Consider the following 71,257-nt stretch of genomic DNA (forward strand, 5'->3'; position numbering starts at 1 on the left):
TAGTAGTACTATAGAAAATTGGGGACAGAATGGAGCTATACAGGAGTAAGGTTTTTATATTTCAATGGAATTAAGTTAATATAAATCTAAAGTAGATTTTGATATGTTAAGACGTGTTATAATCACTAGAGCAATCTCCAAGAAAATAACTAAAAATATAATTTTAAAAATTATAAAAGGAACTAAATTTTTGCACTAGAAAATATTTATTTATACAAAAGAAGGCAGTAAAAGGGGAACACAGAAACAAAAAATACACAAGATATATAGAAAAGTAGAAGCAAAGTAGAGGAGAAAATCAAAAGAAGTTGGTGAATAGGTCACATATATAGCTAGACAGAATATATATATATATATATATATATATGTTCTAATGTTTGACAGCAGAGTAGGGTGACTATAATTAGCAGCAATGTATATTTCAATGTTGCTAGCAGAGAGGAATTGAAATGTTCCCAACATATAGAAATGATAAATACCTAAGGTGATGGATAACCCAAGTACACTGACTTGATTTTACGTTCTATGCATGTAACAAATACTCTCATGTATCCCATAAATATGTAAAATATTGTGTATCAATATAAAAAAGCAAAATGAGATATATAAATCCTATCATATCAATAACATAAAATGTAAATGAATTCAATGATCAGATCAAAAGGTGGTGGTTACTGTATTGGATAACAAAACAAGATTTAACTCTATGTTGTCTACAGGATACACACTTTAGTTTCAAAGACACAAACAGGTTGAAAGTAAAAGATGAAAACCTGAAACACACTTTAGTTTCAAAGACACAAACAGGTTGAAAGTAAAAGATGAAAACTATTCCCTGGGCAAATAGCAATCATAAGAGATCTGGAGTAGCTACAGTAATATCAGACAAAATTGACTTTAAAACAAAAAAGTTACTAAAGATAAAGAGAGACATTCCATAATAATAAAAAGTCAGCACGTAAGAAGATATAAAATTACTGGCTTACATGCATCTAACATTAGAGCCTTGAACACATTAAGCAAAACCTAACAGAACTGAAGGGACAAACAGACACATTAGTAATAATAAAGACTTCAATGCCCCACTTTGAGTAATGAGTGGAATGAATCAGATGATCAACAAGGATAGAGAAGACTTGAACAACAATACAAACCACTTAGACTTAACAGACCTCCACAAAGCACACCATCCAACAACAGGAGAACACACATTCTACTTAAGATCATGTAGAATACCCTTCAAGTTAGACAGTATGGTAGGCCATAATACAAATCCAATGCATTTAAAGGAATTGAAATCATACCAAATGGGTTTGCCAACCACAATGGAATTGAGTTAGAATAGGTATAAATTAAATAACACACTCGTAAATAACCAACAGATCAAAAGAAGAAGTCACAAGGTAAACTAGAAAATACTTTGAGATGAATGAAAACAAAAACACAGCATATACCAAAACATATGAAATGCAGTCACAGCAGTGCTCAGAAATTTATAGCTGTAAATGTCTATATTAACAAATACATGGCCAGACACGGTGGCTCACGCCTGTAATTCCAGCACTTTGGGAGGCCAAAGCAGGTGGATCACCACAGTCAGGAGTTTGAGACCAGCCTGGCCAACATGGTGAAACCCTGTCTCTACTACTAATAAAAATTAGCTGGGCGTGGTGGCACACACCTGTAATCCCAGCTACTCAGGAGGCTGAGGCAGGAGAATTGCTTGAACCTGGGAGGCAGAGGTTGCAATGAACTGAGGTCACGCCATTGCACTCTAGTCTGGGCAACAAGAGTGAAACTCCATCTCAAAAAAAAACCAAAACAAAAAACAAAACCAAACAAAACCCAAACATATTTCATACCAATAACCCTACTTTCCACCTCAAGAAACTAGAAAAATAAGAGTAAACTAAGTGCAAAGTAAGCAGAAGAAAGGAAAAAATAAATATTAGAAAAGAAATCATGAAATACAGACTGTAACAACAAAACAGAAAATCAATAAAAGCAAGTGGTTTCTTTGAAAATATTGAGAAAATGGACAAAATTTTAGCTAGATTGACCAAGAAAAAAGAGAAGGCTTAAATTACTAAAATGGGGAATAAAAAGAGGGGGCATAATTATGGATTTTATGGAAATAAGAGAGATTACCAAGGAATACTATGCCAACAAATTAGATAACTTAGATAAGATGGACAAAACTCTAGGAAGACACAAACTATAGAAACCGATTCAAAGGTGAAATTTTCAAAAAATCTGAAGCTCTATATCAAGTGAAGAGTTTGAATTAGGCCAAGGCCCAAATGGCCTCACTGGTGAATTCTACCAAAATACAACAAAAAATCGATATCAGTCTCTCACAAACTCTCAAAAAATAGAAGAGAAGGGGACACTTCTTGATTCTATGAGAGCAGTATTGCCCTGATTCCAAAATAAGACAAAGACATCACAAGAATAGAAACTACAGACCAGTATTCCTTATATAGAGAAACACAAAAATCCTCAACAAAATATATCAACATATAAAATATAACCCAGCACCATGTAAAAGGATTACATACCATGAGCAAGTGGGATGCATTACATGAATACAAAGTTGATTAAATATCTGAAAGTTAATTAATGTAATGAACCTTATCAATAAAGGACAAAAACCACATAATCAATTCAATAGATGCAGAAAGACCATGCGAAAAATCTAGTACCATTTCATGATAAAAACACTCAACAAACTGGAAGTAGAAGGAAATGTCCTCAATCTCATACAGGGCATCTGTGAAAAATCCACCAGGAACATGGTACTCAGTGGTGAAAGACGAAATGCTTTCCCCAACCATCAGGAGCAAGACAAGAATGTTGGCTCTTGTTGCTTCTATTCAACATTGTACTAGATGTTCTAGCTAGAGAAATCAGGCAAGAAAAAGAAAAGACTTCCAAATTGGAAGAAGTAAAACTTTCTATATTTGCAGATGACATGATATTGTATGTAGATAATAACAATGTATCCATTAAAAAAAGATTGTATAATCCTGCACGGTGGCTCACTCCTGTAATCCTGGCACTTTGGGAGGCTGAGGCAGGAGGGCTGCTTGAGTCCAGGAGTTTGAGATCAGCCTGGGTAACATAGTGAGACCCTGTCTCTATCAAAAGTAACAAATTAGGTGTGGTGGTGTGCACCTATAGTCCCAGCTACTTTTCAGGCTAAGGTAGGAGGATTGTTTGAGCCTGGGAGCTCCAGGCAGTAGTGAGCCGTGATTGTGCCACTGCACTCAGCCTGGGCAACAGATAAAGACCCTGTCTCAAAAACAAAATACAAAACAAAAAGACTGTAACTAATAAATTTGTTCAGCAAGTTTGCAAAATGCAAAATCCGTGTACAAAACCAATCATATTTCTACATTCTAGCATCTGAAAATGAAATTAAGAAAACAATCCCAATCACAAAAGCAAGGAAAAGAAGAAAACACTTAGGAGTAATTTTAAGAAAAGAAGTGTGAGACTTGCACATTGGAAACTACAAAACGTTGAAAAAATTAAAGATCTAAATACATGGAAAGACACCCCACATTCATGGATCAGAAGATTTAATATTGTTCAGATGGAATGGAATACTCCCCAAATTTATCTACAGAGTCAGAGAAATCCCTATGAAAATCCCAGCTTTCTGTTTTGCAGAAGTTGGCAAGCTGATCCTAAAATTCATGTAGAAGTGCAAGGGACCCTGAATAGCCAAAACTATTTTGAAAAATAAGAACAAACTTGGAGGGGGCTCAGACTTCCTGGTTTCAAAACTTACCACAAAGCTACAGTAATAAATGGTGTGGCAATGGCATCAAGATAGACATACAGATCAACACGCTGGAGTTGCAAGTTTGGAAATAAACCCTTTCATTTACAGTCTATTAATGTTTAACAAAGAAGTTGAGACAGTTCAAGTCAACAAATAGTGCTGTAACAATTGTATATTCACATGTAAAATAATTAAGTTAGATTCCATTTCATACCACGTACAATTATCTCAAATTGATCATAGATCTAAATGTAAGAACTAAAACTATTAAAGTCTTGGAAGAAAATATAGAAATAAATCTTCATAACCTTTGGTTAGGCAATAGTTTCTCAGATTTGACCACAAAAGAATAAACAACAAAGAAAAAAAGAAAAATTGAATTTCACTGAAATTAAATTGTTTCTTCCTCAAAGGACACTATCAAGAAAGTAAAAAAGGCCGGCGCAGTGGCTCACGCCTGTAATCTCAGCACTTTGGGAGGTCGAAGGGGGTGGATCATTTGAAGTCAGGAGTTCAAGACCAGCCTGGCCAACATGGTGAAACCCCATCTCTACTAAAAACACAAAAATAACCAGGCGGTAGTGGCATGCGCCTATAATCCCAGCTAATCGGGAGGATGAGGCAGGAGAATCACTTGAGCCTGGGAGGTGGAGGTTGCAGTGAGCTGAGATCGCACCACTGCACTCCAGTCTGGGTGACAGAGTGAGACCCTGTCTCAAAAAAAAAAAAAAAAAAAAAAAAAAGAAAGTAAAAAGACAACCTACAGAATGGATGAAAATATTTGCCAATCATATATCTGAAAAGGGTATAGTATTCAGAGTACATTAAAAACTCTTACAACTCAAAATACAAAGACAAATAATAACCCAATTAAAAAACAGGCAAAGCATTTGAGTAGACACTTCTTAAAAAGATATTCAAAGGCCAGTAATTACATGAAAGAAGCTCAACACTATTGGTCATTAAGGAACTACAAAGCCACAGTGCATGTATGACTATAATAAAAAAGACAATGACAAGTGTTGGCAAGGAGGCGGAGAAATCAGAACCCTCATACACTGCTGGTGGGAAAGTAAAATGGCGCAGCCCCTCTAGAAAACAGTTTGGCATTTCCTCAAGAAGTTAAACACAGGGTTACCATATGACTCAGCAATTCCACTCCTAGATTTATACCCAAGAGAAATGAAAGCAGATGTTCATGCGAAAACATGTACACGAGTGTTCATAGCAGCATTGTTCTTTATAGGGACAAAGTGGGAACAACCCCAGTGTCCGTTAACAGACAAATGTATAAACAGAAGGTAGTATATCCATACAATGGAGTATTATTCAGCCATGAAAAGAAATAAAATAAAGATACGTGCTACAACATGGATGAACCTCAGAAATATCATGCTAAGTGAACAAAGTCACAAAAAAACCAGTATTATATGATTCAATTTATACTACAGAAAGTAGATTAATGGTTGCTTAGGGCAGGTGATGGGAGGTAGGGAGTGAGTGCGAATGGGTGCTAGGTTGTGTTTGCTTTGGGGGATGATGAAAATGTTGTGAATTTACATTGTGATGAATATAGTTTGAGAATCTACTAGAGGCCTGGCATGGTGGCTCACGCCTATAATCCCAGCACTTTGGGAGGCTGAGGCAGGTGGATCATGAAGTCAAGAGATCAAGGCCATCCTGGCCGAGATAGTGAAACCTGTCTCTACTAAAAATACAAAAATGGCTGGGCATGGTGGTGCGCGCCTGTAGTCCCAGCTACTCAGGAGGCTGAGGCAGGAGCATCGCTTGAACCCTGGGGGCAGAGGATGCAGTAAGCCAAGATCAAACCACTGCACTCCAGCCTGATGACAAAGCGAGACTCCATGTATTTAAAAAAAAAAAACAAAACTACTAGAAACTGTTTAGCTGTACACTTTTTTTTTTAATTTAAAAATTTTTTAAACTTTGAAACAGGGTCTCACTCAGTTGCCCAGGCTGGAGTGCAGTGGAATGATCTCAGCTCACTGCAGCCTTGACCTCCTGGGCTCAAACCATTCTTCCATCTTTGCCTCTTGAGTAGCTGGAACTATAGGTGTGTGCCACCATGCCTGGCTAATTTTTTGTACTTTTGGTAGGAACAGGGTTTTGCTATGTTACCCGAGCTGGTCTCAAATTCCTGGGCTCAAGTGATCCACTCGCCTTGGACTCCCAAAGTGCTTGGATTACAGGCATGAGCCACTGTGCCTGGCCTAGCTGTACACTTTAAATTGGTGAATTTTATGTTATATGAATTATATCTCCATAAAGATATTTCAGAAAACTAACAACAAAAAACCACCTTAGGGCTGATGGGAGAGGGAGACAGAGGACCCACGGTGTGACCCCCCAGGGTGCAGCTGCTAGGAAATGTGGGGTCCACTATGAGTTTTCTCTGAGGTAGGCATTGGGGGCTGTACCCTCCCCAGGCTCTAGCCCTGGAACCTGGAGTGGAGACAGGAGCTCTTGGACCTGAACTGGCCTTGCCACAGACGTAAGTCAGGGTGGTGCTTCCTCAGTGCCCCCTCACGGCGAGTCCCCCGTAGGGATAGGGATGTGGTGCAATCACAGTGACTTGTTTGTAGTTCTGAAAAGCACTTGCCCATGTCTTGTTGAGTTACCGCTGTGATTCCCACTTAATAGGGGAACCTGAGCCAGAGATGCGAAGGGGCTTGAACAAGGTCAGACGTGTATTAGTGGAGGTCGAATGGTGCTCAGCCTGGTGCTCTTTCTTCTTCCTGTCACTCTGTTCTTCATATACAAAATGCTCCCCTCTCTGCTGAGGCAGGGAGGGGGATCATGGCAGGCCCAGTCCTTCTAGTCTTTGCTTCTTGTCAAGGATGCAGATCATTACAACATCTGCTTTGCAGGGATCCTACTGGACAAGATGTGGTCATAGAGGTCACAGGCTGAGAATCAATGGAGACACGTGGTGCTCATCTGCTTATGAGGAAGATGCCACTTTCTTGCTTGGTCCACTGATGGGTGAGAGTTCTGGCCTATTTAATGATCTCACTCCAGCTTTTTGTTTTTTGTTTTGTAGCCATAAGAGTGTTTGAGAACTTTACTAACCTAGGTAAGATCATAATTGTCCTGTAATGCTGCACACCAGCAGACACTCTCTTAACTGATGACAATCTCCAGGAAGCCTACGTGCCTCAGAATTCGATCGCATCATCACTGGAACTCCCAGCACACACTAAGACACCTCCAAAAGGGTGCTCCTAACACACATCTCTAAAACACACCCAAAACAACACTCCACACTTGGGTTTACTGAAGTGTTTATTAAACGGGATCTGACAGCTCTGCCATCACACTTTCTGGTTTGCTTCTTGCGACCTGGTCATCCAGCTCTGCTGACTGGGGCTTCGAGGACAGAACTACTCTGATGCACAGGAACGTCAGAGGCTGGCCATGTCTGTGCCATGAGGGTGTCTGTGGCCATCGCATTCCCCTTCCACAGATGACAGGGGAAAGACGCCTGGCTTCTCTGCACTTAGGCTCTTTCTGTGCACAGGGGGCCTGCCTGAGACACCCGGCCCATCAGCCATGGGGCACGATCCTTGCCTACCACCTACCTGTACCCATATCCCATATTGTTCACTATTCCCTGACTGTAGACAGTCAGGTCCTGAGGTCCTGCCTTGATGGCAGCTGAAGAAGCAGCTCTGCAGCTCTCACCGTCGAGGGCTTGCAGGAGTGTCTTGATTAGCCATTTGTCATTTGATTGGTGAGACCTGGGCTACTGCAGGAAGAGCTCTGCTTATCTGCTTATCAGGAACACCTGCTTCATTTAGGCCCCAAACTGATACTAGCTTCTGGTTGGCCATTATTTTCATACCTTTGTAAAATATCCCGTAGGGAACATTGAAACGTGTGCAAGCACAAACACAAGTTTCTCATTAGACCGTAGAGCGTGCACTCTAAGGCTTGTTCTACAGAGCTTTGCGTTAGCCTCCACAGGGACTGAGAAGCCACAGGACTCTTCCTCCTGACTGCTCCCTTACTGCAGTTGCCATGAAGAATGGTGTGTCTGCTCTTCCTGGCAACAGCCTCATGGACCCGACAACAATTTTTAGAAGTAAAGCCTATATTGCAAATCCTTTACAGATTTACAAAGAAATATCTGATTCAGATGTCTTTGTTCCTTCTGGGTTAACTGTCAATTCCGTGGCCCCATGGCAGAGAACTTGCCTGTCTGCCCACTTCCTCCTATCCTCCCATTTTCCCTCCTCTTCTTCCCCCCTCACTTCCTTTCATTTTGAAGAAATTTATATTTATCACCTATTCTGCTACCAAGTGCCTAAACATGGCACTGCCACTTCTCTGTGCTGTGCCACCCCTGGGCAGCCTCTGTGGTCCTGCACACAGCAGACATTGCCTTCTGGGCCCTGGCATTCACTGCTTTCAGTTTGCATCATCAACCTGGAATCTTGGAAAGGCCATGTGGTAAGGAGGCTGGAAGTCCCCAGCCATGTTTCTGGAATGAGCTTTGCTCATCTGGCCTGGCTTTCCCACAGTGAGCACAGAGTGGCATTGTTTTCCTGAGCAGCTCAGCCCCAGCCCTAGAGCATGCAGAGAATGTGGCCCACGGCCCGGCTGCTCCCACCAGAGGCCTGCAGCCTCCCTTCCCGACCCTGAGCAGTCTTGGTTGGTCAAGACCCACAGCCACCTTCTCTGCCTTAGAGATGCTTAAGTTACTGACACTTTCCTGGGCCTGCAGAGATGGGTGGACCATAGGTTCCTCACTGAGTGTTGTGCCCTGGGTCAGGAGTAAGAAAAGCCCAGAGGCTTTTGCTGGGCAGACATCCTCTGTCCCTTCTGGGCTGAGTCAATGGCACCTGCAGCCCCGTGCGCAGTGGCAGTGATGGTCTTGTTGGGGAAGCATAAGGGTTTCCCCACCTGTGGCCAGGAGGAAGGAGCTTGTGCTGGCTTGAGGTGGCGTGAGCCTTGTTTGTGCCTCCCTCGAGGCCTCTGCAGAAATGCTGGCCAGTCACACCTCCTGATGGCCTCAGGGGCCCAGCCAGCATGGGGGTGTCTGGTTACCCCTTGAAAAGCTGACCAGAGAAGACCCTGAAACTCCAGGGAGGGCCATTGAGCTAGGTAGACCCCTCACTGAGCATCCTCCAGGCTGGAGCAAGCGCTCAGAACAGGCCGGTGGCTGTAAGAGATGACAGGAAGAGCGGGGCCTGGGGAGGGGGAATGATGGGTGTCGTGTCAGAGGTGGTCTCCTCTGGCTCACTGTCCCCATCATCCAGACCTTCGGCGAGGGAGGGGACTATGCGGACCAAGTTGTCTTCAAAGTGCACCTGCTTCTTCTTGGCCAGGGAGTCGGCTGGCTCCAGGCTCAGCTCCATCAGGGTGTTGGGGGGCTGGAGGGCACTGGGCTTCTTGGTCCCTTTCAGGATACTCTTCATGTGGATGAAAAGGGAGCTGGGCCCCTCCTTGAGGGCCCCATGGAAAGTGTAGGTTTGCTCTGTGTCCCCAGAGCCAGTGGTGCTCACAGCGCTGCTAGAGGGGTCTGTGTACTGCTCTGGGGAGGCCAGCACCTCGGGGGCAGCTTTCCTCTTCTTCCGCTTGCTCAGAAGGAAGTAGGCCAGGCCGGTGATGATGAGCATGGAGCCTGGAAAAGAGCCAGAGGTCAGGGCTCTAGAGGAGTCGCGGAAAAAATCCAGAGCCCTTGCAAGCATGTCGTGCAGCAGGGCTCCTGCAACCCGGCACTATGTGGCCATTCACAGGCCCCTGTGGCCCTGGCCCTCTTGCCTGGCTTGTCCTCATACCCCACATCAGATTTGGGGGTCCACTTGGAGGCTGGGATGGGGATGCTAAATGGCAGGAAGGATGGAGGCTCTGCTTTTCAACATGGTCTCCCTGGAGGGCTGTCTTCCCTGTGTTGTAGATGGGTTCATGAGGAGGGGGCACAGTTTTCGCAGATAGGGAGCAGTGAGGAGAAGGACACTAGCAGAAAAGGTCGTGGATGAAACTGAAGAGGTGGGAGCAAGAAATCCTGGGTTCTCTGACCAGAAACCAGCTGGCCAGTGGTATGCACCCAGTGAAGTGGAAGTAGGAGATGAGGCTGTGAAGATTTTCTGGGGTCCCACCCTGAAGTGCCTTTCAACCCAGGCTGAGGAGTTCGGACCTGAATGAGTAGGCACTGGGGAGATTCAGAAGGGTTTGGGCAGGGAAGTGGCCATGTCACACCCTTGGGAAGCTCAGACCACACATGGTGAGTGGGAGGAAAGGTGAGGTCCCCTTTGCGGTTCCACTTCTGGACGGCTCTGTGAAGGAAGGATGCACTTCTTGGGACATTCCTGCCATTTGATCAGCATGGAGTATGTCTGGCATTCCGATGATTCCTCATGTCCACCCTCTAGGTCAGAGAGGGCAGTGGGGCAGGTAAGGTCCCTGGAGCCACCACTGGAGGTAGACTTTGAGGGGCTCAGCTCCTCCTGCTCAGAGTCCACCTGTGCTGGGGCTGCATATCTCTACCCCTGTGCTCTTACCTGGGATGGTCACGTGCCAGACCAGGACCGGGTGGAGGAAGCAGGCCACCGACAGCAGCAGGTAGGTCAGGAACTTCTGGAAGCAGCCCAGCCAGTGGGCTTTCTCCCTTACTCTGTCTGCCAGGGACCCTGGTTGACACCTGGGGAGAGGGAGTCCAGGTTAGCATAATGTGTCCCAGGAAAACCCCAGCAAGACCGGATGCCATGGAGTCTGGGCCAGGCCCTGCTGCGGGCATGCTCTGCAGTGGGCCCTGGCTGAACAGGAAGCCCTAGCGGTCCTTGGTGTGGGTTCCACAATGAGTGGATTTGCCTGAGTCCCTCTAGAGGGTCCACAAGTTTTTGAAAGGCTGCCCAGACCTGTTTTTCTGGTCGAAGGGGAAGCAAGTTAAATGTTCTCAGGATGCTGCATAAGTTAGTGAGGAAGACAGCTGGAGGCTCAGGGCTCACTGGGAAGTCTGCACTAATGCAGAGAAAGTGTGCAGTTCGGGAGCCACCTGCCTGGGACAGTTGTGCTTGTAGTGCACTGCATAAGAGGCCCAGCCAGGTGAGTGAGCAGGTTGGCACCCAGCTGTGCCCTGTTCACCCAGCCTTGCTTAGGCACAGTACAGTGTCGGCCCAGAAGGGCTTCTTTTCTAACTGTATACACAGGGACCACACATAGCCCTGGCAGAAGCCTGATGCTGAGCAGCTTCCTTCAGGGGCGCTGCCTCCATGTTTCACAGGGGGCGAGTGCCTGCCTTTAGACCCAGCGCCTCCATCCTCTGAATTGGCCTAGAGCTGGGGCTCTACACAGCCGCATCCTGCCCCTCTAGCTTTGAGGGAGTGCTCAGGCTGTCCAGGTGGCCCAAAGCACTGCTCTCTTATGCTCGCAGACTGGACTGCCATGGCTCACTGGTGCCCCCTGGTGCCCATTGCTGCGTGTGTGTGGTGGCAGGGTGCGGTGGAGTCCATCCAGGGTCCATTCCTCCCCAGCCTTCTCCCCAGCTGAAGTTTCAAGCACAGCTTGGCAGTGGAATTCAGCAGAAAGGGGAAAGCTTTCTGCCTTAGGGCTGGTGAGCCTGAGAGGCAGCCAGTGGCCTTGCAAGTTGCTGGGACATCTGGATCTGAAGACTGGCTCTCTCACTGACCACCCAGGGACCAGTGTCTAGGTTCTGAGAGCCACAGTCCTCGGTCTCACCGATAACAGCTTCCACATACTGAGTGTAGGCTGGGAAGCAGCAAGGGCCTCACGAGATCCTGCAGGGTCTGCACTCCTGCCCCACGGAGGGGTGTAGAGACATACTGCCCCTGACTTGCCCCCGGGCCCTAGGAAGAGACAGCCAGTTCCCAAACCCAGGTCTGCTCACTCCCAGCTGGGCCTTCTACAGGGTCCTCACCCCATGGCAGATGGCTCAGACACTGGGGCCCAGTGACTGGCTGCTCCTGGTGAGGGGGAGCTGGACTTTTCTGGGGATTCTGGGCAAGGACAGGCCCTGAATGAATGTGTCAGTTGGTTCTCTTGGTTGGGACCAGGGCAAAGAAGGCAATGGAGCCCCTTGGGCCTGTGCCCACCTCCAGGCCAGGCTGGTTGTACCTCGGTGGGGGGCTCCTGTCCACAGTGGCTTCAGGAGCAGGACATCCCCTGGTTGTGGGCTCTTGGGTGGAGACATCTGTGGTATCTGGGGCTGGGGTGGACAATGGAGGGGTCTCTCTGGAGACTACTTACTGGAAGCAGATGGCCAGCAGCTGAGCCACAAAGTAGGCCCCTTCACATATGGAGACAGCGGCTCCTGTAAACCTGCAGGTGGAGACAGGTGAGGGAGGCTGTCGCCTCAGTCTTCCTTCCCTTTCCTGAGGGCTGTCTTCTCACACGTGGCCTCCTGACATCACATCTACCGCCAGTGGACTCACCTGGATTCCCCCAGACAACATTCACCATGGGCTGTCTCCAGGACATGGCGTGTTCCGGACGGGGCCATGCTGGGGAGAGGTGGGGTCTGGGGTTCAGAGATGGGTGGGGAGGGCACCGTGGCCAGCAGGTGACATGGCCTTCACCTGGCACCCTGTGTGACACTGGCAGGCATGTCCTTCTACCTGCTGGTCACCAGGATGGACACCCACTGCCTGTGTTCCAGCCTTAAACCTGGACCTGTTCCTGACCCTTTCCTTCTTCCTTTTCCTATTGTCCAAACAGTCACCAGGAGCTGTTGATTACATTCCTTCAATACCTTCCAAATCGCTCCTGTTCTCTGACCTCATGGGCATTGCCTGGGTTCAGGCCCTGCCCCCTGGACCCCTGCACCAGTTCCACTTCCTCACTTACCCCAGGCCTGTCTCCTGCTCCCCCACTGTGTCACTCTGGGCTGCCTGACACCTGAATCTGATCATGTTCCTCCTGATACAGGATGCCTCAAAGGCTCCTTGTGCTCCCAGTGTGGTCCACGGATCCTGCAATCAGCATCTCCTGAGGAATGTGTAGAATTCATGGCTCCCAGGCCACCCCTAGACTCACATCAGAATCCTTGGAAATGGAATATGTACTTACGGAGGGTCTCACTGCCTATCCTCTATGTTCCCTTGACAACACAAGAAGCTATCAGGTGCCACAGGGCTTTTGCACAAGTGAGCTTTTCCTGGAAGGCCTTCCCCTTCCCTCTCCAGTCTGTCTGGTGACCTCCTCTTACTTCTCCATGTGGTACCATATGACCAGAGTCACCAGTCTGTGAACTCCCAGAGGGCATTCCCTGTCTAATTCTTCTGTACAGCCCAGGCTCACAGTGAGTTGGGCTTATTGGGCTCCATTAATGAGCATTGCAATAAATGAAGGAATGAAAGTGGATAGTGTTGTGCAGAAGGTGGCTTGGGGTCAGGGTTTCCTCAGAGCCATGGGTGTTTCTAGATTGTGTGATCACAGGTGAGAGGTGTGACCTTTCTGTGTCTTAGTTTCCTCAGCTGTAAACTGGGGTTATTATAGTGCATCAACAGTAAAACTGTTCTAAGAATTAAATGATATTTGTAAAGCACTTAGGACCATGCTTGGCACACAGTGATTATATCAATTCTAGTTATCATTTCTCTCTCCCTGTGATTAGTTAGATCATTTAGTGATCTCCACTCCTCTCAGTCTCTATGCCTCCCAGTGTGAGCCTAACTCTTACCCCTTGGTTTTAAAATGATAATAACTAACATTTATGTAATGATTGCTATGGGCCAGGCATAGTTCTAAAGGCCTTACAAATATCAACTCATTTAGTCCTTGCAACAATTTTATAATAAGTACTATATTATATTATAATAAACACTATAATTACTGTCAGTTTACAGATGAGGAAACTAAGGCACAGAGAGGTTTTCCCCATCACCAATGGCCCCTTATCAGTAGCAGGGGGAAGATCAGAACCCAGCACGCAGGCTCCAGAGCTTGTGTGCCTAACAGGCACATCAAGACATGTGTTTTGCAAAATAATTGCCACTGCCTTTTTCTATGCCCTGGGACAGAGGGGTATATCAAGGCTTGGGGAATAAAGCGACTCATTCAGACTTCCTGTCTGGTGCTATTGAGTGGCAGGGAGGGACAGACAGGGCATGTACTGAATGCTGATCCTGCAGGTGTTAGAGAGCAGGGCACAGCAAGGGGCAGGGGACCTCAGGCTGGACTGGACCACCCAGAGACCACATGGGCATAGGGTCCCCTCAAAACAGAGACAAAATAGGGTTCTGGGCAGAAGGCAGCCTGCATTCACCTGCCATGGCCTGACCCGAGAGTTAGGGACCCACTGGAGAGGAGGAAGGCCTGCCTACTTCTGGATCCCAGGGCAATGGTGCACAGCGGCTAGGGGCATGGTCAGTTAGACACGGAGGGTGTTCAGAACAAGGAGAAGTCACTGCCAGCCAGCAGGAGCTCCAGGCTCAGGGCACAATTGCCAGGGCAGAATGCCAGGAAGGAGTGTCAGGCATTGGGCAGGTGGAAATGGGTGGAAGGTGCTTGGGCACCCAACAGAATGAGTGAAGCTTGGAGGTGAGGCCATGCTGGTGAGTTTGAAAAAGAGTCAGAAGCCTCCTGCTGTACATGAGTGGCAAGAAGTGAGGCAGAGGCCAGAATATGGCACAGGGTGTGGACCAGAGGTGGTGGAAGCTCTTGAAGGTTGTCAGAGAGATCTGTGTGTCTAGATGGCAGTGTGGAAATGGGCTCAGAGGTTGGACCGCATCTGGGAGATGGCAGGTGTGAGCCCCCAAACACAGCAAGAGGCCTGCCCTGAGGCGGGAGGGTGGAGGCTGCTAAGAGCACAGGTCAGCTGCCACCTGAAGGTAGAGGTGGATCCTGCGGGGCGGGGGGGGGGGGGGGGGGGGGGAGTGGAGGTCACAGCCTGGTGGACCCTGTAGGCAGAACAGGACATTTGTGGGGCAGCCTGGCAAATTGTTATCTATTGCTTCTCAGTTCAGTAAGCTCTGTAGGATTTGGGGGGCTAGAACACACAGCCTTCCTATATCATTTGGAAGAAACTGCTAGAAGCCCCTCAGGATGGGGCTGCAGAGATGCTGGGGCAGAGACCCAGGTTCTTCTAATCCCCTGGGACACCACTGCACAGGGATCACCTTCCTGCCAGGACACATTTACAGAGGTAGCTTGTAGTGGAGAAGAAAAGACATTGTCTGGGGAATAAAAGGGTCTTGGGTTTGAATCTGGATCCTGCTGCTCATGAGCTTGGTGATGTGGGCTAACCTGCTTACTCCTTCTGAATTTTCTCATCTGTAAAACTAGGCCAATATGCCCTTCTCCTACAGTGCTGTGAAAGTTAAATAACATTCATTTAAATTAAGACATAACATAAATTAAGACATTTAACTGTATTTGGCATGTAGAGAAGCTCAAATATATATTTCTTTGACCTGATTCCCCATTCTCTAAACAAGAGCTCAATTAATATTTGCTGAATAAATAAATGATTGATGAGATGTGTGGATGAGTGGGTGTATGGATGAGTAGGTGGATGGATGGATGGATGGATAGGTGGGTGGATGGATGGATGGATAGGTGTATGGATGGGTAAATGAATAGATAGATAGATGGGTAGATAGATGGGTGGGTGTATGGATGGATGGGTGAGTGAATGGATGAATAGATGGATGGGTGAATAAATGGATAGGTGGGTGGATGGATGGATGGTTGGGTGTATGGGTAGTTGGATGGATGGATGGATGTGTAGGTGCATAGATGGATGGATAAGCAGGTGGATGGATAGATGAGTGGCTGGCTGGATGAATTGGAAGATGGATGGATAAATGGGTGGGTGGATGGGTGAATGGGTGTGTGTATGTATGTATGCATATATGGGTAGATGGATGGATGGGTGGGTGGATGGATAAATAGACGGGTGGGTGAATAGATGGATAGGCAAGTGGATAGGTAGATGGATGAATAGATGGATGGATGGGCAGGTGGATGAAGAGGTGGGTGGGTAGATGGATAGGTAGCTGGATGGATGTGTAGATGGATGGATAGTTGGATAGATGGATGAGTGGATTGGTGCATGAATAGATTGGTGGGTGAGTGGATGGATGGGTGGGCTGACGAATGGATGGGCAGATGGATGGATAGATGGGTGGCTGGCTGGATGAATTGGTGGATGGTTGGGTGGGTAGAAAGGATAATTCATTGATTTATGGGATGGTCTGCACAAACCAGGAGCTATTCTAGAGCCCCCCTCAACTCCCTTCACCCCGAGATAGGATGGAATTCGCATGGGAAGGGGACTGCTCTGAGTTATTCTGAGTAGACAGATGTAGGGTGAGTTGAGCAGAACTTGCAGGTCAAAAGTGGCACATGCACACATACTCACAGCAGATAGAAAGCCAGGCTTTTGAACTGGCCCTGGAGGAAGGTCTCAGTGCCCACGCCGATCAACACTAAGGGGCAAGAGAAGAAGGAAGAGTGGGCCTGGTGCTCTACACCACAGCACTGCCCTGTTGAGGGTACCTTGGCTGTGGAGTGAGTCTTCTTCCTGGGGACTGACAGCCAAGGTAGGTTCTTCTCTTCATGACACAGGCAGCTGTGACTAGCAAGGTGCAAGAGAGCAGGAAGCCTCCTGGATTGCTCCCTGGAACTCCAGGCAGAGGCCCAGAGGTCTTCTGATTAAGCTTCCCCAGAGCAGCCACCCTTAGTGCCCCCAGCAACTGACCACACTAATGTGGCACCAGCCCCGTGATTCACAGCTGTTCTCTGTCATGTGCTGGGGCCCACCCCAGTGTGTGCTGTGTGTCTGGCTTCAGTGCTTGGCCGTGGATGGGTCCTGCCCCAGCCCTGTTCTCTTGCTTGGGTCACTGGTTGCTGTTGTGTGGCCTTGGTCTTGCTTGCTGAGGGGTGGCGGCAGGTCACACTCATTGCTCATTGCTTTGGACCCAGTGCTGATTAAACTCCTGGGGTTTTTCTCTGACAAGGAAATGTTGCTCAACCTCAGCTCTCCTCCTCCCCTTTCTTGGCAGTTAGTGCTGAACTTTCATCTGTCACAGGTGAATTTCATCTCGGACCTGCCTTTCCAGACTTGCTGTCTCTGGGTGCTCTCCTCACAAGGATTTGCTGGCTCCCATGGCTTCCCACAACCAGCACAGCACTGACCTTTGGAGTCCCCAATAGAAACATTCCAGGGGCAGTGCATCGGCCTGCTGACTAGAAGTCTTTCTGTCCCTAACTGATTACAATGCTGACCCTGTTTCTCTCTGGGCTCTGATGATGCCCCTGCTGTGTGCTGAAGGGTGGCTTCATCTTCTCTTCCTCCCAGTCAAAGATGGTGGGCTGGGCTGTCATCCCTGGCTGCCTGGGGGTGTCCTCTCCTCCCTGCTGCTCGTGGCGCTGCTTCCTGGCTTCTGGTGCTTCCTCTCTTCCCTGGCAGAGACATTGTGTGGGCTTCCATCGCCTGGTGTCTCAAGCTGAAGGGGGCCCTTCGTCCAATGCTGAAATGCCTCTTCTAGAGAGCAGGGAAGAGCCTTGCACTGAAGCTACCAGCACTCCACCCCTCGATTCTGGGGGTGGGGGGTGGGAGGGGCGATCATGGAGATATGGGGCGGGGGAAACGGGACAGAGCACTTGGATCTAGGCAGGCGAGAAGAGGCGGTTATGTTTTCTGAGCGATGGATGGAGGGCTCTGGGGCTCCGCTGTGCTTCATGGGCGACTGCCCACATTAACGTGCCACCACTCCCTTGGTTCACAGGAGGCGGACACCGAGTCTCCCACTCTCTCCAGGTTCCAGCTGCCCTGCTGGCTCGCCTGGGGCGAGGACAGATGATGCTAGTGGGCCACATCCCCCTGCAGTGTCAGCCTAACTGAAGAGTCAAAACTTACAGAGCACTTCAGAGCTTCCACACCATGTTGCACACGTCCCGGCCCTTCCAGCAGGCCTGTGGCACAGGAGTCCTACTCTCTCCATTTTACAGAGGAGGACAGTGAGGCTCAGTGGCCTGTGTAGTTCACTCAAGGATACATGCTGGACAGTGAGGGCCTAGAGACCAGGTGGAGGCAGCCAGCTCTAGGTGGTGCGCGGTTTCCTGCTACCCACTGCCTGCCAGCGTGCGTGCGTGCATGTGTGGACACGTGTGTGTGTGTAGGCTTGTGAGTGCATGTATGTGTGAGTGTATGGGTGTGTGTACACGTGTGAGTGTGTGAGTGTATGTGTATATGTGAGTATATATGTGAGTGTGTGAGTGTATGTATGTGTGTATGTGGGTGTGTATGTAAGTGCATGTGTGAATGTATGTGTGAATGTGAGTGTATGTGATTATATATGTGCATGTGTGTGAGTGTGTGTGTGTGAGTGTATGTGTGTGAATGTGCATGTGTGAATATGTGAGTGTATGTGAGTATATATGTGCATATATGTGTGTGTGTGTGTATGTGTGTGAATGTGCATGTGCGAATATGTGAGTGTATGTGAGTATATGTGTGATGTGCAGGCAAATGGCCATTTATTTGGTTTTCGCCATGTCCTATTCTCAGCACCCAGCATTCATTTGCTTTTTTAATCATTGCAGCAGTCCTATGAGAAAGTACTCTTGTTATCCCCACTTTACATAGAGGAAACTGAGGCACAGAGAATGTAAGTAATGTAAGTCAAACCAACCAACCAACCACGGATGGAGGCCCAGGTCAGATCCTGAGTTTCAGTCTCTCATTTTCCAGTTCATAGCATAGTCACCCAATCTCTCTGAGTCTCAGTTTCCTCATTATCTCCTGCACACAGTGGTCATGAGGACCGTAGTGAGCTAACTGATACCAAGCGTGTCATGGGTGCTCAGTGAATCACTGGCTGGGGAAGAAGTGCTTCCTGCCCTGGGCCTGGGAAGGGGTGTTCGACTCTAGGCTGATGCCTGCGTTGAGCACTCTGTAGGACAGGCATGGGCTCCACTTACGTGACACGTCATGTTGGCCAATTTGCAGGGGGCTTGTGGCAGACGACCAGCAGATGGCAGGAAAGGGTCTTGGGAACTCAGCTTCTTCCCTGACATGCACCTGTTTGGCATGTGGAGAGCTATTTTGATGCCTTTTGTTTTGTACTCTTGACAAACAGAGGGTCAGCGGTCAGAGGGGCATTTGAGGAACACTGTAGAGAGAGTGCTGGTTTGCATAAAAAAAAATGGCAACAGAGAAATGAGAGCCGGATGGAAATCCCAGTTCTGTGTGTTATTACATACAAGTGGCAAGTACTTAACTCATCCAAGCTGTGTTTTCTCATCTGTGGAAGGGGCAGAATAAGTTACAACTCACAGAGTCATTGCTTGGATTGGAGAAAATTGCTTGGATTGGAGTCTGAAATGCACGGCTTAGTGCCTGATAGATGTCAGGTGATCAATGCAAAGAGGCGACTCCTTCCCCCCAACTTGGCCCTGGCAGCTTTGCCAGTGTCCAGTCAGCCACTTTGTACTAAGGGGCGTGAGGTCACTCCCGCAAGCTCCCTCCATCCATAGCCAGCAGGATTCTGCCTGCCGAGACTGAGGAATGCCACCTGGCGGGAGGAGGAGAGTGTGGGGAGCCAGGAGTATGGCTCCTCAATTTACCCAAGGCGGAAGAGGATCAGTGGAGCGCTCATGGGAGGCTGTAAAGCCCTTTGATGTCCAGGCCAACGGGTCACCGCTTTCTGCTCAATCCTCCCACTTTTGGGGTTCGTGTTCCTGGACGCAGAGCATGCCAGGTTGAAACAACACGGACTCACACCGAGTCCCTCCTCTGTCCCCTGCTCTGTTTGCTTCTGGTCTCAATGTTCAGGCAGCTCTGCTGGGAGCGGCAGGCCCACCCTCCTTGGGGGGCGGCTCCTGGCCACTTCTCCGAGGCCCACCTGGTCTTCTGTGGTTACTGGTTGGGCCAGGCACTGGGCTCATGGCTGGGGTATGCTTAGTCCAGCAGGAGAGATGTGATGTGGACTGAGAAAAGTGCATTCAGCGAGGGCAGTAACCCAGGCTGGACGAGGGACTCACCCAGGAGCTCTGGGGCCAGATAGGAGGGGCCACTCGTGGGACTATCAGGAAAGATGAATAAAGACGAAGGTAGAGTGGAGTAGGAAAGCGGCAGGAATAGACCTGTGCAGATGGAGGGGCAAGGCACTGCAGGGTGTGGGGGCCCCTAACAGCAGAAGCAGGGGCACAGTGGGGGGCAATGGGCAGTGCATGTGGATCAAGGCGATTGTGGGGTTCTTAAATATTGGGCTCTGCAGCGTGAGCAGAAGGGACTCATGTTTAGATTGGTATTTCAGAAAGCTCCCTGACTCCGTGCAGATGGTGAGAGACTTCGGTGATATTTGGTGGTGGCTGAGGGACAGAGACCAGCTCCAGGTGCTCCTGGCCACTCCCTCTCCCAGCACAGGGTATCTGCTAGTTTCTTTGTTGACTTGGGCTTGAAGCACAGTTCTGGCTGTGGCTCCTGGTGGTGTGGTGCAGGTGGCTTTACTGTCCAGTGGCACAGCAGGGCGCTTGGCATAGAGGCCCAGAATAGTGGAGGGTCTGTTCTGTCCGGGGACCCAGAGAAGGAGGCTTCCCAGGCATAAAGCAGAAGGCATGCCCTGCCATTGCATGTTGATGTTTGGACTTTATCTGGGCAGTAGGGGGGCAGAGGTGTGGGCTGGCCAGGAGGTGTCTGGGATTGGAAGCTTCCTGGGCATGTCAGCCCTGTTGCCTCTCACCCAGGTGCCACCACACACCATGTAGACAGTAGACCTTCTCCATACGTCTTGTTTCCTCTGCACATCTCCCAAGTGGGAACTGCCAACTCTAAGGTCTCCCAGTTTTCTCAGCGATGTGCTGGCTGCCATCTCTCAGGAAAATTGGCTAAGAATGGTTTTGCTGTGAAGACACACCTGCTAATCCCTGAGGAGTGAGACCGACATATTGTGAGGAAGCCCAAGCCAGCCTTGTAAAGAGACTTCTAAAAAGAGAGAGGGATAAATAAGAGTGAGAGGGAGAAATGACAGTGAGAGAGAGAAAGAGAGAAAGGAAGAGAAAGAGAGAGAGAGAGAGAGAGAGAAAAAGAAAGAGAGAGAGAGAGGCACAACAGCCCCAGCTGGTTCAGCGTTGCACAGGACAAATGATGGAAGAAGTTATCTTTGACATTCCAGCTCCAGCAGATGTGACACAGACTGGAAGTGATGGACCCAGACAACAATCAGAACCAAAGCACCAGATGAGCCACCTCAGCCACGTGAGCCATGCCAGCCACCCTACCTGTGACCCCATCTGTGGCCCCAGTTATCATGGAGTGGAGGTGAGCTGCCTCCACCGAGTTCTGCCAGAATTTCCGAATCACAATGTTTTGAGTATAATCAAATGATTGTAGTCTTACATCACTACGTTTTAGAGTGGGCTGTTATGCAGCCATGCGAGGTTAACTGGAAAAGCAGCTAATTCAGTCATCTAGCCACCTGAGGTTTTTGGCATAGAAGTCTCTGTGTCTGGCCTGACGCCTTAGAGTAAACATTATATTCTGACTCCTCAGGAGTAAGCATTTCTGGGTCCTGCAGCACCTGCCCCATAGCCTTGGAGATTCAGGCTCCTAGGAATAGGGATGGTGTCTGGGGACTTCCACTGGGTCATGGAATCCTATTGGTGGTTTTATAACTTAAGACTTCATAGAGGATCTGTGGAGGAGAATCCTGTATCATCCAAAGCAGGTCCCTCCCACAGTTGCATTTTGCAAACATTCCCAGTAGAAAAAGTAAAGAAAGCAAGAAGTGAGATTCCTTGCTGCAGGAATTTCGTGAACCATATCCAACACTCACCCCAGAGAGCCATGTTGGGACTGGCTGTGGAAGCTCCTAGCCTGGTGTGCTAACTGGACTGTACTAGGAACAAAATATTTTTGGAAGGTATCACAGTTCCACATGACATAGATATAGGACCCCAAAGTGTTTTCACCCAGGGCCTGGAGTTTCCCAAAAGTTTTTTTTCCAGGGGACTGGTCTTCAGAATTGACAGGAGGTGAACGTGAAGTGTGGCCTGAAATTTAGTGGGGGCTTGAATGAAGAATGGGATTGTCACAGGTAAGAAGGAGCTCCTCTCCAGTCTGCTGAGCGTCTGTTCCCAGAGACTGCACAGGTGGGCCCCCGCCCTCTCAAAGGCCTCACTTCAACCTGTGGATGAGGACAGCCTACTCCTTGTTTTGTGGAATTGGACCTTAGGTTTCTGCCAGGTTTCAGATTTAGGTGGGGCTCTCTGTTAAACACAAAGAAGTTATGGCACCCGGATAACTAGGAGCAGGGTGGGCCCAGAAGGACACCAGGGCTCAAAATTAAGGAGGCACACCTCCTAAAATTACAAAGGTGCTCATTCATTAAGGAGGTGTTCTCCCTAAGACTAAGAAGATATTTGCCATTAAATTAAGGAGGTGTTCTACAATGAAGGAGGTGCTCCTCTTAAAATTAAGGGGGCCCTCATTGTAATTTAATGTGGCCTTCAGTCTAAGCCCAAGGTGGTACTCCCTCCCTCAGGGGCAGTGTAGGCCCTTCCTGGGCCCTGAGAGTGGTAGCTCTGGCCCTGGCATCTAGAGATTTGGGAGGCCCAGAGTCTGAGGGCTTCTAGCTCCTCTTGGAATTTAGCCTGTGCTCTGGCCTTCCATACTTCTCACAGGGCAGTGGGGCTGGTATCTTGGAAGCTCTGCCTTCACAGGGTGCTAGTCCAATGTGGAAGCGGTTGGCCTGAATCAGCAACTCACTGGAACAGATACCCCCAGGGCATTACCCTGAGCTGGGACCAGGGACTGAAGAGCTGATCTTTGGATTAGCTGATCAATGATCAGGAGCCAATCAATGGAGACAAACAATGGGACAAAGGCCCTGCTACCCGCAGAATCAGAGCCTCATGACACCAAATTCTCTACAAGAAATAATCGCCCTGAGATGTGCTTCAGTCCGTCTGTGCTGTCTTTCCTGCCCAGGTGGAGGGGCAAGGGAACACTGAACAGCACTGCTTGACACGGCCATTAGTGGCCTTTGACTCCTTCCATCCCTCCCTATTATCCCACCTCAGGCTCCCCAGCTACTCTCACCCCAGCCCAACAGAGGTACCTTATGCCCACTCCAGCACAGCTCACCCCACGCCTCTGTCTCACTCCCTGCATGATCCCAGGAGGTGCCTTGCATCGCACCTTGATGGAGCCATTCATGGACAAGCCTGGCCTCTCTCATCTTGTTAGCTCCTTCCCTCCAGTCTCTGTCCCTCCTGTCTGGGCCAGATCCAACCTTGGTACAAGAACTTTCTTCTCTCAGGGTCCAGGGCTTGCTTCTGTGTTGCTTTCCTGAGCTGTTTGTTGTAGTTCAGGCTTAGCAGAGATCAGAGATCCTGGGCCAAGAGCCTGTGGTACAGCCCTGGGCAGGGCAGCCACTGTGTGAGTATCCTTCTCATCCTGGAGCTCTGGTCTCAGCATGGGTGGACGAAAGCTAGGAGGGGCATGCACCAGAGCAGAAAGAATATGGGGCCTGCGTCAGAAAAGCCGAGTCCTGCATCCTCAGGAAAGTGATTAACTCTTTGGTCTGCATCTTCTTCTGGAAAATGGGGAAAATAAAAACATGCAAAATGGTGCCGACCACTGCTCAGTCTAAGTAAATGAGAGTGCTGCACAAATGCAGACGATGGCTAGGAAAGCTATTATAAGAGGCAGGCGGTTCCCATCAGTATTCTCCAGTGGAAGGAGAGGGTTTATTCTCATCCTTTGCTCCCATTAACACACTTGTGGGTTTTTTTGTGGCCAAAAAGCTGTTCCCTGTGCACCAATGTTGCTTGTTGTTCACTAATTTACTTTGAGGTCCCTTCTCAAAGCCCAGTTGGGATATAAGTGACCCAAACTCCCATCTATCTCCACATCTCTTGTATTAGCCCTCCATAACCCTGCTAGGGTCCCCACGGGGCTCAGGCCAGCATGTTCCTGAGGCTGGGGCCATCTGCAGGGCTGCCTACTGAGGGGATATTCCCCTGGCCTCAGGCTGCTGCTGCTTTTGCCATAGGGCTGACCTCATGATCCACTGTTGCTTATCCGTTCTGACTCCATGGGTTGAATTGTGACATATGTTTTGCATTCATTGTGATGCCCTTGGTGGTAACATGGGACGCTTCACAGTCATCAGAGGCTACACTGACCTTGGCACTGGGTGCCCTGGGCATTGGATGAGAATTTTGTACTCACTGTTGCTGAGGGCAGCCTCCGAACCCACCGCGTATATTTATTGCTTCTTTTCATTCTCATCTCCTGCTGGACTCAGGGTGTCCAAAGACACCTCAGGGAAAGATGCTCCAGGCTGATGACAATGGGCGTGGATGGTCCAGGAGAGGTGGTCACCGCCAGGGTAGAGGTGAAAAGCTAGATTTGTACCATTTCCAAGACTATGGAGTTGCTGGAAACAGTTGCTGTGAATTCACTGGGACAGTAAGGTAGTAGCCACAGGCTTCTTAGCTCAGAAGTTGTGGCAAACAGTAAGCATGGTGGGGAGGTTTACCTACGTGTGGAGATCAGTTCAGCTGGTATACATGAGCCAGGGTTCAGAGACAGTATGGGAAAAGGGAAGGATTTCATGGCAGATATTTCTGGACATTCAGTTGGAAGAGACTTCAGATTGAGCTCCTATTGAAACTGTATAGCAATGTGGGGGAGAACTGATGTCTTAATGATATTGAGCCTTCTGACCCATCAACAAGATACATCTCCATTCATTTAGATTTTCTTTGTTATCTCTCAGCAATGTTTTCTAGTTTCTAGTGTAGTTTGTTTTACATCTTTTGTCAGATTTATCCCTAAATATTTCAGATTTTCAATGCTATTATAAATTGTATTTTTAAAGATTTCATTTTCTAATTGTTTGTTGCTAATGTATGGAAATACAGTTGATTGTTATATATTAAGCTTGTCTTCTGCAATGTTGCCATTCCCTCCATTAGCTCAAGTAGCTTTTGGGGTAGATTCTATTAGATTTTCTACAGATGATAACGTCACCTGTGAATAAAATTTTTCTTTTTCCTGGACAATCTGTATGCATTTTGTTTCTGTTTCTTGCACTGGCTAGAACCTCCAGTACAATGCTGACTGGACGTGGTAGAGTGGACACCCTTGCCTTGTTCCTAATCTTAGGAGGAAGCACCTGGTCTTTTACATTTAAGTAGATGTATGTTTTCTGTAGTGACCTCTTAAGGTTGAGGGAGTTTCCTTTTGTTACTAGTTTGCTGATGATAGTTTTATTTTAATCATAAAAGAATGTTGGATTTTGTTTAAAACTTTGTGTCTATTTAGATGATAATATGGTTTTTCTTTTTTAGTTTTTAAATATGATGTCTTAGTCCATTTCGGCTGCTATAACCAAATCCCATATACTGGGTACCTTATAGACAACAGAAATTTATTTCCTACAGTTCTGGAGGCTGGGAAGTGCAAGATCAAGGTGCTGGCAGATTTGGTATCTGAGGGACCCCTTCCTTATAGAAAACTGTCTTCTCACTGTTACCGCACATTGTATGATAGATGGGCCTAGGGAGCTCTCTCAGGTCTCTTTTATAAGGGCATTATTTCCATTCAGAGAAGGCCCTACCTCCTAATACAATCATCTTGGGTGTTAGGATTTCCACATATGAATTTGGCTGGGGGGACACAAACATTTAGTCCATAACACATGGTAAGTTACATTAATTGATTTTTCAAATATTAAAACAACCTTGCATTTCTGAGATGAACTCCACTTGATTATGATATATCATTCTTTCAATATATTTGTATTTGTTAAAACTTTGCTTAGAATTTTTGCATCTATATTGAGAAGAATATTAGTCTATAGTTTTCTTGTAATATCTTTGGTTTTGGTATCCACATAAATACTAATTTTATAGAATGAGTTGAGAAGTATTGCCTCCTTTCAAATTTCTGGAAGAGTTTGTGTGGAATAGATATTTCTTCCTTAAGTGTTGGTAGAATTCACCTGTGAGGCCATCTGTGCTGATACCCCACTCTTTGGTGATGAGGAAGGACTCTGCAGACCCATATGGTTCATTGGCACTATTGAGGATAGTGTCTCCCACGTAGAATAGCATCTTCCTTGTAAGGACCCTGATATGGTTTGGCTGTGTTCCCACCCAGATCTCATTTTGAATTCCCACCTGTTGTGGGAGGGACCAGCAGGAGGTAATTGAATCAGGGGGGCAAGTTTTTCACGTGTTGTTCTCGTGATAGTCAATCAATCTCAAGAGATCTGATGGTTTTAAAAAGAAGAATTCCCCCACACAAGCTGTCTCTCCTTGCCTGCTGCCATCCATGTAGGATGTGACTTGCTCCTCCTGGCCTTCTACCATGATTGTGAGGCTTCCTCAGCCATATGGAACTCTAAGTCCAATTAAACCTCTTTCTTTTGTAAATTGCCCAGTCTTGGGCATGTCTTTATCAGCAGTGTGAAAACAAACTTATACAGGCCCACAGGAGAAATTTCTTTTAGGTCTCAATGTCAGAGAGAACCGAGATATTCGCTTCCTATTCCTTCTCAGTGTTCAGGGAGAATGCATCTGCTCACTCATCCACATGGCAGGTTTCCAGAAAGCATTGTCCATGCTCCCATTGTTCTCTGTCCATTCCGCACACACCAGGCTTCTTCATCTGACCCTTACCTGGTCTCCTGGGGGTTTCCTGAGCCCCTTCTTCACAGTGTCAGCCACTTATGTCAGACAACATTTCTTTTTGTTCACAGCCCTCTTCAGAAGGCTGAATAGAACCCAGGACAATCTTGAAAGAGCTGTCATCCCATGAAAAAAACAGGGCTGCCATCTTTCCTGTGCTTGGCTTACTATATGTGGTGTAGAAATAGCCAAGTTCCTGTGGGCTGATCCTCACAACCCAAGCTCAGAATGTGATGGGAAATGTTTCCCAGTATAATGCTCTTTACAGTGTAGCCCCTTCCTCCTTCCAGCCTCATGAGTCACATACTGCTTTGCTCCTTTCCTTGGATCTTCCTTCTTCTTCCTTCCAACAAAAGGAGCCAATAACTCATGCTACACAGTTCCATGCCCTGCACGTTCCTCTAAAATTAGCCCATGCTGAGTGAGAATCTATGTGCCAGGCAGCTTGCTACTTTAGCCATTGTTTCATTGAGCCCTCACAACTCCAGAGGGTAGATACAGTGGTTGTCCCAGGACACAGACCCACCTCCCAAACACTACGCTGCAGTGCTTGGTGCTCGGATGTGCACTTACTAGTTTGCTTCTCTGTCCAGCCCATACACTCCCACAGGGCAAGGTCTTGCCATTCTAATCCATGTGTCTATGCTGCATGACTGGGGACTCAGGACTGGGGATGCAGGACTGGACTGCATCCTGCATCTTGGGGTCATCAAAATACTATGGGACATGCTTTTTAATCCTGATTCTGGTGGAGGAAATAGCAATTAGGAGTGGAGTCTCAGGAGCAGACCACTGGGGACTCAGCAACAGTTTGCCAAGTAAATGAAACCTAATTGAAGTTTCAGATTTCTTGTTATAAATCTAGAAGCAAGGCACAGGCACAAAGTTGTGAAAAAAGAAATGTTTGAACCAAATCCTATTGCCTGTTGGTGGTAGGTGGGGGGAACAGAGGGAGGCAGATTCCATTTACTTGTGGAGCCAATTGTAACAGAAAAGGAAAACAGTCAACATTCACTTGGAAGGTCTGAAAATACAATGTGGGCTCACTTGGGTGATAAATCTGTTGCGAGGCGTTGGAGTGCGTGACTCTTTCTTAAACAGCAGGAGGTGGTCATGGGGATATACATGTAAGAGGGGTGAAATTAGCATGGAGGGCCCAAGATGGCTGATTCAGAAGCATTTGTTTTCCTGAAGGCTTTGAACAGGGCTAAGGTCAAACTATGCATTTGCTGTATCCTTTAAAATATAATGAGAACAGCTGGGTTTTAAATACTTCTTTTCTCCTAATGTACATTAATAAGCCAATGCTCTAACTGTGTGGGAAGCATGGGAGCAGTTGAAAATGTGGCTGTGTCCATTATATAGAGAAACAGGTTAATGGGTCAAAACCTGGAACAAAATAAAACCCCTCAGTGATTCCAGGTTGATTCCAAGCACTCAATTTGTGAGAAACAGCACATCAGCCTGACAAGCAGAGTTCGCTCAGAATGGCTCTGCCTCCATCCCCTCATGCCCTGCTGGCTCTGCCTCCATCCCCTCATGCCCTGCTGGCTCTGCCATGCCCTTTGCTTTGGAGCTGCCATAACATAGCCCTGTGTTTGGGCAGAGTGGAGTTCTAACACCGGACCTCTGTCTCCTGGCCATGTGACCTCTGCCAGGTTACCTCAGTGTTCTGAGCTTCAGTTTCCTCATTTGTAAAATGGGACTGAGCCCAGCACTCTAGCCTCTCAGGCCTTTGTGGGGCTGGAGCGAGACAATGACCATAATGCATGCAGTCAGCCCTGCACCTCTGGACCCATCAAGGCAAGCCCTACTGTGATAGTTCCCTCTGGAAATGTGTGCAGATTTGTCTGTCCCCAGATGGGTTCCAGGAGCAGATTTGGCTAGAGAAGGTCACGGTGGTGCTGGTTAAAGCATGTGTGGCAATCTTGAGATAGAGAATGGATAGCTGCAATGAATATCGGTGTCTTGAGATTTAGAAAGTGTTTGGTGATCCTTGACTATGTGCTTCAGTGTACGTGTGTCCTCACCATGACCCCACCTGACTGATCAGAACTGACCAAGGGCAGGAGCACGAGGGTAGAGGATGGGGAAGTTCTGATCAAGCCTCTCCTGCTCTCCTCTGTGTGTTTTGCATCCTGCATCTTGGGGTCATCAAAATACTATGGGACACGCTTTTTAATCCTGATTCAGGTGGAGGAAATAGCGATTAGGAGTGGAGTCTCAGGAGCAGACCATCATCAGGTGGAACTTTGTCTTCTTGCTTCCTGGTGTGAGACCCTGAGCAAGATGCTTCGCTCCATCAGGCCTCGGTTTCCCTTCCTGTACAGTGGGTATGAGGATGAACATGATGATGCTCCCAATGACAGGAGGATGAAATGCGATACTGCATTTAAAATACACAGTGCAAAGCTTGGGCTTTGAGTATTATTTGAGTAAACACTCAAATAATCATGTTCATTCTCAGCAACCCCTGCTCTGGGCAGAGGCTGGAAGAGTGAAATTCAGCCCTGGAGATGGGGCAGTGGGGCCTCAAGCTGGAGCCTCTTTGCTCTGAGGGAAATTGGGAGGCCTTGCTCAAGTGCCCAGAGACATTTTCTGAGCAAGCCTCTTTTGGGGAAGCCCATGCACATCTGTGTGTGAGGACATAGCCTGAGGGGAGGGCTTTCACTACAAGGCGGGGCCCAGGGACATGTCTCCCCTTCCCTCCATGCCCAGTCTGGACGGCCTGAGAGGTGCCTCCTCTGCCCCACAAAGGGGGCTCTTCCCATGCTCTTCCTGGCCACCTCAGCAGGGGTTGGGGAGTGGCAAAGGAGTTATTCAAGATTCCCCTGAGGTTAAAGGGTAAGAGAATGGCTGAAGTTCAAAGGGAAGCCAACCCTGCCTTCCTAGCCTGCAACTGGGACCATTGCTGTGGGACAGGTCCTTTCTCATCTCACAGGGGAGGAGTGCCTTGGACCGCTGTGCTCCAGGCTCAGTTAAATCCATTTCCCAGGACCCCTTTCCTGCCATTTGGTCTGTGCTGAGAACCTGTCACAGGGCTGAGCCTCCTCTGGGGCCTGAGTCTCACACTCAGGACATCTTTACCCTGTCTCTAGTGGACACGGGGAGAACCTGCTTTGAGGGATGGACAGGCAGGAGCTCCGGCATCCGTACAGGGGGATGTGGAGTGCTCACAGCCTGTGTGCCATTTCCCAGCTGTGTCTGCTTCCATGGGTGGCAATGGATGCCGCGTCTCAGCAACTGAGGCACTTAGACATCACACGGGCGCATGCATGCACATGGACCCATGGGCGCCTGCCCCCAACCCCCACATCCCGAGCCAGGGAGGTGATGCAAATGAACCCGGTGTAAACAATGCGGGAGTGGTCTGTTATGTCCTGGAAACAACATGACTGCTCCAGAGGGAGGGAATTTTCTAATTTTAGAAACACTTCCACCCAGGTGCAACTACCTGAGGCCTGTTTATCCCAATTTGGTGGCGGCAATGATCCGTCTGTGCTCTACGACCCCTCATGATATGGGGCTGGACACTGAGGTGGGGCAAGAATGGTCTGCGGGACTTCGAGGAATCCTAAGGAGGCTTCATCCAAAGGCTGTGGCTTCATCCACAGTCATAGGGCCTTGACATGCTGGCAGAGGCACCCACCAGGTGCCCTCAGTGCTTTTGACAGCCCTGATCCTGTCTGCAGGGGGTCCAGGGAAGAGGCTGCTAATGAGAGGCTGTAGCCTCTTAGCAGCTGCCTGGTCCCTGCAGGTGACACTCTGAGTGCCCTTGGGTCACATGTCTTCCTAGCTTTTAAGAAATCCACACTCCCTACCTCCCTAGGGTTTCTGCAAAGTGAGGCCCTCTATTTCCGGTCTTATTTCCTCTCTAGCAGCAGTGCCCTTGTAAATGAAGCCTGGATTTCTCAACAGAAGATTTCAACAAAAAAGAGGCTTAGGAGAATAAGGAATTTGCAAATCTTATGTACTGGAAATAGGCCAGGAGTTCAGTGATGCTGGAAGAAACTCGAGATTTGCCCAAGAACACCAAACCCCTCTCTCTAGCCTCCCACTCGCTCCCAGCACTCTAGAAAGCCCGAGCAAGATCATTTGAAAGCCTGGCCATTAGAAGGGAGCTCATGGCTATTTTTAGTCTGAATCTCCTGTCAAAACCAAGAGGGAGGCCCATTCTCAGCATTAACAGCAGTCCCTGTGCGGAGATAAAGGCTGTGGTTAAGACGAGCCCTATGTGCGCGCGCACGGGTGTGTGTGTGTGTGTGTGTGCGTGCGCGCGCACATGGGAGTGTCAGGGGCTGCAGACTCTTCCGGTGACTGAGATAAATCAGACTGTTAAACTGTCTCTAGCTAATCCATTAGAAGGATAGGTACATACATCTTAGAACAGCCTCTCGACGGGAGGTGGGCCTCAGCTCTGAGTGGAGTGTGGCTGGGGGAACTGTGGGATTCTTGGCATTTTACAGATTTGGAAACCAAAGCCTAGAGGGAGCAGGGTGGACTCAGATCAACAGACATGGAAACCTATTTAGGGTGGCCTTCCTCTCCCCAGGATGGCTTTTTTGCTTGTTGGGGGTCTTGGCCATCATTCTCTTATGTGTAGACGACAACGTGGTTCTGAAAGTGGCTGGATCTGGCTCCTCCCTCAGTGCCTCCACTCAGAGCCTCAGCATAGCAATTCTGAACCTCTTCCTGCTGCCTACTCTGGAAGACAGGGAAGGTTTTGGCCAGAGCCCTGGCCTTTGTGAAAGTTGAAGGACCAGGGCTCCGGGCTGGCTGTCCCTCTGACCATGACCTTGGGCAAGGTCACCACCCGCATTTGAGCTCAGGTGCCCCATCCTGTAGCAGGAGGGGTGGGGTTAAACCATCCAGCAGCTCTTCATGATCTAACTCATGGCCTAGATGCTGGAAGAGCCCACTGGCCAGCTCATGGCTGAACCCAGCCCAGTGCTCCTGAAATGACCCAGCTTCCCATTGAGCTCTGGAGTGTGTCATGGGGGCTTCTACTGAGAGGTTTTCATCCTCAGTTCCACTTAGCCAAGCTCAGTTCCTGCATCCTTAATCTGTCCAAACACCTGGCCAGCAGGTCCAGCATCTCCATCATACAGATCAGAAAGTGCAGCCTCAGAGGGGTCAGGGGCTCCCCAAGGTCATATATCATGCAAGTGGCTGGGCTGGGGCAGGAACAAGCACTATGTGATTTTGACCTAGGAGAACTTTCCCATTGGGTAAGACCCGTGGGTAAGCTTTTGCCCAGTGGTGGGGAAGGGCATTGATAGGGGGTGTGTCTCTTCTTTGTCCCCAAGGGTCAATGTGACTCAGAGTTAAGGGCTCAGAATTCTGCCTGCTCATTTCCCCAAAACAGTTCCTGGCCCTGTAGGGGGAATGGGGCTAAGGTTCAGGCCTGCCCTGGGGAAGCGAGCAGGCAGGGCTCAGGATGGTGGCTCTGGGCTCTGCTCTAACAGTCTGCCCTCCTGTCCAGTTGAGCAGCCCTGTGATTCTGCTGGGTGAGGGAAGGAGCCCAGCATCTCTGGGAAGCATCTCTGCTGCTAAGACCACAGTGCATTCCTGCAGTCAGACCTCAGAGAGGGGTCTGGGTTCCTACAGGGTGTTCTGTTAACAGGGTCCAGCATGGGCCCGAGGGAAGCCTGTGATCTCCATGTCCAGCCGGGCTCAGCCTGTCCCCCCAGGGCAGAGCTGCTCATGACTGGGAATTCTCTCTCCATGAGGTAGGGCTATGGTTTGAGTAAAGCAGGATGAGCTCAGTTGACCTTTTGTAGCTACACAGCGAAGCCCAGCCCTTTCTATCTTCACCTTCTGTCTCCACCTCCATCTCATGACAACTCTCTGAGTAGGTGGGTGGACCCCTGGAATCATTTTGCAGATGAGGATCTTGAGGCTTCCCAAGGTCACAGGGAGGGTGAGTTGCCAAGCAAAGATCCAGCACCCAGCCCTCTGGTCCCCAGCCCTAGGCTCATCCCACTGCACCTGCTGCTGCTCTACAGAGCAGTGTTTCTAGGGGTCTTGGGAAAAAAATTGAAGCACAGACGTGGCCAGATGTGCCTGCTGTCTCCTGGCCACCTCCCACCCCTCAGGCAGCCCTATCTGTGGTGCCAGTGTGCAAGGATCAGCAGCCAGGAGGCAGGGTCTTACCTGCAGCAGTGGTGATGCCCAGGAGCCGGCAGGTGTATTCCAGCCCAGTCCAGAACACCTGGAGCTGCATGGTGCCAGGGGTGAGGACAAAGTCCTGGCAGGGCAGGCAGCAAAGTCTTCGGCCCTGAGATGCTCCCGAACACCCTTGTGTAGGTAGGAGGCTGCTGGCTGTGGCTGCACACCGGGGCCCTGCCTTCCCAAACCAGTCCTGGCCACCGCAGCCTGGCCGAGGTGTGAATAGGGCTCACCTTCCCTGCTCTCAGCCCGTGCCCTTGCCAGGCACTCAGCTTAATCATTACCTTGGAAGAATGCTCCCGCTGCTCACACAACCCCAGCCTGGGCTGGAGCCGCTCAGCCCCAGCGCAGCCCAGCCGCCTGAGATCGGCGATTAGGGCTGGGCTGGAGGCAGTCTGGAGCTGGCAATTAACCGTTTCTGGCTGGGAGGAGGGAGCCAAGGAGTGGGCCAGGCCCTTCCTTACCAAGCCATGCCTGGAAAGTCACACCTGGATTTCACACTTGCTGGGGGCCTGTAGTGTCAGGCTCTGGAGGGGACAGTGCTCTTGCAGGTCTGTGCTGATGTGCATATGGGAGAGAGGAGTGTGTCTTTAAATCACCAGTAGAAACAACTTTTGAAATGAGTTCCAAGCTTTATTCTTCTGTGTATAGGTGGATTAGAAAGCTTTTCAAGTCTGTCCCGGATTTGGACTCTGACTAGACATACTTAGCTCAGGCCCCACCATGCAGAGGCCTTCCTTCCTCATTAACATGCATCCCAACATGGGACGTGGGAAATCATTTTGATTCTTTGCTTTCCGAGGGGAGTTGCTATGTCAATAATTAACCAGGTGACCTTGGGGAAACCCAAAGGCATCTGTGAGCCTTGGTAACTTTTGCAGAAAATAAATGTGAAGTTTTGGCTGAATTGGTGTTTTTGACGTACTTGGAGTGTCCCTGTAGCTGTTTCAAGGAGCCCAGCCTTTACACTTGGACAGTGGTGGGCTTTCCCTCATTCTTAATTTACTAACGGATGTGCTAGATTGAATGGTATTAAGATTTATCTCTCACGTGTTTTTCTGAAATCTTTTACCCCTTTGCTCATATAAGATAGAAAACAAAACAACCAAATAAGGAAAAAAACTCCAAGCAAACCCAATACACATGCTCCTCAACTTATGATGGGGTTATGTCCCAAAAAACCCATCAGACATTGAAAATATTTTAAGTTAAAAATGCACTTAATCCACCCAACCTACTGAACATCAGAGCTTGGCCTGGCCTACTTAAATGTGCTCAGAACACTTAGTTTATGGTTGGGCAAAATCATCTAACACAAGGTTTATGTTATAAAGTGTGGAATAGCTCATGTAAGAATATATTGTAGGGCATGTTGCTAGCCCAGGAAAACATCAAAATCCAAAATTTAAAGTACAATTTCTACTGAATGTACATCATTTTCACACCATCCTAAGTTGAACCATGGAAAGCCAAGGTCTGCCAATAATAACGGAAAACTCAAGAACAATTAGTTTGGCCCTTCCCTCCCCTCCCTTCCCCTCCCCTCCCTCCCCTTCCCCTTCCCCTTCCTCTTCCTTTCTTTCCTCTTTTCTTTTTTTTTTTTTTTTTGAGACAAGGTCTTGTCTGTTGCCCAAGATGGAGTGCAGTGGCACAATCATTGTGATCTCAACCTCCCAGGCTCAGGCGATCCTTCCACCTCAGCCTCCCGAGTAGCCGGGACCACAGGTGTGCACCATGCCTGGCTTGCATTTTTCTTGCTTGAGGATGATACACCCTCAACATATATAATGAATAGATATTTTTTGCTATTAAAATTATTTTAATTTGATTGATTAATTTGATCAAGAATCATGGCATTCCATAAAGATTACCGTTTTTTGTATTTTTCCGCCTTGAATGAGTTTAGGAACCTCTGTGCTCGTGTGATCTTCAAGATCACGTTTATGAGTGTATGATTTATATATTTATTTCCTGGGTTAGTTGTTTTCTATTAGCAGACTATCAACTTCAATCTTCTTAAACTTTGACATATCTTGACACCACGCATACCCACTCCCCCAAATGCAGGTGTTCCGGTCTCTGTGGCATATGCTGAATTGCACAGATGGAGCTGCGGGGGCCAGGCTTCAGCAGCGATGGCAGCTCCCTGTCCTTTAGGAACCCTTGATTTGCATGGGTCGGGAAGCTCTGGCTGGCCCACAATGCTCACTTGCTTCTTGCTGGCCAACAGCCACTTATTTTTGTTTTGTATCTGATGGCCACCTGCTCAGAAGATATGAATTCCTTCCAGGCCTGGCTTGGCAGGGTCTGTTCAGTCCACAGGTTAGTCTACTGTCTCCCTTTCCCAGAGACTGCTTTAGGAATGAGAGGGTGTGACCCAGTTCTGGTCAAATAGCCAGACAGGGTGTGTGCTGAGGGGCTTCTGGGAAAGCCTCTCTTGCTTTTAACAAGAGGGAGAGAGCCAGCTGCACTCCCTCCCTTTGGATGCACCTGCACAGGGTGGCCAGCTGTCTCCTGTTGTGGCAGGGCTCAGCCAAGGCCATCACCAGCTCAGGTCCTGGCCCATGAGACAGGAGCAGCACTGGGCAGTGGGGGACGTTTCGGAGCTGCTAAACTTGCCTGTTCCTAATTGTCAAATGGGTGATGTCGGCTTCCAGTTAGAGCTAAGAGCATTTTGCTGACGGTGGACTGTGTCTGAGCTGTGCTCTCCCTACAGCCTTTTCTGCAGAAGGCTTTTTTTTCTGTGCACTGGGCTCAGGTTAGGGGAGCTGAGAACTAACAAGGCTGAGGGTTATCCTGGGACTGCCCCCATAAGAGGGAGGGAAGAGGAGGGTGTTGGGTGACAGTGGAAAGAAAGTAGGGCCTGTGGCAAAAAACCAAATATGGAGGAACCCCAGAGAAAGTCCCTCTTGAAGAATCTGCAAAGAGGGCTCTGGTGGAACTTCCAACTCCTCTACTACCATCTAAGCCCATCTGTGGAGCCCCCGGAGGAGGGGGAGGTCTGGCTGGGTGGGTGTGCTCCTTAGACCTCTCCGGAGTTAGAGAAGAGGTTGCCAGGAACCAAAGGCCACACCCTAAAATAGAAGTTGGAAGAGAAGGTGGTGAAGCCCCAGACATCCATGTCTGACCCAGCAGTTGCTAATGGACCCAGAGGTAAAAGAGAAGGGGCATTTCCTGGAGAAATCAGCGAATGCCCGGGGAGCTCTGCTTCTAACAGGCTGTGAGAGGGGGAAGGACAGAGGGAAGGACAGAGAGCCCCAAGGCAGTGAGGGAGGTGGAAACCTGCCGAGTGCGGAAAAGTACTCTGAGAAGGGAGTCTCAAGTTACAGCATTCATGAAGCAGGGTGGACAGGGGCCCAGCTGCCTGGGGAAAATGGTGCAATGTAGATATTACACAAAGAAAGCACAATTGCCATTGCATCCTAAGGAGTCCAAATCTGGGCTAGTGAGGGGAAGCTGGGTAGGGGAGCTTTTAGCTCAAAGTAGGGGAAGATGCTCCAGCAACCTGCCACTTGGTGTTAGGCTGAGCTGCTGCGGGAGGTAGTGACAACCTGGAGCCCATTTGGGTGCTGGGTTGGGAAGGATGTCCCGGACAGTTCTCACACACTGAATCAACCATTCGCACCCAGGAGTCTGTGATTCTGGGCATCCGCAATTCCTGAAAGAACCCTGAGAGCTCTGAGAAGTTGAAAAGGACTTCTGGAAGACAATCTCTGCTGGAACCCAGCATACAAAGGACCAGAGCTGGGGCTTCCCCCTCTGCTGGTTCTTTCTTGTCCATGGTCCTTAGGTGTTTGGTCAGGAAGAGCAGCCATGTATGAAGGGAAGAAGGCCAGAAGAGGCACGAGGGGAGGGGAGAGGAGGGGAGGGGAGGGGAGGGGACAGGAGGGGAGCAAAGCCCGGCTTCACAGTTAGCAGCTGTGTGGCCTGGGAAATTCATTACTCTCTTGGTCCTAATTTCCTCATCTGTAAAATGGGTCTAGAAGTTGTCTTACTGGGTCAGATATACTGTGTCTAGAGAGGGTGCCAGGAAATGGAAGCTAATATCATAAGGGAACAAAGAAAACTGGCCACCCTGACCAATCCTGCATAGGTTTTGTTATATGATTCCACCTACTGAACCAACACTCCAAACTGGGGACACAGCCTGGCCCCCTGGCCATGGAAAATTGGGGTAAAGGGAGTAGCTTTTCTTTGGAATGATGGGCTCATCCAAAGCGCATATTCACCATCTTGTTTCATTTCACTGTACACTAAGCAAAGTGTCTATGTGTGGGAGCAGTAGGAAGACAAGACTCAATAAACCTATAATCAAGTCCCTTGGCAGTCATGTCTGACCTCCAGGGCTTGTGAAAAACAGTTAGTGTTTGCTTAACATTAAATACATTCCAGGTACTGTGCTAAATGATATATGAACAACCCTATTCTTCCCATTTTACAGATGAGGAAGCAGGGTCATGTGAGGTTAAGTGGACTTGCCCAAGGCTTGACCCTCTGCTGCCACTCTGGTTTCATAGGTACCTCAGGCATTAGAGCTGCCTAGTGAGAAGAGACCGTCTGCACAGCCTCGGGGCAGATGATTTGGGAGGACTAGAGGCAGAGGTGTTGATCTCACTGTTCCTAGATCTGCAGAGCTGATGATGGATTTGGGGAAGGCTCCCATCATCTTCCTTCCAGGTGGTCCAGGCGAATAAGCTCCCCCAGCAGTCAAGATCACAGGTCCCCCAGCCTTGACTGGAGCTTCTATTAATATAAATAGATGCTTTGTAGACATTCCCAGCTGTAGGGGATGGACATAAATTGTGCACCATTGATAGTAGCACACAAATTCCAGATGCCTGGGTGGCTCTGGGGAGCATGAGAAGTCGGGGGAGGATGAAACAGGGGTGTGTGCTACTCTTCAGCTGTGGGGTGAGGAAATTTCCACAACACAGCAGGAAGGTCATGGGCATTACTCAACGCCAGTGGCTGTCCCTGGAGACAAGTCACCAGAGCTAACCTAAGCCTTTTATTTCTTCTGAACCCCCTCCACTACCTCATCCCTCAACTCAATGTCAGCAGAAGAAAATAGAGACCCTCAGACGAGCAGCCTGCATACCTCTCGCATCCCTTTCAACCATCCCTCACCTGTCCTTTCCTGCCACTAGAGGAAGGGGAGTTAATTATCTCAGCTCGTGCTTCCAATCACTGTCCTCATATGTCCTCTGGGACTCTAGATCATCAATTAAGCCTCTGTCCCATGTCTTCCAATTTTCCCCTCTACCTCTTCCCACCAGCCAAAGCTTTTGTGTACAGAACAGCTTTCCCCTGCAAACTACTCTCAGTCTCTCCTCACATCACCACCAATACTCTGGAAAGTGGTTTACTTTTACCAGCACCTTCCATTATGTCTTCATTTTCCACCCACTTCTCCATCTGCCAAGAGGTGGCTTTTACCTGCTTTTGTAGCATTGTGGCTGGCCATGCCAGCCTAGAAGCTGGTCACCAAGTCCAGTGGCCTAATTTCCATGCTCATTCAGTTCCCATTGCCTGGACTTTTTAGCATTTGAAACCATCCTGTCTTTCTGGGCAATCTCCCATATATATTATTCTCTGGTAATCATCCTACATGCACTGGGGCTTGCATTCTTTCTTTTTTCTGTGCATGCTTTACAGACTCATCTTTCTGCGCTGTTTCCTGGGTTGGTGATCTGTGGTTGGCAGCCTCCAATGAACCATTCTCCTGTTATTCACATCCTTATGTGGTCCCCTCCCACATTATACCTGGGTTTGCCTATAGGACTGAGCACAGCAGAAGTAGTAGCAATAGTCCAAGTGTTGAGTTATAAAAGATAAGACCTTGGTCACTCTCTCACTCATGGGTAGCTCTCTTAGAGGGAAGCCAGTTGCCTCCATGGGGAGCCCTGCAGAGAGGCCCATGCAGTGAGGAACTGAGGGCTCTTGCCAGCAGCTGCCATGTTAGGGAGCTTAAAGGCTGATGCCCCAGCCCCAGTTGAGCCTTCAGATGATGGCAGCCCCAGCTGACAACATGGCTACAACCTCATGAAAGGCCTTGAGCCAGAGCCACCCAGCTAAGCTGCTTCCAGGTACCCTCAGAAACTGTGAGATAATAGATGCTTGTTATTTCAAGTCACCAGGTGTCAGGGTAATCTGTTACTCAGCAATAGACTGAGGCATCATTTGCAACCCTCTCTCTCCCATCCACTCTCCGCTCTCTTCCTGGTTATTGCTAAGGAGCTCTGTGGCCTGAGCACCATAAGCACAAGGACTGTTCCTAGCAAGGATTTACACCAGCATTTCTCCTCAGCCATGAGCTCCATTTCCACCTGCCTATTGGTCACCTCTGTGTCACACTCAATGTATTCTAAATCAAACCATCTTTCCACCTCAATTCCTTTCCGCTTCCTGGACCTTACATCTTGGCCACTGGTTTAATTATTACCCTTGCCACCAAATCTGGTAACAAAATAAGTTTTGACAATACTTCTTCCTCTTCCGTTCTGCCAATTCTCATCCTCATTGCTCCACATCTGCCATCTCTCATCTGTGGCTCCCATCCCTCTCATTTCTTGTACAGATGCTGCCCCAGTCTCCTAATGAGCCTCCCAGCCTCCAGCATCATCCCTCTCCAATCTGTCCTCCAACTGCTGGAATTCACTTTGGAAACAGCAGGTCTTCACAATTACAGCCCTGCTTAAGACTCCCAGAAATTTTCCATTGCCTAAAGTCTGAGTTCCTTTGTCCAGATCCCAGGCTTTCTGCAAGCTTCCCCCGCACCACCTCTCTATCTTCCACCTTCCATCCTTCTCCTCCTCCAGAGTGACTCCCAGGCCATGCAGACAAATGCTTTCCTGTTACCTTTGTCATGTTCTCCTTATTCTTTTGTTTCCTCCTTCTCCTTTTTTCCCTCAACATTCTCTTCTTCTCATCGTCATTACACACATTATTCAAAGTCCAGATAAGTCACCCCCCCCGACAGTTGTTTATCCTCACAGTCAGAGTGAGTTACCTGCCCTCCAGCCCCCAGCACTCATCTCTTTGTATTTTTTTTTTTAAGATGGAGTCTCTCTCTGTCACCCAGGCTGGAGTGCAGTGGCTCTATCTTGGCTCACTGCAGCCCCTGCATCCTGGGTTCAGGTGATTCTCCCACCTCAGCCTCCCAAGTAGCTGGGACTACAGGTGCGTGCTGCCACATCTGACTATTTTATTTTTTATTTTTAGTAGAGACAGGGTTTTGCCATGTTGCCCAGACTGGTCTCAAACTCCTGGGCTCAAACGATCCTCCCGCCTTGACCTCACAAAGTGCTGGGATTACAGGCACGAGCCACCATGCCCAGCCCCTTTGTATTTGAATTCCCTAAATTAATGCTGGCATTTCCCACCAGCTGGGAAGATTTGTAAAATCAGAGGTGGTAGATGATGGAATGAATGAAGGAGGCTCGTCCAAGGGGGCTCTTTTATTTAGATTCTTTTCTGTAGAATCAATTGGCCAACATCCATGAAGCAGGTAAAGCCACACACCCAACTGTGGGACAGGGTGCAGTGGATACATTTTCAGGTTCACCTTTGTCCCTCACCTCTCCCTCCTTCTCTGAGTTAGATGCAGTCCCTGTTTCCTGCCTCACACTGTGGGCAGTATCTAGAGTATGCGCAGGGCTTGTGTTCCCAGCAAAGCAGAAAGGCCCTGTTATTGTGCATGATTCCCCTGACCATTGCCCAGCAAGTCTATCTTTAGCTTCCAGGGCATTAGAACTGCCTAGTCCACTGGGCATTGGTCTGTGCAGGATGGAGTGAGATACCTGCTCCACAATGGGGCTGCAGAACAGTTGGCTCTGCTCCCCCTGCAGTTCATATGCGGGCCTTAGCAGCTGTCATTTGCCACCTGATTTCTGGTAGGGGGATGGTGCAGTGGTTTTTGAGCCAGATTACCTGGGGGTGAATCCTGATTGGAGCTAAAGGTCAGTGGGAGCTTGTGCAGCCACACTTTTTGAGCATTGGTTTTTCTGTTCACAAAGAGGTAGTTGAACCCTTCAGATCCTCGTGAGTCACTGAAGCTGAGGTCTTTATCACCATGAGCTCCATTTCACCTAAGCCTCCTTGAAACAGGGCACTGACAGAGTGAGAGATTGCCATGCCAGCTGGGGTCAGGCCAGGGATCACCTCTTTGCTGCACAAGCTCATTGGACGTCCTTCAGACGGCCCTGCTGGGTAGCTCTGTCTCCTGGGATGAGCTGTCGCGAGGCAGATTTACAATGTCTGGTCACGGTAGAGTCTGAACCTTCCCGGGCCTGGCCTTCTAGATGAAGGCAGATTTCTGTAAATTGGTGTCTGACGTCAGTCCTCCCCAGAGACCCAGGAGACTAAGTACACAGCATTCAAGAGGTTAAGTCCCCAATGCCTCCAGGAACGGATTCCAACATGCAGAGGAAGCAATATTTCAGGCGAAGGCACCGAGTGTCTGTGGACAGGGTCCCCCTCTGCTCTTGCTGTGAGAAAAGGGTTTCCTCATTAATCAGAGCCTCCAGGGGCAAGGGGCTGGCCCAGGAGAAAGCACAAAGGATCCTCTGTGAGGGCTGGGCTGTGCTCTTCAAGGGGTGTAGGGCTGGAGTAGACTTTGCGGGGAAGCTACAACCTCCCATCTGTGTCAGTGCTTTTTATAATAATGTCTCTGAACATTTGATTTTTTCAGTTTAAATTAATTCTCAAAAGATGGCTAAAGGTCTATCAGGAAAAATGAGAATTTAGTCAGTAAAAGTCATTTGTAACTTCCCTAAGTGTTAAAATTGTGTTTTATTCATTTGGCTCTGTTCATTCGCCCACCATCAGCCAATTGCCAATCCACATAGCAAAAATACACACTTCCTGGCATAACTGAAAAACAAAACAAAAAACAGGCTTATTTTTGAAGACACAGGGACTTCCAGATACATATAGCTGCTCAGTGATCGGCATTTGGCTCTTCCCCACCAAAAAAGAAAGTGAGAATTTAAAATACGTTCATTCTGAGGACACAGATAAGAGCAGACAGGAATTCTGGTGAAGGGTTGGGGGGTAACTGATCTTGTGGAACACAGGAGGGTTCTGCCTGCAGTGGGCTGTTCCTGTGAGCAATGAGTGTTTCACCTGAGCCCACCTGAAGGGCTTTGCACCCAGAAACACCAGGAATCAAGGAGTAGAGATTGGGCTTGGGGCTGAAAATGAGGGGATAGCTGAAAGTCTGCCTCTAGAGCAGTCGGACCCCAATCTCCTCCCACCCCACCCTATCTGGGGACCCCCATCCCTCCTCTCCTCCCTTCCCCCTCCCTGCCCTTCTCCTGCTTCCCCATCCAATGCAGACCAGAGGTTTATTCTCCAGATGAACTGAGTGGTGACGGGCCAGGCCTTGGCAGGCTGGGTGACACAGAGGATGGAGATGGGGACTGAAGCCAGACTTGTGCCAACCAGTGGCTCTTCAGTCCCCATCCCCAGAACAGCAGTAGGTACCTCTATCCCAGGCAGTTAGAGGACTCTTCCTGGAGAGTGTCAGTAACCCCAGAAAAGACAGGGATATGGTTTGGCTGTGTCCCCACGCAAATTGCATCTTGAATTGTAACTCCCAGAATTCCCACATGTTGTGAGAGGAACCCAGCAGGAGGTGATTGAATTATGGGGGTGGGTCTTTCCTGTGCTGTTCTTATGATAGTGAATGAGTCTCATGAGATCTGGTGGTTTTACAAATGGGAGTTTCCCTGCACAAGCTCTCTCTTTGCCTGCTGCCATGCATGTAAGATGTGACTTGCCCCTCCTTGCCTTCTGCCATGATTGTGAGGCCTCCTCAGCCATGTGGAACTGTAAGTCCAGTAAACCTCTTTCTTTTGTAAATTGCCCAGTCTTGGGTATGTCTTCATCAGCAGTGTGAAAATGGACTAATACAGGGATACTAACATTTGCAGGACCAAAAATTCTATGACCCCCTGGTGAAGCCAATAAGTCTTTGAAATCTTCAACACTCACATGTAATAATTTCAGTCAGTTTTTCAGGGCATTGTCCTAGGTATGAGGACAGCCCAAAGTCAGCTGGTATTTGAAGAAAGGATCCAACGTGAAGCACAGAAACCAGGACAAACGGAAAAAGGGGACCTGGAGAGGGCAGTGCAGCCAATGTAGGACACATATAGAAAACTTACAGAATAATATACCCTACAGTTACTATACTGAGTGATATATGAGAAGATGTTACATCTATAAAACAAGGACAGAATACCATGAAAAGTAACCAGACCACAAGAACCTCAAAATTAAAGACAGGCAAAAAATTAAAAAACCCAAATAAAATAAAACAAGAAAGCAACAGAATGGTTAGAAGCTAAAATCAAGTAGAACAAAAAGACAAAGGGAAATAGAAGAGAAAGCATAAAACAAATTATAGGGTTTATTCTCAAGGCCAGTCTAGAACGGGGGGAGGAAAGCTTCAAAGACGTAATGCAAGAAAATTTCCCAAAACTGAAGAAAAGGAGTCTTCGAAGTGATTATGTGTTAGGAAGATGGGAAGAGGGTTAGTGATGGGGAATTCAAAAGTTAATGCCTACAGCTAATCAATTAAAAATTCCAACATGAATATAGTACCAAAAATATGAAAGTGAAGATGAGAAGAATTTCCTAGAAGTGTTAATGACAATGTTTGTCTTTGGGGAGAACTGGGGGTGGAATGGGTGAAATGGGACTGCTTTGTGTTACTGTTGTTTTTCTTTGTCTTTTTAAGACTTACTGTTTCTTGGCTTTTTAAACTCAGTGCATGTATTACTTTGAAAAAACTAAAAAAGTATTTTAAAAAAAGAAACAGGCATAAACATTAAGAAAATACTACCTCCCCATCCAGATTTTAATATACTAAAATACATCCTTTTAGATGTATTTTTATGCATATACAGAAAAACATTTCCTTACCATAAAAAGTTAACATGCATGTTGCTAAATAATGATTTATTTAACCTAAATATTGGAATCATCTGTGTGCCAACAGAAATATTCAGAGTGCTTATACCTGGATGTCTCACTACAGATACTGCAGAAAAGAATGAGGCCCTGTACAGTTCACAGCAATAAAGGCTACATGAATTGAGTGCCATGAGGAAGAAATAAGCAGGCTGAGCTGACCCAGGGAGGCTTCTCAGAGAAGGTGTTTTCAGGAATCACCCCAAGTCACAAATGGGAGGCCTCAGCACCCAAGAGGATGAAATCAGCCCAGGATCATGCCAGCCCGTGCCACCCACAGCCACTGAAGTGCTTGTCTGAGTCTTGCTGGAAACATGGGCCCATGTGAGTGATTATGAGCCTTGCAGCAGCAGACTCAAAGCTTTCTCTGCTGAGAAGTTTCCAGCAGTTCCATCAGTGCGAGCCGGGAACTGATGACCTGAACGACCTGGAGCATGGTGAGGTCCCTGCTGCTGGGGGTTTTGGGAGAGGCCAGGCTACCTCTCTGAGCTGCTGGCAAGCGATTCTGAGTTTGGGGCAGAGGGCATGCCCCCATGACCTTCCATTTGGGCTGATGCGCCCAGCTCTGACCCTACCGAGTCAGCTCCTGTCTGTATGTTCCCAACTTTAAAAGCCAGGCTCTCACTTTTCCTCTGCCTTTTTGCTTTTCCTGTTTCCTTGCTGATTCAGGCTGTGGGTAGAGATAGTTCCTTGTGCCTGTAGGACAGAGGTCCCTGTTTTCCTTGCTGTCTGTCAGGGTAGGGCTGTTCCCAGCTTCTCGAAGGGCCCACATTCCTTTGTTTGCAGCTTTTCTCTGTCTTCAAACCAGCAAATGTGACCCAGTCCCGCTCACCTGTGAGTCTCTACTTCTTTGCTCCTCTCTTTCTTCCAACTGGGAAGGGAGTGCCATTGTAATTACAATGGGCCCACCTGGATGACCCAGGCTAGTTAGTTGCTGTATCTTCAGGTCAGCTGGTTAGCAGCCTTAATTCTGTCTGCAGCCTGAATTCCCTTTATCCAGCAACACAACACTCACAGGTGCCGGGGATTAGGACCTGGACGCTATTCTGCCCCATCCGTTCTCCACCCTTCCTCCACACACTCTGCCTCTGCTGAAGATTGGGGTGGGGAACTTCAGCACAAGAAGTCAGAGTGCTTTGGTTAGACTTGCAGAGAATGCTCATGTCAGAGAAAAAGCTACACTGTGGGAAAGTAGAAAGCAGCAGCCCAGGCCTGCGGTTCTACAAGGAGGCTCCCAGGACCAGCAGCATCAGCCCAACCAGGAACCTGTTAGAAAGACAAATTATGGCTCCATCCAGACCCACTGAATCACAAACTCTGGGGTGGGGCCCAGGAGTCTTGGTTTCACAAACCCTCTAGGAGATTCTGATGAGATCCTTTGCTCCAGAACAGCCACCCTGCTTCTCTTGCTTTGGTTCTGGTGGGCCCATCAGGGAAACTGCAGGTAGGGCCCTCTGCATCGTGCTTGGCCCAAGGAGTTCTTTTTAGACTGCTGGTGCCTCCCAGTCACTTTGTGCCACCCCCAGAGGACGGGTAGCTCAATTTCCTCAGAAGCCAGGCTGCTAATGCCCTGAAAAGGTAACATGACCCAGAAAATCGACCAGCAGGAACTGAAAAGCCTTTGGCAGGGTCTCCAGGGAAGCCTGCCTGGCTCCTGGCTCAGACAGGGATGGAGGAAGGAAGGACTGCAGGGGAGGAGCCTCAAGACAGCTGCATGCAGGACCTGGGCAGCCTGAGCTTTGTGGTGCCAGCTGCAGGGCTTCTCTGCATGTGGGGCTGTCTCCATGGCCAGAGATCTTGACCTTGGAGGATGATGTGCATGGAACTCCTTGGGGTTAGCAAGCACCCAGGTGGTGGGGGGCCTTTCAGATTGTGCAGTGGCTCACTGCTGTAGTCCCAGCACTTTGCAAGGCCAAGGTGGGCAGATCACTTGAGGTAGGGAGTTCAAGACCAGCCTAGCCAACATGGTGAAACTCTGTCTCTACTAAAATTACAAAAATTAGCTGGGTGTGGTGGTGCGTGCCTGTAGTCCCAGCTACTGGGGAGGCTAAGGAAGGAGAATTGCTTGACCCCAGGAGGTGGAAGTTGTAGTGAGCTGCGATTATGCCACTGCACTCCAGCCTGGGCAACAGAGCGAGACTCTGTCTCTAAACAAACAAAAAACAAGCAAACAAAAACTTTTCTGAGAATCCCAGATTCATTCTTCACCTAAGTGTCACTTAAGACATTGGGCCTCACACTTGACTGCCCATAGGAATCACCTGGGAGCTTTCAAAAGTCCTGATGCCCAGGTCACACCTCAAACCAATTCCATCAGAATGAGTGAGGTGGAACCCAGTCTTAGTACCTTTTCTAAGGCTCCCCAGGTAATTTCAATGTGTACACAATGTGCAGGCAATGTTGAGTTGAATACTACTTGTCTAAAAGTGGCTCTTAGTTCTGGCTGCACATTAAAATCAACTGGGAAACATTTAAAAAAATAATAAAGCAGGCTGCCCCCGTGCCATAAGCCAGAGTCTCTGGGGAGGGGGCCTGAGCATTGCAGGTGGTTAAAGTCCCCAGGTGATTGTACTGAAGCACAGCAGGGTTGAAACCCTGGCACCACGGGCTGTGGTGCTGTCTCTTGCTGGCTGTGTACAGTCCCTGGGCTCAGCCCCACCATCTCTAGGGTGGGATTGTCGTTTTTAAACTCCAAGGCATGACAGTGCTCAGTAAGCCTTCCTTTGCATCCTTTGTTGTTTGCAAACTGGCTCTTATTTGTGAGCCTCAAGGAAACCTGTGGCAGAAGGAAGGCTTGAGCCCCACACATGAGACCTGAGAGTTGCTCCAGAGGCGGCCCGTGTAGGTCTGGGTTGGCTTTAGAGATTATTTTTAAAAATAAAGATCTAGGACACATATTTTGATAGCTTATGGAATGATTTTCCTAGTTTATCTTTTTGCTTTTGCAGTTCTGTACAACCCACAGAGAAAAACCAGACAAAGGAATCAAGAAGGGACCACTCCTCAGCACTTGCAGGTGTTCAAAGATAAACTGAGGCACATATTAAAATATTAAAGAGATTTTCTTGAGCAACTCACGAATTGGGCAGTGCCAGATAGAAAGCAGTTAGGGCCCTGAGGAAGGCATGTGAGAGGAAGGCTTTTACAAGGTGGAGGTGGGAGCAAGGCAAAGAAAATACATGCTTGTTTACAGTGAACAGTAATTTCATTCGGATCATTCCAGTGGAAAGTCCCCAGTTAGAGAGTAGTTGGTGGTTTCTGATTGGTTAAGCTTAACTAGTAGAAAGTCTCCAGTTAGGGGTTAGTCAGCAGTTTCTGATAGGCCTAGAATATGACTGTTTATGCTGAGTCGGCTTCTGGATTGCTAACGAAGGAGTTGGAGGCACTGCAGCTGCCTCAGCCCAATGGCCTCCCGATTAATTTTTGTTTTTAACACAGGTATGACAACACAGTGGCAACATGTGCCTTCCAGGTCCCGGGTTGGGAAGGTTGGTGAGGTAGCAGCAGCAGCTCCCCAGTGCAGAAACTGAAGGCTCTGCTCCTGGACGCCGCTCTTCCTGATGGGCAGCCAATACTTCTCACAAGATACCCTCTCTGCAGCTCTCAGCCGCTGAGCTTCACTTTGTGGCTTCCAATGTCAGTGGGCCACTCTTCCGGAGATACAGGCACCCATAGTATCATGTCATGTGGTTGTTAAAAGCAGGGTGGGTGGGCTGGTCAGTTTCAGCTATTTACCAGCTGCATGACCTTGGTCAAGTCACTCAGCTTCTCTTAGCCTAGGTCAGGTTATCTGTTTTTAGTGGGTATGCATTTTAGTTTATAAACACTTGAGTATAAAAATTGTCCCATTCTTCAAATTAGATAACTGCTCTAGTTTCCAATCACTGAGCTGGTGGAAGACAATGCACTCTGTCCAGCTGAGCAAGTATCAAGAGTTTTAAATGGTTCAAGCATGGCTGGGCATAGTGGCTCACACCTGTATAATCCCGGCACTTTGGGAGACTGAGGCAGGAGGATTGCTTGAGTTCAGGAGTTCAAGACCAGCCTGGGCAACATAGTGAGACACCGTCTCTACAAAAAGTTTAAAAAAATTAGCTGGGCATGGTGGCATGTGCCTGTGGTCTCAGCTACTTGGGAGGCTGAGGCAGGAGGATCACTTGAGCCCAGGAGCTTGAGACTGCAGAAAGCTGTGATCGCACCACTGCACTCCAGCCTGGGCAACAGAGCAAGACATTGTCTCAAAAAAAAAAAAAAAAAAAAAAAAAAAAAAGAAAGAAAGAAAGAAAGAAAGTAAAAAAGGCCCAAGCATTCAGAAGAGGCTCTCTGGCATTCATTCCACGCTGAAATTCTGAAATCCTCTTTGCAAATCCAGAGGTTTCTTGAAGGCAGGTGACTGGGTCACCTCATAGGCCTATGGCAGCAGAGTGCACAAGTGGCCACAGTCCTCCTCTCCTTCCCATGTCCACACCCTTTATAACATGGCTTTGCAGCAGCTTCTCTCCCCTCTGAATCTGGGCTGGACTGTGTCTGGCTCTGGCCAATAGCGGAGTGATGAGGGGCCAGCTCTGGACCTGCATCTGGCTGCAAGACCTCCGTGCCCTGCATTCTCTCTCTCCCTGAACCCACCCCGTTGCCTCTGGAGCAAGTCTGGCTAGCTGGCTGGAGGAGCAGGGAGACTGTTGGAGCTGGCCTAACTGCAAGGCGCCCCCCGCAGACCAGTCAGCCCCTGCCCACCCAGCAGCAGAGGCACACAAAGAACCATGTAGCTGAGTCTGCCTCAAATTGCCAATCTGCAGTATTGGGAGATAATAAGTAGCTGCATTTAAGTCATTAGCTTTAGAAGGTTTATTACTCTGACAGAGTGGTCTTTATCCTCTCTCAGTTCTCTGCAAGGAGGGAGACCAAGCTGCTGCTACTTACAGAAAGGAACCCCACCATCCCCAGCCTCTCTCCTTCCTAGTGTTGCTAATTCCCTCTCAGCCTTGGCTTCTTTCAGCAAACTAAAGCCTATGCAGCAGGTGCATCCTTCTCCTGGGCACCGTTTGACTTGAGGTATTGTTCCTGAAACATGAATGACAGCCACAGCTCCCTTGGGAGGGGACTCCTATGTCAGAACACACAGTGGGTTCCCTTTCTAGATGAGGCAGCATCATACCTTTCTTGTTCTCTCTGTAGTCCCTAGAGCCCGGAAAGCAAAGGACCATCTCTGCAGGCAAAGCAGGAGTGGCGCCTGCCAGTATCTGCTAAAGGAAGTCGGAATGTGCGGGTACTGGGTCCGCAGTCACTGCTAAATGAAGATGGAATATGTGGGTGCTGGGCACAGCGCTGGGCCCGTGATCACTGCTAAATGAAGATGGAATATACTGGTGCTGGGCACGGTGCCGGACCCGCGGTCTCTATTAAATGAAGACGGAATGTGTGGGTGTTGGGCACGGCACTGGGCCCATGGTCACTATTAAATGAAGATGGAATATGTGGGTGCTGGGCACAGCGCTGGGCCCGCGGTCACTGCTAAATGAAGATGGAATGTGTGGGTGCTGGGCATGGCGCTAGGCTCGTGGTCACTGCTAAATGAAGATGGAATATACTGGTGCTGGGCACGGTGCTGGACCCGCGGTCTCTATTAAATGAAGACGGAATGTGTGGGTGTTGGGCACGGCACTGGGCCCATGGTCACTATTAAATGAAGATGGAATGTGGGTGCTGGGCATGGCGCTGGGCCCATGGTCACTGCTAAATGAAGATGGAATATGTGGATGCTGGGCACAGCGCTGGGCCCGCGGTCACTGCTAAATGAAGATGGAATGTGCGGATGCTGGGCCTGTGGTCACTGTGAAGTGGTGCGGCGGGGCTGTTTCTACCTCACTGCTGCCCTGTCCACACTAGGCTTGCTCTGGCCTTCCTGTTGCCTGGGGCCTGCCCTCTCTTGCTGCTGCAGAACAGGCAGGATAATCTCTCTCTAGGGCAAGGAATGCACTCGGGCCAGGGACTCCTCACCACCAGCTTGAGGGGCTTAGCCCAACCCTGCCTCCTTCAGGAAGGTGTCCCAAGTTCTGTCCTTGCCTAAGCAGCTGGCACCTGTGCTCAAAATATTTATTGTCCCCATGCCAGCTGCTCTCCCACTTGTCCTGTCAAAGGGAGAGTGGGGTCCTGGGGGGGATCTTGCTGCATCCCAGCCCAAGCCCATCAGATGTGGGGGACTTTTGTCCCTCTGACCCTGCTCCTCATGAGGCACAGTCTGCACGAAGTGACAGCCCCGGCGCTACCTGAGCCCATGGGACTCAGCTCTTCATCCTCTCAGAGCCTCTTTTAGTCTAGGTGACCAGGCACTGAGAGGGACCTGGAGTGACAGGAACACTTGACTCATGGAGCAGAGGTGGAGCAGCAGCTCAGGGTGGCTGTGTGCCCTCCCTGGGGGTCATTCCCTCTCTCTTGTCCTAGGAGCTTGGGGTGCCCATGCTTGAGGCAGGAGGCTGTGTGCTCCTGGGAGCTGGCCGTGGTGCCATCTTCCAGGGCCATTTCTCATGCCTCCCAGTTTCCAGTCCCTCCTGACTCCCCTCCTTCTGGGTCCTCTGCGGCACAATGATATATTTCATATTTCTATGGAAGGGGTGTCATGTCTCAGCCCCCACACTGGCACACACACAAAAATATATATGTATATATTTTTTTTTTTACCAAGTAAGTCAGCTTGGACTCAAATGTCAGTTTCTTTGAACAGATTTGTCAATGACCTCAAATTAAACTCTCCCATTTGAGGAATGGCAGGTGCTGCCCTTAATATATCTTGCAGGCCTGGGAGTGACAGGTGTGGGGCCTGCTCACCTCGGATCAACCCTCTGGGCCTTGGTGATCTCATCTGTTCAATGAGCATCACAAACATCCTTCCACCTCAGACACCCTGAGATTGTAAAATGAGGTGAAAACTTGCTGAGCAAGGGAAATGATCCGTTAGCAAGGACATGGGCATCCTCTCCCAAGCTCTTAGCTCTTGTTGAGGTTCCCAAGAGCACACCTCTATAAAAATTCTAGATCTGAAGTAGTTCAACTCATTAGCTAGGAAAAACACCTTCTTGCTCACTCTTGTGAGACTTTAGAATGTCAGCATATGAACAAGCTGGAATTTATATTCATAGTTTTGGCCGCTGTTTGGCACTTGCTTGGATTTTGAGATATGAATTATACTGTGAGAGTGTCCTGCTCTAGGGCTTAGGTTATTTATTATTTGAGGTTAATGTATGTGGAGGATTGGATGTGGACCAGGCGAGTCTGGCCAGGGACAGATTACAGGGCCCTGGGTTATTTTCTCTTGTTCTTTACCCATTCATGTTGATGCCAATTATTTTGAAAATGACCAATGGTCCATAAATATGAGAGCAAAGCTTGGGTGCATTGCCCTGAGCCTTGCTGTCCTCCCTGGCACTGGTTTGTGCTTCCTCTTCTGGGGTGCACAGGAGAGGCAGATTGGGGCAGGGGAGATTGGCAGTATGATAGCACTGGGACTGACCCTCAGAATCCCTAGTCTGAGAGTGACATATTACCAAGCTTTCTAGACAGGCTAGTAGCTCCTGTCACCTCTGTTTCTAAGGAAAGAAACATAGAGACAGTTAGAAATTTGTTGAGATTACCTTTGGCAATGCCTTACATTGCCTTAAAGTATACGGTACACAGGCTGGTGTACAGTACAGAAACAGTGCATAGTCCAGAAATAGCACACCACAAATGAACGCTTTAGACCAACGTAGGTGTGAGACGGATGCGTGTGGGATGCAATCTGACAATACGCATAGAATAGAGCAAAAGGCCAGTCCACATGCATTAGGATGGCTGCTACCAGAAGAATGGGAAAGGCAAGAGTGGGCGAGGACGTTTGGAAACTGGAGCCCTGTGCACTGCTGGTGGGAATGGAAAATTGCACATCCATTGTGGAAAACAGCATGGCAGTTATTCAAAAGGCAAACACATAAGTGAAATAAGCCGATGCAGAAACACAAATATTGCACATTCTCACTCATACTTGGGAGCTAAAAACATTGATCTCACGGAGGTAAACAGTAGAATGACAGACACCAGAGACTGTGGAAGGTAGCAGGGAGGAGAGATGAAGAGGGATCGGTCAATGGTTAAAAAGATACAGAGAGGTGGAAGGAATAAGTTCTAGTGTTTCATAGCACAGTAGGGTGACTTTAGTGAACCATAATTTATTATGTATTTCTTTTTTTATTATTATACTTTAAGTTTTAGGGTACATGTGCACAATGTGCAGGTTTGTTACATATGTATACATGTGCCATGTTGGTGTGCAGCACCCATTAACTCATCATTTAGCATTAGGTATATCTCCTAATGCTATCCCTCCCCCCTGCCCCCACCCCACAACAGTCTATTATGTATTTCAAAATAGCGAGCAGAGAAGATCTGTAACATTCCCAACACAAATGTTTGGGGTGATGGATATCCCAGTTACCCAAATTTGGTCGTTACACATTGTACGCATATATCAAAATAGTACATGTACCACATAAATATGTACAACACTGATGTAGCCATACAAATTAAAAATAATAAGTTAAACACTAAACGGAATCACCATGGGATCCAGCAATCCCACTTCTAGGTGAAGCTCACTGAAATAAGTCATACACAAAAGGACAAATGTAGTATGATGTGTTTACACTGATATGAAGCTACCTAGAATAGGCAGATTCTTAGGGACAGAAAGTCAGATAGAGGCTGCAGGGACCTGTGGCAGAGGAGGATGCAGAGTTATCATTTAATTGGGACAGAGTTTCTGCTGGGGAAGATAAGACAGTTCCGGAGGTGGACGATGGTGTGATTGCACAACATTGCAGATGTCCCCAATGCCACTTAAAAATTGTTAGAATTGTAAATTTTATGTTATGTACATTTTATTATAAGAAAAAAAGGAGAGCAAAGGCAGCTGTGGGTGAGTTCATGACGTTTCCCCTGAGTTCCAGCAGGTCCCATCTGCGATGTCCCACAGTCCTGTTGCGTGGGTAGGGCTGGTGACGTTGCTGGTCCCATTTTATAGATGACTAAACAAGTCACAGGGACATACCTGTGTGTTCTCATTCACATTCCTGTTCATTGTCTGCCTCCCTACACTGGGGTGTGCATTCTGTCAGGGCAGGGACCTGGTGGGGCCGCTCACCCCAGTGTTCTCAGGGCCTGGCACATATAAGATATTTGCACTGAATGAAGACGTGAATGGCACACTTCGTGTGAGGCTGGCCCCAGAGCTAGTAAGGAGCAGGCCCAGAACACTGCCCGGTCCTCCTGCTCCGGCCCTGTATTCTCCAACGCCTTAGGCTGCCTGGAGGGTGAGCGGGAACCACATACACATGAAAGCCCTTCCTACCACAAACTAGGGCAAATGGCCTCTGAACAGCTGCACTTGGACAACAGGCCTCTGCCTTGGGGTCACCCCATTTTCTTAGCTTGAACTCCTCCCAGCCTCCCACTCCACCCTACTTAGACCTTGTCCCAGTGCTGGCAGGTGTGCCCACACAGGTGTGGCCTCTTCTGTCTCCTCACCTCTGCACCCGGGCATATTCTGCTTCCCCAGTCCTGGGTCAGAGTGGGAAACTGACCTCATCCCTCCCAGGGTGGCCAAGAGCCAGTAGCTGGCGGGGCACACTTCATAGAGAGGTGGAGCCTGACCCCAGGCTCAACCCTCACCTGTGCAGCCTTCTCCTCCCACATCCTCCTCCCAGGGGGGCCTGTGCCTGGGGTCACCATTGCATCTCCACTTCTCCCCACCCTGGCACAGTGTGCCTGTCTGGTCTGCGCTGGCCACAGATCCAGAGGCTCCTTGCTGAACCTGCAATTGCTGCCCTGGTGGACCCAGTTACACCCCTGCTTTCTGGGTGTGGTGTGGAAAAGGCCAGGAAGACTGATGAGTGGAAGAGAAGGAAGAGGGAAGGAGAGGCCTGTCTCCCACCACACCCATCCTTTTATGAAGTCAGGCTCTCAGAGTGACAGGGAGTGACAGGCTTGTAAAACTGTAAAAACTACTGGGCACAGACATGATCTGCTAGCTAAGTATGTGAGCATCTGTCCTCCAATCTCTTCTTAGCCTGCACCCTGTAGTCAAGGTCATGGGCACCATCAGTTTCTTCTGCTTCAGAACAGCCTAAAGCGGCTCATCTCTTCTCAGTCGTGGTCCTTGCTTTAAGCCTTCTGAGGCTTCTAACTTGGCTGATAACATTGGCATCTGCCCGTATCTCAGGCTTAAAACCTCAGGGCCAGCATTTGCTTCTAGTTTTCCTCTAGTGCTTCCCAGTTCAACAGAAGCCCTGCCCTTTCCACCTCCCTGGCTACCACCCTAGTGGCTGCTGGGGCCCCAGGGTCTGCCTATTTATCCTCTGATGCGGTGCCATTGACTGCTGGCTGACTGTCTGCCACACGACAGCCAGGGGGTGGCTCAAAAACACAGAATAACCGTGTTATTCCCCAGTGTAAGATTTCAACAGCTTTCTAGTTCCCCTGCAGGTCATGTAGGCAGCCCTCATGAAGCTCTGGGACAATAGTGTGTTGGCCGGTAAGTATTTAACAAAAACTGTCCAGGGAAAAAGCCCTTACCTATAGCATTTGCCAATTTCTGTGGTATAAATACTCCCACTGTGGCTGATTTCGAGCCACCCACATGATGTCACTGAGTGCAGGGCTGGGAAGAGATGCCTAGAATCACAATGTTAGACAGCATCTCCCCTGTGCAGTGCAATAGACACTAAATGACCAAGAGCAGAGATAAGAGGAAAATGTAGTCAAATAATTAGGATGTGATGAGTTTGGGGCACTTATTACACTTTATCTAATTTATTTAATGGAAAATAACTTAATGATGGTTTTGTTTAACATCCAGCTCTAAAAATAGCTGAAAATTTAACCATCAGCTCTCACAAGCTAGCACAAGTTAACTGCAGTGCATAACTGCCTGTGACCAAGTTTGACTCCATTTTGACTGGGGGTATAGCGAAGGGCCATGGGTTTGGGAGTCCAGCCGAGTCAGCTTGCACATGGACTCTTCTCTGCTTTCCAGTGACCAAGTCCAGCATGGTAGGTCTTGTCCTACTCTAGTTTCTTGAGCGGAATCTCAGGTCCTCCATAAAGTGGTCCTGTCTTGCAGTTCTCAGTTTCTTTCAACTTCAGGAGTCTGTCTACTCCCATATGTGTTTGTGATATAGTTGCAGCAGCCAGAACCAGGCCCTGCCATGGCCTCTGCAGGGTACACAAGCCATGCCCTCCATGTGGCTCTGCTTTCCCTGACCACCCATCTCCTTGGCACCATCATTCTCGCAGAGCTGGAAGGCAGAAGCTCTGTCCTGTAATCAGTGTGGTGGGGCGAGCTGGACAGCCTGTGGCCTGGGCTCTGTGTCTGCAGCCCTCTTGCTGTGCTGAATGCACACTGTTGGATGTCACTTGATGGCTCCCTAGAAGAAATTAGTGGAGTTAGACTTCTTCCTGCCGAGGAAAGTGTATTAGAAACAAAATCAAAGCCCAATCAAACAAAAGAAGCTCTGAGCTTGCACATCAGTTGTATTGTCTCCTGGGAATGCAGGAAGTTGGAAAAGTCCAGGAAGATTAATGAGTGAAAGAGAAGGAAGAGAGAAGGAGAGCCCTGTCTCCCACCACGCCCATCCTTTTATGAGGTCAGGCTCTCAGAGAACTGCTGCTTTTGCTTATGGAGTCAGAACAAGCCCTAGCGACCTTCACACCTGCCTAAGGAGCTCAAGTAGAGTCCACCCTCTGAATCGAGATCACTTCTTTTTCTCCCATGGAGGGGCTTGTGCACGCTTGGGAAAGCCATCCTCAGATTGGGATCCACAGTGAAGTGAGTGCTAGAGGCACAATCCAGAGCCTGAGAACCTGGAGGACAGGCCATCCTGGACACCAGCATGGAGTCAGCTATCCATGGAATCGAGACACAAAGCATCACACACCCAACACTTCATCTCTAATTCGTGCATGCTTTTCATTTGTGGAACCAGAGTGCAGATGGATTTGAAAAGCCCCGGACTCTGGTAAAATGCCATTTGAAATTGTTATATGGTTTTCCATTAGGAGAAGTCCAAGGAATTGGTAAGACTTATGGTGGACATTGTACAGATCATTGCATAATAATTTTTCTTTACAATTAATTAATCTTCATCTATGATATTCACTTCAAATATGTGATGATAAAACGGGAAGGGACCCTTGCTTGGGCAAAAACAACAACATAGCTTTTCTTGAAGACTGCTTATAGCAATGGTGCCAGCACAAGGTTTAATGTGAACTGACCTGGTCCTTGGGCCAGGATTCTGGGTCCTTGGTGTATTCCTCAGTCCTCCCGAAGGGCTTCTGACTACCCAGGAGAACTGGTAGGCCCTTTGCAATCTACCCAGACATTCTCCTGGCCCTCTGTATCTTGTCTCTTTGTCTGCCCACCAGCATGAGCATCCCAGCACCCATGAGCCCTTCCCTGACGACCCCAATAGACGTGGCCATTTATCTTCAATGCTGCCAGAAAATCTCATCCATTTGCTATGGTTGCCCTTATCTCATTGTAATCATCATCATTGTCTCATTGTAACCACTAATATTTCTTTTTCTTTTCTTTTCTTTTTTTTTGAGACAGTCTCGCTCTGTCACCCAGGCTGGAGTGCAGTGGCGCAATCTCCGCTCACTGCAACCTCTGCCTCCTGGGTTCAGGCAATTTTCCTGCCTCAGCCTCCTGAGTAGCTGGGATTACAGGCACCCACCACCAAGCCCGGCTAATTTTTGTATTTTTTTTTTTTTTTGAGATGGATTCTCGCTCTGTCGCCGGGGCTGGAGCGCAGTGGCGCAATCTTGGCTCACTGAAAGCTCCGCCCCACGGGTTCATTCCATTCTCCTGCCTCAGCCTCCCGAGTAGCTGGGACTACAGGCACCTGCCACCACGCCCGGCTAATTTTTTTTTTTTTTGTATTTTTGTAGAGACAGAGTTTCACATGTTGGCTAGGATGGCCTCAAACTCCTGACCTCAGGTGATCCGTCTGCCTCAGCCTCCCAAAGTGCTGGGATTACATGTGCCGCTAATATTTCTGAACACTCACGAGATGCTAAGCACAGGGCTGAGCAGTTTCAGCTGTCTGTGTGCCTGACTTCCTCCGCCCCTGCTTCTGTGAGTTCCTGGGAGGCAGGAACCATGTTTAATACAACTCAGTCCCCTTTATCTGGTGGCTACCACAATGCTTGATTTACAGTAGGTGCCCCTACAAATATTTGTTAAAGGAACTTGCATCATTTGATTTGTAACCATGTGTTTTATAAAATCAATCTCATTTCTATTTACTGCTTGAATAATGGCTTTAGTACTTTGTCTTTTGCAAGAAGGCCCTTCTCTCCTCTGGAGGGCCGTGTTCCTGTAATAAGTGTAGTGCACTCACAGGATGCTTACTTAGGCCTGCAAGCTTAGTGCAGTTTCTTCTTCCTTCCCGATGGGCTGAGACTGGAGGACTCCATGGCTGGGGCCAGAAGCTGTTTCCTGTGGGGCGGCCCCAGTGCTGATCTTGCTCCTGCTGCCACGGGGCGTGCCACGGGGTGTGGGTGTTTCTGCTGCCCAGCTGGGGTCTCACTCACATGCCTAGGTTGGTATACTTGGATAATCAACGTTCAATATATGTACCCCATGACAGGGGGATGTCTTTGTTCCTGTTGTTATAACAAAATACCTTACACTGTGTAATCTATAAAGAACAGAAACTTATTTCTCACAGCTCTTGGAGGCTGGGAAGGTGAAGCTCAAGGCAGTGGCAGGTGAGGGCCTGGTCTCTTTGCTTCCAAGGTGACACCTTGAATGGTGACACCTTGAATGCTTCATCCTCACATGGCAGAAGAGCAGGACAGAGAAGAAACTCCCGCAAGCCCTTTTATAGCGGTGCAGTGCTCATGACCTAAATACCTCCCAGAAGGTCCCACCTTCCAAACACTGCTGCACTGGGGATTAAGTTTCCAACACATGAATTTTGGAGGGGACATACTCAAACCATAGCAAGATGTCTACATGGTGATGTTGGAAATTGTGCAGACCCTCAGCTCTGACCTACCTAAGGGACTTGTCAGGGCCAGCTGAACGCAGGTCTATCTTGGGGCCAACAGGTCTGAAGCAGGAGTTGTAAACCCTAGTCTCACTGTACTTCATTGCAAAAGAAAGTTGGAGAAAGTAGAAGTTAATGGATGAGAGAGGACTTCAGGTAGCTTTTTTTCTCCCTAATCAATTGCTTCATAAAATGCATACATGATTAGAATTTCCTGCAGGAGAGAAGGGGGAGGGCAGAGAGAGAGAGAGAGAGAGAGAGAGAGAACATCACCCTGTAGTCCCTGCCCCATTTTTCTGCTGCCCTTACAACACAACTCCTGAGTGAGTGGCCTGCATCTGCTGTCTCTCTGTCGTGTGGCGTAGGAAATCCTTCCCTCCCCATCACTGCTGGGGTGTAGAAATGGTATAATTAGGTGGCTAATATAGTCAAAGTGTGTTGACTACCTGGATACTTTGGTGTGTAAGGTTGGGTTTTCTGAGTCATCCATAGCTGATGTTGGTATTTAGCAATTTAGAACAATTCTGCATTCACAGAACGCCTTTGGTCAGCCTGTCCCTGCCAGGCTTGGGGGACACAGAGGTGAAACAAATGACTGGACTCCCTGTGTCTGAGGAGTTTCTGATTTAGGAGCTCAGGACTAGAGGGAGGCAGGCACTGGATAGTGATCCGATAATGCACTGCATAGACGCTGCCTTCAGAGGACTCAGGGAGAGGCAAGGATAGAGCAGTGTCTCTGTGGGCTTCGAAACCGTTCCTCGGCAAGTCACCACATCTGACTCAGTTCTGGATTTCAGGGCCTGTAGGATTGGGACATGGACCCCCTTCAGTCTTCACAGGCCAGGGCCACCCCTTCCCACTGAGTCACAGACCTCCATATGGTTCCTAGACCCATGATCCCCACTGAGAGGGCTTTTAAAAAATTGAGGTACATAAAACACACAATTGTTAAACAAAAATTATAGGAGGCCATTGTTTTGGACTAAATTGCATTAGGCCCCAACAGGCCAGACTAAAAATCAAAATGGAGTCAGCCATGCTCAGAAAACTGAAACTGAGTAATTATCTGGGCTGAGAAATCAGATGAGATAACATCCACATTTCCCACACAGGTTCGCTTTCAATGTTCAGTTGGCATAATGATGAAGTTCATGCCCTCAATCCTTATAAAATAGAGTAACCTGAAGCAACCCGGTGTTAATCAATCTATTATTTTTCTGTTATTCTGTCCAGGTCCCATCTTATAAGAAAAGTAATGTTGAAATGAACAATGTGCTTTTTGTTCTTTCTTTCTGCTTTTTTCAGCCCTTTCTCTGTCTACAAAACCAACTTCCTCTGCCCAGCTCATGGGAACACTTATTCTGTTGTATAAAATGAAGTGTTGCTTGATTCTAGAATCGTAAGTAAAGCCAATTGAGATCTTTATATCTGTTGTAATTTTGTCTTTTGACACAGTAACACGCGTGATTTAAGCCTTCAGTTTGCAGAATTTTGATAATGATTTATACCTGTTTAACTACACTCAAAACAAAATGTGAAACATTGTCAGCCTCTAAGAAGCCCCTCTCTACCCCTTTCCAATCAGCCACCAACAACCATACTTTATTTCAGTCTCTGTGGATTCGTTTTGATGATTCTAGATTTAGTATAAATGGAACCATAAAATATGTACCTTTTTGTGTCTGGCTTCTTAATTTTTTTAAATCTTCAAATATTTACTGAGTTCTTTTTTTAAATTTTATTTTTCCATAAGTTATTGGGGTACAGGTGGTATTTGGTTACATGAGTAAGTTCTTTAGTGGAGATTTGTAAGAACCTGGTGCGCCCATCACCTGAGCAGCATACACTGCACCATATCTGTTGTCTTTTATCCCTCGCCCCTTTCCTACTCTTCCCCCCAAGTCCCCAAAGTCCATTGTATCATTTCTTATGCCTTTGTGTCCTAATAGCTTAGCTCCCACATATCAGTGAGAACATATGATGTTTGGGTTTTCATTCCTGAGTTACTTCACTTAGAATAATAGTATCTAATCTCATCCAGGTCATTGCAAATGCTGTTAATTCATTCCTTTTTATGGCTGAGTAGTATTCCATCATATATATATATATACACACACACACACACACACACACACACACATATATGCCAGAGATTCTTTATCCACTTGTTGATTGATGGGCATTTGGGTTGATTCCATGATTTTGCTTTTGTGAATTGTGCTGCTATAAACATGCATGTGCAAGTATCTTTTTCAAATAATGACTTCTTTTCCTCTGGGTAGATACCCAGGAGTGGGATTGCTGGATCAGATTCACACATTCAGGTTTTCATACCAGTAGTTCATTTCCTTTTATTAGACCACAATTCATTTAGCCATTCACCCATTGTTTCTAGGACTTTTTTGACTGTTATGAAGAAAATTGCTGCAAACATTCAGGTACAGTTCTCTTTTGTAGACACAGGCTCGTATTTCTTCAGGGGTGAATACGCACAAGTGGGATTGCTGAGTCACAGGGCTGATGGACATTTAGCTTGACAGAAACTAGGAGCTGTGCTCTGATGTGGGGGCGCCCCTGCAGGACCCTGATGCTCACTGAGAGCCAATGCCTTGAGAGTCAGCCAGGTGAACCCAGCTCTGCCTGCGTGGCAAAATGAGAAATATATATTTGGTCTTTGAACCTGGCAGAGAGCTCCTAAAACTCTTGGAATTTCCTGAGTGACAGGAATGTTTTTTGTTTTTCATAATGAGCCCCTTTGACTATACCCAAGTTTATTCCAAGGAGGCAATGCCTGGCAGGCCCCGAGACAGCCTCAGGATGGAGCTGGTTGCCAGAGGGACTGGCCACAGGATTAGAGGGTGGGAACTTGCAGCATGTCTGCTGACCTTCCGGGAAGGAGGAGGATCTGGAGATGGAGTGCAGTCACCAATGGCTGATGATTTAATCATGATGCCTACATAACAAAACTTCAGTAAAATATCGGAAGCAGGAGGCTAACGGAGCTGCAGGGCTGGGGGACACGTAGGTGCACCCAGAGAGGGTGTGAGAGCTCCGTGCACTGACTCCCCATCCAGCCTGCCCGGTGCCCCCTTCCATTCATTTGTGTCTTTAGAATATGACTGTAATTATGAAGAGTGTCCTCCTGAGTCCTGTGAGTCATTCAAGTGCATTGTTAAACCTAAGGGGGAGTCATGGGCACCCCCAAATTTGTAGTTGGCAAGGCAGACGTGTGGGTGTCCTGGGGATTGCATTTGCAGTTGGGTCTGAATGGGGGCAGTCTTGTGGGATGGAGCCTCACCCTGTGGGGGCTGAGTAACTCTAGGTGTTCAGTGTCAGAATGGAATTGAATTGTTTGACCTGCAGTTGGTGTCGGAGAATTGGTATTGGAAAGATGTAATGGCGTTATGAAAACCACATGGGCTCATTCTTAGCACCCTTCCACTGCCCATTTTTTTCTGTGCCCGTTGTTTTCTGAGCTGCCCTTTGAATGACAGGACCTGTTGTGTTGGGACAGAAGAGTGGCGAGAAAGACCTCCTCGGAGGCCTGGGGCATGTGTGATGCTCCAGTGAAAACAACAGAATCAGGGTGTAAGCAGGCATCTCTGTGGATTTGCCAGACGCAATTTACCAATCTTCTCAGCACAGACTCTTACAAAGACTGCATTCCTGACTATGTCACAGAGCCCAGGAGGGCAGGCAGAAAGCATAAACCACCCGTGTGAGCAGAGGAAGGTGGTGTGGAAAAGTTGTGTAAGAACCCTTTAATGGATATGTAAATGGCATCAGTGAGGGAGACTAAATGGCAGTGGAGTGTTGCTTAGAGGCATTTTATGCATTTTATGATGTTTTGTGCATTTGAAAATACTGGTAACAGGAAGAGAGGGACCCTATCACAATTCTGGTCTCATTATTTGTACATAATAAGCATATCCATTATCGTTATTTAGACCACTTGCTAGTCTGAATTTTTCCAGAAATGATGTTTTCCCAGAATGTCTAGGACTTCCTCTCTCATACTGAGTTGCTGAGCTTGGAGTCTGCTGCAGGTTAGAGTCTGAAGCCAACTTTGTCACGAGGTGTCTCAGCCAGAATACTGAGCTGCTCAGGGTCACCTGCCCAGGAAAGCAGCCAGGGAATTGCTGGGCATTGAGACCACACGGGAACGTGAGCATCTATTGCTAGAGAGCTGTGCAGTGTGGGACAGGCAGTCCGAAGATTTTTGAAAGAAGCAGCTGCACACATTGTCTGTTTCACCACTCATGGGCAGGTGGAAAGCTGAGCCTGGAGAGGTAAAGTTGTTGGCTGGCCACAGGCAGGGGAGGGGGAACCCGCTCCCTTGGGCCTTTGTTGCTGTGCTGGGTGAAGGTTGTGGAGAAGCCTTGCCTCTAGATAGAGAGGACAGGAAGAGAGCAGTGATGCCTTAGGAAAAGAAAAAACTGCAAGTTACTGAGCACTGACCAGGGGCCAACACCTGTCAGTGCTTGATGCCAGCCACAGCCCTGAGGGACAAGGGCATGGAGCCTGGGTCCGTAAAGTGAGCTCTCTAAGGTTGGAGGTGAAGCGAGGGGGCATGTGCAGTGTGAACTGGGGGCTCTGACTGCAAGTGCTGTCCACCATTGGATCCAGGTGGCTGGGCATACTCTCACTGTCCAGACGATGACTGGATTCAGGGGTCTTTTCTGGTGCCAGATTTCCAGTGTTTGTTGGCAGCTCTGGTTTTTGTTGGTCCGTTATCACCAAATACCACTTCCCCTTTGCCCTTGTGGGGGATGTGAAGGGTGGCCCTGAATCACGCACTTCCACTTCCTCTGGTCTTCGCTGGAGCTCTGAAAAGGGGTGAACACCAAACACTACTATTCTGGGCTGATGGCGTTCAATCTGGCCTTCTGTGCACCTGGAGCGTGGGCAGCTCATCTTGGTCTCACTGATGGCACTGTTTTCCAGTGGCTGAAGGAGCAGGTGATGCTCTGTTTTGTTGCATGTTCTGTGCTTTCTGCAGACTCCCCTGGTCACACTTGGGCCTGGGAGCTGCATGGTCACCCAGACAGGGCATGTCTCAGCCTGCCAGCCTTGGAAGGAAACATCCCCAACCCATCAGTGAGTCCTTGCCGCATCCTATGACCTTCCGGGTCCCAGGGCCCAGAGCACACCTGCCTCTCATGAGACTTTCCTCAGCTGGGATTTAAGTCTGAATTTCTTAAGAGGAAAGGAGCAGGTCCACAAGGACTCAGAGGCTACAGCAAGTGTCCAGTGAAGCTGTCACATGTGATTAAGAAGAGAAAGAAGCCTGTCCCATGTTCCGGGATGGACTGGTCTGGCTGCTTAAGGCAGCTACACTGAATAAAATGATATGACAATGCCCCATGTCTTGAAACTTCAGCTTCCTCCTCTTCATCCAGGAGCCTCCACCCTGGTCTGAAGCTGTCCCTTCTATCCTAAGGCCTGCCTTGCCTTCAGAACCCATGGTCTGTCAGGCCTCCCGGTTCCTCATTCTCCCAGATAGAGGTGTGAGGGAGGAGCTCTTCCCACCTTCTGCAGACAGGCAGACTGAGGCTTGAGCATCTGTGGCTTGCTTTTGAGGACACAAGGGAGGTGGGGGGCCTAGCTGGAGCCAGGTCTTTAGATCACGGCTCTGGGCTTTCCACCCACCTCACCCTGACTCCTCGTCTAGCCTCATCCCCGATTTCCCCATTAGACACCTGCTCTCTACCAGGAGACCAAGCAGGAAGGTTTCCTTAGCACCCTTGGGAAATCTTCTGTTCTTGGGGTACATTTGGAGTGATTTCCAGAACGACACCATCCCCCACCTCCTGATGTCCTCACCCAGGTGTCCCACAGGCATGTCTGTCCTTCCCTGCCCAAAAGGGACCCCACCATCCCCCCCATCAACAGCTCTTCCCTTTATTAGACCCCCACCTCTAACCCAACACCCTGATCAGAGCCTGCTGCTGAGCTTATCTGCACATCTGCCTTCCAGTGGCCTCTCCTTCCTCCCAGCTCTCATTCCTCCCTTCTCTTCACTCTTGCCACGCCTCAGGCACTGATCGTTTCTTACCATGACCATTGAAACTATCTCGGACGGGTCCCCCGCTGTGGCATCCCCGCTCCACGTGGCCCTGGGTGCCTTGCCCTCTCTCACTCACAGTCTTAGGAACCTATTCTGGTAACGTGAGCGATGGGAGTGCACTGGAGTGTGTGAGTTTGCCGGTGGATTTGCAGAGGGCTGGCGAGCCAGGCCTGGAGCTGGCAGGCGTGAGGGGCTCCCTGGAAAAGACGAACCCATCTCCCCCACTTCGCTGTGTCACACCAGGTGTCCACTAGACTTGCCAACTGTGACAGTGTCTGGAGGTAAGGAGGTGGAGCCTGCCCCAGGGTATGACCTCCCAGGATCCAGGGCAAAGGATTTGAGAGGAGAACCAGGCAATGGACAGGGTCTTTGCTAGTAAGACACAATCAGAGCTAGGAAGGTCCTGCTCATGAGTGGGTGTTCAACTGGGAGAGGGAAGGCGGGGTTGGAGGGGAAGTAAGGTACGTAAAAAAGGAAAGAAGGAAAAGAGAGAGGGAGGGAGGAAAGAAAGAAGGGAGTAAAATGGAGAAAAGGGGAGACTTTAGATTTGAGGTCGTGGCTAGACCCCAGGAAACCCAGCAGGCATGAGAAAGTCTAAAGTGGAGGGTGGGAAGGGGTTCTGGGTGGGAGGTAGTCCTGGGGAAGTCCCTTGAGCTGAGGAAGCTTCGCCTGGGGAATTTGAGGGCTCGGGTGTGGATGGGAAAAGATTCTCTAAGGACGCCCCCTAGAGCAACCCCGGACATGAGGAGTGGGGGGAATGAGGCAGAACTGTCCCAGGTGCCCACAGGGCAGCAGCGTCCCCAGGACACCCTCAGACATAGGGAGTGACAGGGACGAGGGAAGATGCAAACAGCTGAGACTGTGGAGAGCCGGCTTGTTTCCAGGCGGTGTTGCTGCCTTCGCCTTGCCAACGAGGACAGTCGGACACAGGGAAAAAGGGGCTCCACCAGCAGCACCCAGCGAGCGCCCAGCATGCCTGGGATTCGAGTGCAGGCCTGTCTGATTCTGTAGGGAGGAGAAAATCTTTTTTCCTCTACCCCTCTAGGTTCTCTGGCTGGGGCTCTGAAAGAGACTGACAAAGGCAGATTAACGAGAGAAAAACAGACACGAGTTTATTACCACGTGCATCACGCACACCCATGGGAACGTCCGCAGTGAGTAACTCCAAGGGGCGGCCAGAGCTCGAGCTTTCATAGCACCTCACAAGAGAATGCTTGTTTAGAGAAGTGACAAGACAGAGGAGAAGGGCTTGAGTTTCTGGGGAGGCGCAGGGCGGGAAGGCCACCCTACGGGGAGCTGAGGGAAGGGAAGGGCTTCAGTGGGACCAGGACGTGCTGTGCAGATTCCTCTGGTGCCCTCTCCAGGCTGAGGAGGGGCTCGGGTTGTGTCTGGTGATTAACTCCATCCTTCCCGGTAGAGAGGGGCGGGGGCACACCTTGACAAATTTATGTCCAGCTTTTTGGTAAATAGGTGAGGGCGGAGAGTTTCTCTTGTATCTGCTTCTTCTCAATTGCCGGCAGCTCCACTTAATCCTTATGCCAAAGTGACAGATTTTAAGGTGGCATGTTCCGCTCTCCTTCACTTGCAAAGCACTTTGCTTTCTTCCAAACTGCATATGCTGTCTGCCTGAATACCGATCTTCCTGCAGCTCAGCCAGGCTGAGGCAGGCAGATCCAACCCCAGCGCGGTGCTTCACGGACATGTGCGCATGCGCACCGGCAGAGCGCAGCTGCGGCACAGGGACTTTTCCTCTCTGGCTCCTCCAGCGCCTCATCTCTAACATTGGGTGGTGAGCGTGGAGGCCTCCCCTCCACCTCCAAGCGGCCTTTTCCCCTCCCCAGGCTGCCCCCTCCCAGGTTCCACGCCTTCCCAGCTGTTGATTGCAGTAATGGGTCCCTGACCTGGCTGAGAGGCATGGCCACAAGGGTTTGTTCTGTTTTCCAGCACTGCCCTTAACTCAAACCTTGCTGTGCAGCATCTAATTTTGGCTTTCTGACACCCTTCTTTAAAAAAAAAATTTAAATTAAGAAAATGGATACATATTTGTACATATCTATGAGGTACACGTGAAATTTTGTTACATGCGTGTAACATGTAATGTTCAGGCCAGAGTATTGGGGTGTCCATCACCTGGAGCATTTATCATTTCTCTATGTTAGGAACATTAAAAGTCCTCTCTTAGCTATTTTGAAATATACAGGCCTGGCCTGGTGGTTCATGCCTATAATCCCAGCACTTTGGGAGGCTGAGGCGGGCGGATTGCCAGAGGTAAGGGGTTCGAGACCAGCCTGGCTAACATGGTGAAACCTCATCTCTACTAAAAAAATAAATAAAAATGAGCCAGGCATGGTGGTGCACACCTGTGGTCCCAGCTACTGGGGAGGCTGAGGCAGGAGAATTGCTTCAGCCTGGGAGGTGGAGGTTGCAGTGAGCAGAGATTGCACCACTGCACTCCAGCCTGGGAGAAAGAGCGAGACTCCATCTCAAGAAAAAAAAAAAATATATACAATACATTGTCATCAACTATAGTCACTCTACGCCACTGTCTTTCCTTTCATCTCCTTTCCAGGCCTGACTCCATTTGTCCCACTTTCCAATATTCCATGTGGATAGCCTAGAACCATCTAAGAGATAAGGCACCCAGATCACAAACCACAGGACTCAGAATTCTCTGCTTGTCTCCTAGTTAGAAGCCATTGAAGAGTCAGTGGACTGAATACAAATTAGCCATTAGATCAACTGAAAATGTCAAGTTTAGATGAATCTGAGTTCTCATTTAGGTATTTTCTGGCTGTTGGCCCAGCCCCACAAATAAATACACATTTGAAAGTTATCCTGTTACTTTGATAAAATAATTTGGTCTCTTACAAATGATAATTCAGCTCTCAATGTGACTTAGGTGAACATAGTTTTGGATTTCTTCAAGTAAGATATATGAGCACAGTGTGTATTATCTTTCCAACAGATATCCATAATAATTATAGTAACAAAGCCATCTTTCTATATTTCTTTAAAGTTTGTTTTTTCCTTTTAAGCTCCATCCCAGGAATTTGGGCTGTAATTCAGGGACTTGTAGAACCTCACAGTGAGAGAGGAGTGAAGTCCTGTCTGCTTGGATTTATTGCTGTTTTGATTAATGAGAATTTACTGTAAGGGGAGTGACCAGAGCTGGCCACACAGTGGGCATCTTCTAGGCACTGTCCTGGCCAGGAGGACAAGGCCGCCTTTTGCACTGGTTCCCCTGTCAGGTCAGGCCTTGGCCCACCACCTGTGCCTTCCATGTCCTCCTTCCTGTACCCTCACGCACCCCTCCCTTGGTAACCATGTTGCCTTTACACCCATGAGCCCTGCTGTGGTGCCCTTGCCAGGCACAGTGAGAAACACAAGGGTGACCTGTAGACAAACTGGGCTGACATGGGTGGATCAAGGCCCAGAGCTGATGTATAGACGCGTCAGAAATACATGCGTATGAGAAGGGAGAGTAATGAGAAGAACCTCATTCACTGGCGAGTGGGGAGGAAGGTGCTGGCAAGAGCCTGGTATGGAGCTCAGACTAGAGGTGGACCAGCCTTGTCTTTAGAGCTGTATGAAAGCTCAAAAGCTGCCCCCACCCCAACTCATTCACCCAGTCACAAAGATAGGTGACCTGTCATCAGATGGCTTCTGTTTCCCGCTAACAGTCTAGGAACACAGATGGGCCCATTCTCCTTAGCACCATTCTCTCCACCACCAACACTTACTGGTCACCCCTGGATACTGGAAGAGGTGAACTGGAAAGACAAGACCACTCTCTGCCCTCAAGATGGGGCTGTGTCTAGCTAAGTGAGATATGTGTGTGTGTGTGTGTGTGTATACACATATATGTATAAAGACAACCATATTTATTTGTCTATATGAGACTACATATCTGCATAAACACTGCCATATGCAGGCTCTGAGGTCAAAGTTCAATCCTTACCTCAGCTAGACAGGAGGATCCAGCATTTTCTAATTAATAAAACACCTCACAGCTTTCCTTATCCTGCTGTAATTGGACATGGAATTCTTTTGGTTACTCTGCTTAGGAAAAGTAGCCTCTGCATTAAATGCCAAGCTCTGTAGGGGAGCAAAACCTATGCTTTGCTTAACACATAGAATGGAATTGCATTAATGTGAGAAAGCATTTCGAAAATGATGGAGTCTGTAGAGATGCTAGGAATTGTTTTCATGATCATTACCTGAAGCTTCATCCTAAAATGTGCTGACTCTTAATTTAAGTATATGCAACCCATAGTTATCTAGGCCTGTCAGCCTCAGCCTTAAGCTCTAGTCCTAGCACTGTGATGCATGAAGAGAAATATAATTTCTACTCCAAAAGTGTTTTAAGATAACATAAGATTGGCTGAGCGCAGTGGCTCACGCCTGTAATCCCAGCACTTTGGGAGGCAGAGGCAGGAGGATAATGAGGTCAGGAGATCGAGACCATCCTGGCTAACATGATGAAACTCCGTCTCTACTAAAAATACAAAAAAAAAAAAAAAATTAATTAGCCGGGCATGGTGGCAGGCACCTGTAGTCCCAGCTACTCAGGAGGCTGAGGCAGGAGAATGGCGTGAACTTGGGAGGCGGAACTTGCAGTGAGCAGAGATCGCACCACTGCATTCCAGCCTGGGTGACAGAGTGAGACTCTGTCTCAAAAAAAAAAAAAGAAAAAAAAAAAGATAACATAAGACTTTAATTAAGTCTTTGGAGGGCTGGCATATCAGGGATGCGACACACAGCAAAAGATTTCCAAAAATCCTCACACATGTGCACCACTGTCCTTGTCAGCATGGCCTTCTCCTCACCCTTTCACGGGCCACAGTCCCTCTTCTGGCCTCCTCTAAAAGCTCTGGCAGGCCCTCTTTCATGACCACTTCCCACCTACCTCTTCTTATAGCTCTCCTGGTGCCCTGAAGTGACACCTTAGCACAGAGTGAGCCTCCTTGGCATCCTTGAACACCACAAACAATTCAGGACCAGGCTTCCACTGACAGGTGGGGAAAGGTGCTGAGTACTTTATGCCATATTGTTGCCTTTGTGACATACTCTATAAAAGCCACTCAAGTTGGGTCTAAAGTCTTCTTTGATTTGCATGAACTGCAGGTATTAACAGTGGGGGAAGCTGCACCTTAATAACTCTTGGTGAGGCGTCCCCTGTGGAGTCCACCAGGCATGGGAATTTAGCCTCACTTACTGATGAGGAACTGAAGAGTCAGAGGGGCGATTTGACTTGCCCAGATCACAGAGCTCTTAAGGGGGCATAGCCTGGTCTTAAACTCAGTTCTTCTGGCTTCGAGTTGAAGGTCATGTCCACAAACTCCCAGAGCAGGAACTGAGTCTCAACTCTGACCTTTGGATTGTGCGTGCTACACCAGGAATCACAGCTTCACAGGGAATAAATGTAGATTTGTTTCATTGCACAAACTGGTGGCATTTCTACCAGTCATAGTGACTGAGAGATGAGCAGTGCTTTGGCACTCTAACTGGGTGACCCTCATCTCACTTGTGCCACCTGAGCCCACCCAGGGGAACACTCCCATCCAGCTATCCTGGTCAGGGCTGCATTGAAACCACTGGTTCCTCCAGGACCCAAAGCCGCTTGTCTGGATGGAATGTAAATCATTCCTGCCTGGGGCCCTGCCAAGCCTTGGCAGGATTCAATGTGACATTCAGTTCCAGATTAATCCAAGTTGGAACAGTTTTGCTGAAGGTTTAGAGACCTTCAATTTATTTATCTTCTGAAACCCTGAAACAGCTTTAATAACATAGCTTTGGATTTCTGCAAGTAAGATGTATGGGCTCAATGAGTATTATTTTTACAACAGATATCCATAATCATTATAGTAACAAAGGCACCTTCCTATATTTCTTTAAAGTTTGTTTCTTTCTTTTAAGCTTTGTCCCAGGAATGGGGTCTGTAATTCAGGGACCTGTAGAAGTTCACAGTGTGAGAGGAATGAAGTGTCCAATCTGCAGTCTGAATCTTCCCTATGAAATTTCCACCCGGTGCCCTCTAGCGCAGATTCTCGCACCCACAGTCCTGCCTTACAGGGCAGACCATTTCCTCTCTGACAGTACTACCTGTCTGAATGTTCTGCTTCAAACTGAGTCAAGAAATGTGAACCCTGGGTAGAAGAATTATCAGGTATGGAGGAAGCACAAGCAAACTATCCCATTTTATGGACGTGGAAACCGAGGCCTGAGGGAGAGACGCACCAGGAATCAGGAGATCTGGCTCTGATCAGCTGTACAAATTGAGAACTGTGACCTGACCTTGTCCAACCCAGGTGGCCCAACTCCTAATTCTGTGAGTGACATGTCTCTGTTACTTTGGAATATTGATTGAAGGTATGTGATTACAACTTTTTATTATAATATTCTGAGACAATTTTTTATTATAATCTTATGAGAAGCTAAGGACTGGGTGGATATTTTCCTGGGTTAAAAGTAAAGTTTTTCTTGTTGAAAACTTAGGCTTTCAGAAAATTTTCAAATTGTTTTTATTATATAGAAACTGTAGATTAGAAACATATTGTATGATGATTGTTCATGATGCTTCAGCGTAATCACTTCAGCAATGTAGCAATGACGCCATTCAGGGGCGTTTTCAAAGTGTGGCCCTGGGCCAGCACCATCGGCATCTCAGGAAACTCTCACAGGGACAGCCCTGCTCTACTGGATCAGAAGCTCTGGGGCTGGGACCCAGCAATCCATGCTTTAACAAGCCCGTCAGGGGCTTCCTATTCATGCTGAAGTCTGAGACCCACTGTTATGGAATATTGTCTTCCTGATCTTGATAGTGTGATGGTAAATTTTATGTGTCAATGTGGCTAGGATATGCTGCCCAATTGATTGGTCAAACACTAGTCTAGAAGTTGCTGTGAAGGTATTTTTTAAACATTTAAATCAGTAGACTTTGAGAGAAGCAGATTACCCTTCATCATTTGGGTAGGCCTCATCTAATCAGCTGAAGGCATTAAGAGAAATGACCGAGGTCCCATGGGGAGGAAGGAATTCTGCCTCCAGACTGTCCTGGAACTCAAAACTGCAATATCAACTCCTGCCAGCTTTTCCAGCCTGCCAGCTTACTTTGAAAATTGCCAGCCCCCATGATTGTGTGAGCCAATTCCTAATCTCTTCTCATATATATATATATATATGTATACATATACCGTATGGCTCTGTTTTTCTGGAGAACTCTGATAAATACAAACAGCATTAGAATCCAATCTCTGCAATTTCTCATTTAGCCCAAGCTCAGCTGCACAAATCCTTCTCAGTGCAAGACTCCAGACAACTGCTTTCAATAGGCAGGAGCCAGCATAGGCATGCCACTTAATAGCTGTCCAGGACTTAAGATGGTAACTGGGGGCCGAAAAATTTGTAAGTATACCTGATTTGGCAGAAACCATTTGATTTTAGGCTATTCTTTAGAAAGTTCTTTGTTGAAAAAAATCTAAATTTCAGTGGGAAGTTAAAAAAATGGATGGATCCGAATTTGAATCCCTGCTCTAACTTACTCTCTAAGTGGCC

At 48.4% G+C, this 71,257-nt stretch overlaps 1 protein-coding gene across 2 annotated transcripts; it reads right to left on the bottom strand.

The window, feature by feature from the left end:
* Nucleotides 1-6,189: 6,189 nt before the first annotated feature.
* On the bottom strand, nucleotides 6,190-32,883 carry TMEM72 (transmembrane protein 72). 2 transcript variants are annotated; one of them, XM_004049328.5, is made up of 5 exons: nucleotides 32,567-32,883; nucleotides 16,131-16,197; nucleotides 12,017-12,088; nucleotides 10,312-10,451; nucleotides 6,190-9,431 (listed from the first exon to the last, which is right to left on the bottom strand). In XM_004049328.5, the coding sequence occupies exons 1-5, from the start codon at nucleotides 32,634-32,636 to the stop codon at nucleotides 8,953-8,955; spliced, it is 828 nt and encodes a 275-aa protein (XP_004049376.2). In that variant the 5' UTR covers nucleotides 32,637-32,883; the 3' UTR covers nucleotides 6,190-8,952. The 2 variants fall into 2 exon arrangements, with proteins under 2 accessions (XP_004049376.2, XP_055209096.1); XM_055353121.2 differs by lacking the exon at nucleotides 32,567-32,883 and adding an exon at nucleotides 22,914-23,770.
* Between the last annotated feature and the right edge of the window lie 38,374 nt (nucleotides 32,884-71,257).

This window comes from Gorilla gorilla, chromosome 8, assembly GCF_029281585.2.
Source record: "Gorilla gorilla gorilla isolate KB3781 chromosome 8, NHGRI_mGorGor1-v2.1_pri, whole genome shotgun sequence".
Taxonomy (NCBI): domain Eukaryota; kingdom Metazoa; phylum Chordata; class Mammalia; order Primates; family Hominidae; genus Gorilla; species Gorilla gorilla.

Bases quoted from the DNA above. Each gene is read 5' to 3' on its own strand.
- TMEM72 (XM_004049328.5), bottom strand. From the start codon at position 32,636: ATGCAGCTCCAGGTGTTCTGGACTGGGCTGGAATACACCTGCCGGCTC. The intron at 10,452-12,016 runs GTAAGTAGTCTC...CCCTCTCCCCAG, and splicing joins CTGCTGGCCATCTGCTTCCA to GTGTCAACCAGGGTCCCTGG. The intron at 9,432-10,311 runs GTAAGAGCACAG...GCTCTTTTCCAG, and splicing joins CTGGCACGTGACCATCCCAG to GCTCCATGCTCATCATCACC.